Source organism: Miscanthus floridulus, chromosome 19, assembly GCF_019320115.1.
Source record: "Miscanthus floridulus cultivar M001 chromosome 19, ASM1932011v1, whole genome shotgun sequence".
Classification (NCBI taxonomy): domain Eukaryota; kingdom Viridiplantae; phylum Streptophyta; class Magnoliopsida; order Poales; family Poaceae; genus Miscanthus; species Miscanthus floridulus.
Window position 1 is genome coordinate 98261266 of NC_089598.1, and position 72089 is coordinate 98333354.

General features: G+C 44.9%; 4 protein-coding genes across 5 annotated transcripts; 3 read left to right on the forward strand and 1 right to left on the reverse strand.

Moving 5' to 3' along the window:
• The first annotated feature begins 8598 nt into the window (after positions 1–8598).
• On the forward strand, positions 8599–9141 carry LOC136526456 (late embryogenesis abundant protein 31-like). The gene has a single exon (XM_066519119.1). It carries the CDS (start codon positions 8599–8601, stop codon positions 9139–9141), a length of 543 nt encoding a protein of 180 aa, XP_066375216.1.
• A 9467-nt stretch (positions 9142–18608) lies between these two features.
• Positions 18609–18998, forward strand: LOC136526457 (U-box domain-containing protein 21-like). Its single transcript, XM_066519120.1, has one exon. It carries the CDS (start codon positions 18609–18611, stop codon positions 18996–18998), a length of 390 nt encoding a protein of 129 aa, XP_066375217.1.
• A 5318-nt stretch (positions 18999–24316) lies between these two features.
• LOC136528174 (mRNA-decapping enzyme subunit 2-like) lies at positions 24317–27701 on the reverse strand. 2 transcript variants are annotated; one of them, XM_066521101.1, is made up of 8 exons: positions 27360–27701; positions 27111–27262; positions 26879–27006; positions 26385–26483; positions 25619–25771; positions 25324–25427; positions 25015–25121; positions 24317–24720 (listed from the first exon to the last, which is right to left on the reverse strand). In XM_066521101.1, exons 1-8 carry the CDS (start codon positions 27443–27445, stop codon positions 24536–24538), a joined length of 1014 nt encoding a protein of 337 aa, XP_066377198.1. In that variant the 5' UTR covers positions 27446–27701; the 3' UTR covers positions 24317–24535. The 2 variants fall into 2 exon arrangements, with proteins under 2 accessions (XP_066377198.1, XP_066377199.1); XM_066521102.1 differs by having other exon boundaries at positions 25054–25121; positions 27360–27697.
• A 6167-nt stretch (positions 27702–33868) lies between these two features.
• On the forward strand, positions 33869–37520 carry LOC136527817 (2-oxoglutarate-dependent dioxygenase 33). Its single transcript, XM_066520661.1, has 12 exons — positions 33869–34092; positions 34521–34636; positions 35091–35209; positions 35289–35352; positions 35431–35498; positions 35924–35982; positions 36060–36213; positions 36323–36342; positions 36584–36630; positions 36939–37019; positions 37109–37198; positions 37310–37520. Exons 1-12 carry the CDS (start codon positions 34059–34061, stop codon positions 37436–37438), a joined length of 981 nt encoding a protein of 326 aa, XP_066376758.1. The 5' UTR covers positions 33869–34058; the 3' UTR covers positions 37439–37520.
• The last annotated feature ends 34569 nt before the right edge of the window (positions 37521–72089 follow it).

A 72089-nucleotide genomic window follows, 5' to 3' on the forward strand; every position in this document is an offset into this window, starting at 1 on the left:
CTTGTACTAACTTGATTTGTATCATCTTGCACATTTGAGTTAGAGAGCACTTGCACTTCATCATCTTCATCATCATTTACTTGCCTAGGCCTCAATTCACCAACATCCATGTTCTTCATGGCATTTGAAAGTTGAATGCCTCTAACATCTTCCAAGTTTTCATCCCCTACTTGTGAACCCTTGATTTCATCAAATTCAACATCATGAACTTCCTCAAGAGTACCATTATCCAAATTCCAAACTCTATATGCTTTGCTTGTAGTGGAATAGCCAAGTAGGAATCCTTCATCACATTTCTTGTCAAACTTGCCCAATCTTGTGCCTTTCTTCAAGATATAGCATTTGCAACCAAAGACCCGAAAATATGCAATGTTGGGCTTTCTACCATTCAAAAGCTCATATGGTGTCTTCTCTTTCAATTGGTGACAATAGAGGCGGTTGCTACAATAGCAAGCCGTGTTGATAGCTTCGGCCCAAAAGGATTGACTCACATTGTACTCACTAAGCATAGACCTTGCCATATCAATGAGTGTTCTATTCTTCCTCTCAACAAGGCCATTTGATTGAGGAGTGTATTTGGCCGAGAATTGATGTCTAATTCCAAATTCATCACACAACTCATCAATTCTAGTATTCTTGAACTCACTACCATTGTCACTTCTAACTCTCTTGATGGTTGTTTCAAACTCATTGTGAATGCCTTTGACAAATGATTTGAATGTTACAAATACATCACTTTTGTCTACTAGAAAGAATACCCATGTGTATCTAGTGTAATCATCCACTATCACAAAGCCATATTTATTTCCACCGATGCTAGTGTACTGTGTTGGCCCAAATAAATTCATGTGCAATAACTCAAATGCTTTACTAGTGCTCATCATGCTTTTCTTAGGATGGGTGTTTCCAACTTGTTTGCCGGCTTGACAAGAGCTACAAAGCTTATCCTTTTCAAACACAACATCTTTCAAGCCTTTAACTAAGTCATGCTTAATCAATCTATTCAATTGTTTCATTCCAACATGACCAAGCCTTCTATGCCATAACCAACCCATGCTAGACTTAGTGAACAAGCATGTAGATAATTTAGCTTCACTAGCATTGAAATCAACCAAGTATAGATTCTCATATCTAAAGCCTTTGAAGATCAAGTTAGAGCCATCTACACTTATGATCTCTACATCATCTACTCCAAATATGCATTTGAATCCAAGATCACATAATTGAGCCACAGATAGTAAATTGAAGTTCAAGCTCTCTACTAGCAACACATTTGATATGCTCATGTCATTGGATATTGCAATCTTACCAAGCCCTTTGACTTTGCCTTTGCCATTGTCACCAAATGTGATACTATCATAACCATCATTGCCATTGGTGTTTATTGAGTTGAACATTCTTGCATCACTGGTCATGTGTTGAGTGCACCCACTATCAAGAACCCAATGCCTTCCTCCAGCTTTGTAATTGACCTACAAAAGAAGATCAATTCCTTTTAGGTACCCAAACTTGCTTGGGTCCTTGAAGGTTAGTCACTAGGCTCTTTGGTACCCAAATGACTTTCTTCTTTGAGCCCATCCATGGTTTACCAATGAACTTAGCCTTTACACCATTTGTACCCTTAGTAAGCATATAGCATGAATCAAGCTTAATGGAGGATACATTAGCATTTTTGCTCTTATTTTTGCATTCTTGCTCTTTGTGACCCACTTGCTTGCAACTAGTGCAAAACCGACCATTGTTCTTCACAAAACTAGTCTTGTGAGGAGCAAAGACTGCCTTGCCTTTCTTGGGGGGTATAGCCCAATTCCTCTTTGTAGAGAGAAGCTCTTTGGCTATCCAAGCACATAAGCAAGTGGTCCTCACCACCATAAGCCTTAGCTAAGGTGTGAGTGAGCTTAGTGACCTCCTTCTTGAGGTTCTCATTCTCAACCACTAGTGAGGCATCACAAGTGAGACCATCACTACTAGATGAGGTAGAAGTGGAAGTGCTACAAGAAGGGTTAGTAGGAGCAACAATGATAGGCATAGATAGTGATTTATCAATTATATCACAAGTTAAACCTACATTGCAAGTTTCAACATGCTTCTTTTTATTTTGCTCATCAAGCAAAGAGGAATGAGCCTTTTCAAGCTTTTTGTGTGCTTTGCCAAGCTTCTCATTGGCTTCCTCTAGCCTCCCATGATATGCATTGAGCTCATCAAAGGTTTGCTTAAGGGCTTTTAGTTCCTTACGCAAGCTCTTGCATTCCCTTCTCTTGATATCAAGGTGTTCTCTAGCATCTTCTAGCATGTCAAATAATTCATCCTTAGTAGGTTCATCATCATCACTATCACTATCATTTTTATTTTCATGTTCATCATCATCAACATGTTCTTCATCACTTTCATCATCACAAGATTGTACCTTAGTGGCCTTAGCCATGAAGCATGATGAAGATTCGAAGAGAGAAGGATTCTCATTGATAGCAATACTTGCAAGAACCTTCTTCTTGGTGGTCTTGTTATCATCACTATCATCATCATCATCACTTGAGGAAGCATCACTATCCCAAGTGACTACATATGAACCACCCTTCTTCTTCTTGAATGCCATCTTGTCCTTGTTCTCTTTCTTTTCCTTCTTGTCCTTCTTCTTGTTCTTCTTGTTGTCATCATCATTGTCGCTATTATATGGGCATTGAGCAACAAGATGATCTTTGCTTCCACACTTGAAGCACCTTCTTGACTCCTCTTTGTTCTTGAATGAAGATTTCTTTCTTCTTGCATGGTAGCCCTTCTTCACCATGAACTTGCCAAATCTCTTGACAAATAGAGCCATCTTCTCATCATCATCATCATCATCCCAAGATTCATCTTCTTCACTTGATGTTTCTTGCTTTGCTTTGCCCTTGGATGATGTGGCTTTGAATGCAACGCTCTTCTTCTTCTCATCCTTCTTCTCATCTTTCTTCTCCTTCTTTTCTTCCTTCTCATCATCACCTCTATAAGTATCATCGGTCATTATATCTCTCAACACTTGGTTTGGTGTTATGGTGTCCAAACCACTCCTCACTAGAATGGTGACCAATGTACCAAATCTTGAAGGTAAGCATCTCAAGAACTTGTGGGAGAAGTCCTTATCCTTCACTTCTTCTCCAAGTGCTTTGAGATCATTGATAAGCACTTGAAGCCTATGGAACATCTCCGGCACACTCTCATCATCCTTCATCTTGAAGCTTGCAAACTTTTCTTTGAGAATGTAAGCCTTTGCACCCTTCACGGCTTGAGTGCCCTCAAATGATTCTTCCAATTTCTTCCATGCCTCATGAGCCATCTCAATGTTTTTGACTTGCTCAAATGTTCTTTCATCAATTGCATCATGAATAGCACTTAGAGCAATGTCATTGTTTTGGAGAAGTACTTCTTCAGCCACGGTGGGATTCTCCGGATCTTCAATCTCAATTTTTGTTTCTACCACCTTCCAAACCTTCCTATTTATTGACTTGATATAAGTTGTCATCTTGGCCTTCCAATAGGGATAGTTGGAGCCATCAAATTGGGGTGGCTTCTTGGTGTTGTTGATTTGAGCCATTTTAACACCGAAGGTTGTTAAGCCTCAAATAACGGTGACCTCGGCTCCGATACCACTTGAAAGGTCCTAATGGCTAGAGGGGGGGGGTGAATAGCCTAATAAAATTTCTACAACAACACTTAACAAAATAGTTAGACAATTATGAGGCGAAGCAAGTGTTGTGCTAGCATACTCAAAATGCAAGCCACCTACCACAATTCTAGTTTAGATAGTGTCGATTCACACAAGAGCTATGACACTACTCTATGTTAGTGTGCTCTCAAAGACTAACTAAAGAGCCACACCAACCAAGCAAGCAAGCTCTCACAACTAGCTACACTAAAGAGCTTATCAACTAGTTTGTGGTAAAGCAAAGAGAGTGATTAAGAGGGTTATACCGCCGTGTAGATGGAAGAACTAATCAATCACAATGATGAATAACAATGGAGACCAATCACCTCGGAATCAATGATGAACACAATGATTTTTACCGAGGTTCACTTGCTTACCGGCAAGCTAGTCCTCGTTGTGGCGATTCACTCACTTGGAGGTTCACGCGCTAATTGGCTTCATACGCCAAACCCTCAATAGGGTGCCGCACAACCAACACAAGATGAGGATCACACAAGCCACGAGCAATCCACTAGAGTACCTTTTGGCGCTCCGCCGGGGATAGGTCATGAACCCCTCACAATCACCACGATCGGAGCCGGAGACAATCACCACCCTCCGCTCAACGATCCTCGCTGCTCCAAGCCGTCTAGGTGGCGACAACCACCAAGAGTAACAAGCGAAATCCGCAGCGAAACACGAACACCAAGTGCCTCTAGATGCAATCACTCAAGCAATGCACTTGGATTCTCTCCCAATCTCACTATGATGATGAATCAATGATGGAGATGAGTGGGAGGGCTTTGGCTAAGCTCACAAGGTTGCTATGTCAATGAAAATTGCCAAAGGTTGTGAGCTACAGCCGGCCATGGGGCTTAAATAGAAGCCCCCACGAAATAGAGCCGTTATACCCCTTCATTGGGCATAACACGAGCCGACCGGACGCTCCGGTCCAACTGACTGGACGCTGCTCCTCAGCGTCCAGTTGTCCGATGGCGTCCACATGTCCCCTGCGTTCAACAGTGAACGTTTGATCTCAACGGTCGACATGTTGACCGGTCGCTCCGACAGAGCTGACCGGACGCTGGACCCCCAGCGTCCGGTCGTTTACAGTAAGGGTCCAAAACAAGTTTTTGTCGACCGGACGCGTCCGGTCATGCTTGACCGGACACAACCCAGTGTCCGGTGCTTAACCCTAATCACTGTGCCGACCGACAACACAACCGGACGCAGCCTTTCAGCGTCCGGTCGCAGAGCGACCCAGCGTCTGGTCAGTTGACCGATGCCAGCGTCATTGCGACCAACTCCATTTCACCTCTAACATCTTCACCCTTGCTCAAATGTGCCAACCACCAAGTGTACCACCTTGTGCACATGTGTTAGCATATTTTCACAAACATTTTCAAGGGTGTTAGCACACCACTAGATCCTAAATGCATATGCAATGAGTTAGAGCATCTAGTGGCACTTTGATAACCGCATTCCGATACGAGTTTCACCCCTCTTAATAGTACGGCTATCAAACCTAAATGTGATCACACTCTCTAAGTGTCTTGATCACTAAAACAAAATAGCTCTTACAAGTTATACCTTTGCCTTGAGCTTTTTGTTTTTCTCTTTCTTCTTTTCAAGTTTAAGCTCTTGATCATCGCCATGCCATCACCATTGTCATGTTATGATCTTCATTAGCTTCTCCACTTGAAGTGTGCTAACTATCTCATGATCACTTGATAAACTAGATTAGCACTTAGGGTTTCATCAATTCACCAAAACCAAACTAAAGCTTTCAACATGTAATGTATGTATAAACTACCAAACAAAAAAATCTTCAGATGTGCCTTTTAACAATAGTAATTGTCTTCATTTTTTCATGTACTATTATCTCAAATGGATTTTGTTCTCAGCACACTCCTATATATGGCTCACAATTTTTATAATTTGATGTCACTAATCTCATTAGCACCAGCTTTATGCACTCTGAATGTTGTTTTTTACTTACAGATCAATCCAAAAAATATGCCACTTCATGCAGTGTAGATAGCTAACGTTGGGGAACACATCATTTACCAGGTGCATGGTCGTACCATGCTTGCCGGAAAAACAACAGCACCTCATTTCAATTTCATGGTTCGCTGCAATAAGGTAATAACCTAAACATCGTCAGTTGTTATTTTTGTGGCTTATTAGTGAATAGAGGGACAAAGAAACTAAATATTTTTTTACTGAAATGTCAGCTTATTGTATAAGAACATGCTTTTGTCACAGTATACACGTTTTAACATGACATTTATCTTCCGGCATTTGATATGCTAACTTCCTGTAGGTTGTCTTTTGCCTAGGCATATCCTGTTTATTAATGCTATGAGACTTCTGAGCTCAACAAACCAGAGATTGAGCATCTCATATTTTGGTGTCACTATTCTAAGGCGTTTCAGTAAATTATGTGGTTGCAATATTGACTTCCATGAACAATCTGCCAGATTTTAGTTTTGTTTGCTGTGCCTATGATTTTAGTTGCCCTGTTGACATTTTTGAAGAGATTTAGAGATTTTACAAGCTGCCACTGCGTAAGGTTGTGATTTCCTGTAGATCATTGACGAGACTCTTAGCATTGTGTGCCCTCTTGTTGCAGGCTACCGTTCTACTTGGAAGCAAAGCTGACGTTCTCTATATAATTGTGGTACCCTAAGACAAAAGTGCTTAGTTTGTCCTTTGCTTTTGTCTTACAGTTTCTTTTAAGCATAGGACTGATGCGTGCTTTCGGTATAGGGAACTACATCTGTTTATGGGATTTTCTTTAAGCCAGATATTTAACAGCATGACAATGAAATCCACTGGGACCTCCTTCAGTTGACAGCTCGAGCCACTGATATGGTCATCATTTATTTCCAGAAGGTTGCTTCCGTACGACAGAAATACTCTTTTTATCCTTTTAGAATCCTTTACCTATACAACATATTTTGCATGCAGACAGACTGGCTTTTCCTAAATTTTAAAATCCCATTACGAGTAGGTCACAAAAAAAATGTTGAGCGCGTCCGCACAGAGCAATTTGAAGATAATACTGACACTGGCAAGGTAAACCAATGTCCTATCCCTATTCAGCTGTATTTATAGTCTCAGCAGGATTTGAGAACTCATTATTGTTGACACTGTTGAGACCATACATCAAAAATATAATTCCGTCTTTAAACTAAAGCAAAAATAAATGATTTTCCAGGCCAAACTTACTTCCTCAGCTAGCATCTATGTTTCATTTTATTTTTTAACGGACAGATCTATTTGCTTCGTGCACTTTGGGTTTTCTTACATAAATAAAATTGTCCCAGTTAGTTGCACTACCCTTTTACTTTTTCCACTATCAATGCAGAACATATAGCGCCGATCACTTCAGTCAAAAACTTTCAGAATTTATTGACAGAAGCGATCCATTTCAAATATGTTCGGAGGCATGATCATTTATCTAGACCCATGCTACCTATGATACCAAATCTTTTTTTATGCTATTATGACAGATTTAATAAGTGTCTTGCATACTCCTCATGCTACTAACCATTTTCCTTATTCTACAGGTATATGAAACAGTGACATGGATCTGGCATTTTGTGACATTTGAACAAGTTTAACAATGACGATGACAATGAGTATTCGATGAATAAGATGTCCATAGCACCGCACCCACTTTCTACCATCCACTGGCTACAAACAGTGAGTTCAGCAGCATGCCTGCGAGGATCAGACCTTCCGTGAGCCCTCCATCATAGCTGGCCATCACTATTCTGTTCTAGTCAGCTCTTTACTTGACTGATGATGACAAAGCCAGATGCTATGAAGTTGCACGTGCCAAGAAGGAACCAGGGGATGACGATCAAACAGATACCGGAGCTTTCGATTGTAGCTGTTAGTAGGGTCAAAACCCATTATTCTGCAGTTTGTAGGGTACCATTTGGGGTGAAATGCAGAGTGTATATGTGTTTCAGGGCACATTGTGGAAAATGGTTTTGTGATTGTATACTTGGTTGGCACCCCTCAGGGATGTGTATTAAAGACAATGTGTTATGACGTGAAATGGTTCACCGAAAGTATTCTCTTGGGGACATCAATGGTCTAATGTTAGAATGTGGAAACATTTGCCTGTTTGATGGGCAGCCAGTAACGTAGTCGGTTTACAACTGCGCGGAATCTGTGTCAACCACGCTCCGCCTAACAGCCTCTCGTTGAGTCGTCCGGAGCAAATCCCTGTTGAGCCCTTGTTGAGGGATTTGATCCAGACGAGTCGGGTGGGGAGCTTCATCTCGCACTGTGTTGCTTCAGACTCAACCTGGACTCTATCGACCGCCTTCTTGGTGATGTCAAGTTTGGCTTGAACATACATAAATTGCTCAAAAACCCATAGATGTCGGCCGGTGATTTGGTGAAATCGGGTCTAAATCAAATGACACCAACCTCACATAGCAGATTCTCTAGGAGTTTTGTGGATCTCACAAATGAAAGAATACCATAAAATGACTGTCGTGAATATTCTTAAAAGAATAATCTTGAAACTCTTTATCAGGATGGACTTTTTGAAGCAGGAGAGTCTCTCTGTCGACAACCTAGGTTTTTTTAGCCTTTTATGTATATGCTATTATAAAAGTTGATAATTACTCACAAGTCATTAAAAAGTTTGAGCGGTCATAGGTGTCATTGTTCTAATTTTTTTTGTCCTCCGGGCCATTCCGTCCGATTTCGCCGATAACGGTGTCCAACGGGTAGATGAAATAACCATGTTGCCCCTAATTCAATTGGATTCCTATTTTTTTTCAGTTTCCTCCTGTGCCGTTCGCTCGTCCTACGATGCTAGCCTCTTGTGCTCTGGCCGCTCCGCGTCGCTGAGCTCCACCTCGCCGGGCGCGCCGTGCCCATGCGTCATCTTGGTGATGCCCACCGCAACGATGACGGGAGGATGCCGACGGCGAGCACGACTGCCCCAACCATGTTCACCACGCACCCTCCACACCAGCAGCAGCGGTGGGCGCTGCCGAGGGACCAAGATAACGATCTGTGAAGTGCTGGAGGTGACCGTGTTCTTTGCAGGCGACCAGCCGGTTGAGGCGAGCGACGCGGCGGCCGAGGCACGTGCGACCGGGCTGGACGAGGCGCCGACGGGCGGGCTCGCCGCGCAGGCGCGTGTGGCCGCGGACGCCAACGCCCAGACGGAGCGCGAGACGGACAAGACCACGCTGCGCCAAGTCCTCGCGGTTCGCCACACGTCCTTCCTCGCATGTGCTATGCTAGTCAAATTAAGCTGGCGACCCTTGTCCCAAGCAGGACGCAACGGCGAGGCAGAGGGCGCGGACAAGGAGGTGGAGCGGGAAGACGCGGAGCGGGTAGTGGACGCGGAGGTGCGCAGCGACCCCGACGCGGCCAGGCGGGGTGGGCGCGTCCATCGCCGCCGCCGCGCGGCTGAACCGCTGCCGGCAGTCACTGCTAGCTAGGCCGCATGGAACGCACGTCGACGATCCTACCGACCGATGACGATACACTGCACGCTTGTTGCTGATTGCAGTGTAAGTTTTGTTTGCAAATGTGCTGTAGAACATGTATCATGTATGCATACGTACACCCTCTTACTTGATAATAACAAGTTGTAAAACATGGATCGTGAGACGTAAAAAGCGACAGAAACAATCAGATGTGCAGCGAACCTGCTTATGCATTTGACGAGCACGCCACCGTGCAGGCGCACGGTCGGCTCAGATCGGATGTAGCATGTTGACGAGCAACGAAAGGCACGTAGAGGGAAGCGGCCGTCACATGCCGCACGCGGACGCATCCATCGCCCGCGGCCGCTGGCAGTGGTCACCGCGCACCTACAGCCTACGGGCCCCTCCGAGCCGAGATGAGCGCGCGCGCGTCCGTCCAGCCTTCCGGCGCGGGCCATCAGGTCCACCATGCAGCCATAGCGCTGCGCGTTGGGCGTGACCTTGTACTCCAGCAGCATGCGGTCGAAGCACCGCAGCCCGTCCCCGTCGAGCAACCCAGCGCGGCTGCAGGCGTTCAACACGCCGATGTACGCACCCGAGAGCGCACACGCCGCGTCGCCGCGAGCAGCGGCCGCGCGTGCAGCGGGACGCGGTCGAGGCCCAGCTTGATGTGCCGAGCAGCGAGCGCGTTCCTGAACTTGTCCACGCTTCGTGCCGAGACGGCCGCCGCCGCCAGAAAGGGCTACGGAGAGAGATAGGGTTGGGAGAGCCGTGGTATTCTAGACAATTTCATTAGCTAGTCCCACCTGTCAAGACATCTAAACCGTGAAAACCAAATAAAATGAAGACGGAATGGCACGAGGGCAAGAGAGTTTAAGTCAATAGCACCGGTGAGCGCTTAAACTTTTTAATAGTTTGTGAGTAATTACCAATTTTTATAATGATACACAGATAAAAGCCTCTGTTTTTTTTCCCAGACATGGCATTCTACGCAGATTCTTAAACTGGGCAAGAAAAAGATTAGGCTGCACCTGACTTATCTTGTGGTAACTATGGCTCCAAGCCGGCGCATATCGGGCTGCACGGCCGTGTGGGGATTGTTCCTGACTATGTCCTCAGGGCCAGCCAGCTTCAAGGATAAAGAAGGAAGCTATCCGCGGAGAAACCAGGCCATGCAAATGGCATTGCTCAGACTTTGGGGAAGATTTAGTGTCCAGTCAAAGGTATTAGATGCACAGACCTTGGCTGCAATTTATTTGTGATAACTTTCCTACAGCCCGGAGGGGAAGAGAAGGGCTATTGAGTTGGGTCCATGGGCTTCTTTTTGATAACTTTTTGTTGACATATAGAGAGTTCTACTACTACTTATTATCACAAGTTATAAAACCTGTGTCACGTAGAGTTGGAATTTTGATTAGACTCCGCCAAGGTTGAGTCGTAGAGTCGGTCGCCAGCCAAGGCTCCGGTATTCAACTATTCATACCAAAGTTTTCAGGTTTTTTTTTACAACCAAAGTTTTCTTTTTTTTTAACAACCAAAGTTTTCAGTTGGATACCGGCCAAACGTCACGTTACTGCATACTCCATATACCTTCGAGATCCAAAGTAAACTCGGTGTTCTCCCCGGCCCCCTTCTCTCTGATCTCGAGAATTCACAAGCCATGGCCGCGCTCCCGCTGCGTGCGCCTCCCCCCGCGGCCGTGGCCGCCGCGTCCCGTATCTCGCGGCCGTTCCACGGGGCCATGAATGCCCATCCGCTGGTGCCGTATCGTGTCGCCGTGCTTGCATTTGCGACACGTGATGTGCCCGGGTCCGGGATGGGCAGGCACTTCCCAACGATGTGATGTGCCCTGGGTCAGGCGGCCAGGCCCCAGCCTCACATCACACGTCGACGTCGTACTCCGCCACATGCATGCCGTGCAAATTTTTTAAACAGGACAGCATCGATGCGGTACGACGCACGTTCGACAGTACTGCTCATCTCACATGTGCGAAACAGGGAGCTCGCCAAGCCTCCACCCGCGGTGCTCCCGCGCAATTTCTAGATATATACTCCGTACACTTCAACTTAATATCTCTGAGAAAACCGAGCACTCGAGTTTCTGTTTAGTTTTCTGTAACTTTTCTGAGAATTTCTATACAACCTTTTTTTTTGCCGGTGTTAATTGTTACATATAGCCTTTTTTTAGATAAAAGAAAGTGCACAGTTTTATATGAAGGTAGGTGTTCTGGTCACCTCTTTGTCAAAGCTTTTAAAAACATTTTTCCCCTTACTAAACTTTACACGCCACCTTCCCTAAACAAATTACTAGTTTTACTTCGACCATTTTCTAAAGAAACAACATAGTTTTTTTTAATCTTCATTCCCAATTTTTTAATGTTAAGTTTTCTAAAGATACTGTGTTTGTGAAAGTTTTTTTTTTGTATAAACTAGATCTTTAAGTCTTCCCGCTGGCCCTAGCCGGCTGCTGGCCCCACGTGCCACACCGTCTGTCATCCTCTGTTGTGTGCTTGCGACCCATTTACAACTAACATGATGGTGCTTGCATTTGCATTGCACGCCATTGGTCCGCGGTGTGCGCTGGTCAGATCAGAGCAACCGCGGCGGTGCTTCAACCGGACCCGGCCCGTAGGGGGAGTTGCCGAATGCAAAGTTCCTGTCTCGCAACGCGTTAGGGTTTTAGGTAGTGTTTGGTTAGGTGTATGGAGATGGATAGGATGGATCATCGATGGAGGGTGGATGAGACAATTCTGTATGAGATGGTATGGTTTGATTGTTTGGTTACGTGTACGGCAGTGGCGGATGCACGATGCGGGATAAGGGGGGGCTAAAACAATAGATATGTTGATTTGCATGAAGATTTAATGGTGAAATCAAGCTTTTGCTACAGTGATTAGGCTTGAAATCAAGCCATTAGGGGGCTGGAGCCCCCCCCAGCCCCCCCTTTGGATCCGCCGCTGGTGTACGGTATAGTACATGACTTTTGTTTGGATGGTTGTGTTGAATGGTACGAGTTAGTACAAGATTATGTTTGGTTAATTGTATGGGTCCATCTAAGATTTTCTTTTGTAAGACATATTTGTATACATTTAGTAAGAATGCAACAATTGTTAAAAAAAATAATAGATGGATTTAAGAAAGAGAAGTCACCATTAAATTACATTAATTAATAGCCTCCTACAATAATCACTTCCCATGGTGACGTACACATTGAATGCATATAACAAAAGTACACTCGTCGGCGAACTCGCGGTTGACGCGCGCCCACAGCTCCGGGGTACCGGTTGTGCGCGGCGCGGTCCTCGCTGGAGGGCAGCCGCACGTCCAGAGGCAGGCCCTCGTCGAAGCCAGCCATCCAGCCGCTGATGCCGTGGTCCATCATCCCCTGCAGGAACGATGCTCTTGAACCGGGCGTGCGCCTCCGGGTTGGTGAAGTCGAGCATCGACGTCAAACGCCGTGTTGGGCATCATGTATGGCTCGCGGCCTCGTCCCTCACCACTCACCAGGATGCCCAGCTTCTTGTCTTCCTCGAATAGGTGCCTCTTCGTGTTCGGCTTCTGATCCATCTGAACAAGAACAAGCCAACGTTTTCAAACAAAATTCAGAACCCCATGGACACCTGCCCTGCTCGTGCTCGGTTGCCATTGATAAGTAGAGTACTCTGCACTCGTAGATCTTTCTCTCTACTCTGCACACCTAGACTGCTCGTGCTCCGGGTGCCCATGAGGTTGACGTCCACCATCCGCCAGATCTCATCCATGTCCTGCCTCTCAAGCTCCCGCGACTCGAACACGCCGTGGTTGCAGACCACCACGTCGACGGGGCAGGCCTCCTCGAGCGCTCGCGCCACGGCGGATGCGTCCCGCACGTCGGCCGTGTGGACGCCAACGCCGTCGTCGCTGCCCGAGTCATGCTGGATGAGCTCGCGAGAGCGACGGCGGTGGAGGGGAAGGAGACCGATCGAGTTGCGACGGCGGGGGACAGAGGACCGATGCTTGCGTTCTACGCTTAACGGGCCATGTTGTTGGGCCGGAACGACGTGCAGAGGAGGTGGAGCGCCTGGGCTCCGCTGGTCCGTTCGATGCCAAGGAACGGCAGGGATGGAACGACTGCCGGATGCAGTCGTGAGGGTCGACTGCAGAGGATCTGGTTCCCGGTGATCCTTGCCGCACACGACCATACAGCATCAATCGAGAATATTCGGTGGCTTCGGATCGTTCAGTCATGGATGGGTTCATTCAATCCAGCAACCAAACAGTAGGACACGTGGGTCCCAGGCACCTATCCAAGATCTACCGGTGCTGGATTGGTCCTAGCAACCAAACACTGCCTTAATGTTTTTAACAAATAATATATATATATATAATGGGCAACTGTTGGTTGCAAAAAATGCTACCATATTTGAATATCATTATTGGAAAAAAGAGAGAGAAAATATATAATGGCAAATTTGCAAATACTCCATTACAGAACGTCATCTATCTACTATATAATATCTACTATCTATCTACTATCTACTATATACCTCTATAATGTACCAGTTAGAATAAATCTACAGCCACACAATAAATACCTGCTCCGCAGTCATGATCTATGGTATATCCACATTCATGAATGCACTCAGAAAATATAACACCATCAAAACAGATGCATCAAATTATCTCTTAGCCATTCTCTCTCGTTACTTTTCGAATCCGACGGGTGATATTTAGTGTGTCTGCCCTCCCTCCCCCTCCCGCGGAGCTGCCGCGATCGCCCCCTGCCGCCATCGCGAACCCGCTGGCCCTGGCCGTGGCTGCTGCTGGCCTGGCTGCGGGCGCGCATCCCCTGGCTGAGGGCGCGCCTCCCCTGGCTGAGAGCGCAGCCACCAGGGGCCTGCCGGGGGCGTTGCCATCGGGGCGCGGCCTGCCCGTCCTCACCGTATATTCGTCTCACTTTCCCATCAACGCCGCCGTACCTCCGAGATCAGCCCACTGACAGCGTGGCCGCCGGCCAAGCAGAAGGCCGGACGCGCTCCAGTCTCCCAACGCCGAGGGCATGAAGGCCACTTCTCCTCTAGCGGCGGCGACGAGACCATCAGCCGCGCCACGAGCAGTCACTTCCCCAGAGTCGTTGATGGCAGCTCCCGTCCCCAGCCCATGGTGGATCTGGTGGCGGCGGCGCCCCATTCTCCACCAGCGGTGACCCTGAGGTGACCGTATGCAGCCTCCAGGCGGTGGCACGCCGCTCGGTCAGGCGCGGCCTGCCAGTGGCGCCCGGCGACTGCGTGGACATGTACTTGAGCATTAGTATCTAGATGCAGCAACTTCTTGAACCGGCATGGAGGTGACTGTGTACAGGTGCAGATGATTTCATTTTTGTAATTTCCCTCTCTCTGGCCTCCCTTGATTCTGATCTCTGAACCCATGCGAAGTAGCTTTTTTATGGATGCATGGTAGTAATTTGGTGCAAAATTTAATAGTATTTGTAATTGGCCTCCCAGATCACTACTGTCTACGATCCCAGGTGTTCTTGACGTTGCTATTCTAGATGGAATAGCAACGTCAAGAATCTGCATACATACTTGCATACATACTATTTTTGCTTGAATTTGTTCCTCTATCTTCATACAGGTTATTGTCTAGCACATGTGTATGGTGGCAATGTTGTTCAGGGTGCGATGTCCTCTCTTCGTCAATCCCTTCCTTCCACATATGTGCCTCCTTCCGTTCGTGTCTTTGGTATTAGATGTTGCCTACTGCACCCATGGGCTCGCCCAAGGACTTACCGAAACCAGGAATTGGATCGTAAGCACTGTTGTTCTCTGGTTCCAATTATTTGATTTGTTTTGCGTATTCCATGCTCTGATGGTTGCTTTAGCTGCTAATTTGGTGCTGATCATGTACGGGTATTGGGTAACTGTTGAGTGTCAGATGCAATTTCGTTGTGATCATACCGTGGAATTGAAAGCTGACTAAATGCTCTATTGTCAAATGCCCAGGTTCATGTGTGGTTAGTGATGATACCATGATATTGATTTAGGCACCTGTTGAGTGTCAAATGCCCAGGTTCATGTGTGGTTAATTATATTTCTTCTAATTGATAACTATTGTTATATAGAAAATTCCAAGCAGCATAAAAGTGATTAACATAAAGGTATGCTGCACTTTATTTCTTTTCCAATATTTTCCTTTATATTAGTTTGGTCTTTGTATACTCAAATATTTTTTAATACATATTATACTCCTTTTGTTTTCATAAATATGTGATTATCAATGTTTCTATTGGAGATTCTTTAATAATGTTGCAAGATCTTTACATCTTATATGGGCCAATTGGTGCTAAAAAACTTTATGGTTTTACTAGAAGATGATGGCATTGAGGGCTTTAGTAGTTAGTCCTAAAATCCATAGGGTACAGATGTTTTACGAGTCGTAGGGAATCACAAGAGCATGAAGAGGCTATTTATTTTGGTTTTATGTTTTATTTTTTTCCTAGATATTATCGTAGCGTTAGCACGGGCAATATACTATTAGAAATAGTGGGAGAGTAAACCTTTTGAGCATTTAGCATTATTTAACTCTTCCTTTTTGGGTAAGAATATAGACATTCAGTATATAGCTCCACTAATCAACTTTTGAGCGAGCTTGCCAGGCCAAGCAAGGATGAGGGCCGGCGCTGCGGTGGCAACGTACGGTCTGCCAGAGAGGCAAGCTGGCAAGACAAATTGACATTCATCGCATATGGAGGAAACTGAAGAAAAACTCGACGATCTGATGATAGCATCACTAACTTAGAGAAATGTACCACACGGCACAACAGAAGCCATGTAAACTGAGATAATAACGTGCGTCATGGCACATGCATGAGGGTCTGACTCAACTCAAGTAACCAATACTGATAGTCATGCCATCACAACACTAGACATGGAAGACAAAGCAACAGACCAAACAACACTACTGCTACTAGTAGATAGATAAGGCCCTGCTTGAAGTAGCTTTGATCCTGGGCACGATCACCATCTTTTTCTGGCTAAGAGGGGAGCAGATCTGTTCCATGGAAACAAAGTACAATACAATGGCCCCGTTCGTTTCGCTGAAAAAACAAACCGAAATATTGTTCTGGCTGATTTGTTATGAGAGAAAAATATTGTTCCGGCTAAAAAAATAAGCTAAAAAGTATGGATTATACGACAAGCAAACAGGGCCAATGAGTCAAAAATTGATCGAGCTAAGAAACGGGAAAAAAATTAATAATAGTGCACAGACTCGTCAGAGTTAAGAAGATCGAGCTAAGATGGTTTGTTTGATGCTTAGCTACAGACAACAACTTGTTAACTGATGATAATTAATAAGACAACACGAGGTAAACTGAATTCAGATGGTTGAGTCATAGCCCGACTCAAGTGACCAGACAAAAACGAGCCCAGGTATGTTATACATTAGAGACAATTTGACATCCCAATGAGCAGAGCAGACACAATGAAAACACAGGAAGCAGCTCGTATTATCACTACTACCTACTAGGCTACGTAGTACTAGTATCAACAGGTAGGCTAAAACGAGTCGAGAAGTAGATTTTGCCAACCTGCTAGTTGGGCTTATATAGCGGTAAGCCTGGATGCCTTCCTACCAGAAAAGTCCTTGCTCAGTTAAGTTATTCCACCACAGTCCCTACTTTGTGAAGAAGTAGATGGTGGTTTTCCGAAAGACACCCTTAACGCTGTACGTACTTGTATAGGGCAGCTGGCAGCATTGGAACCGGATGGCAGTTCTGTACCAGGCCTGGTCTGTACACAATTTTGTGGCGTGCCATCCGTTTCGTTTGAAGCATTCGTACGTGCGCATTGACTAATGCCGTTCCGTTTCTCAAAAGCATAGTTCCGAATCGCTGTTTGAAGCAAGATTACGTTTTAAAATTTTTGGAAACAAAAATCTGTTGGTGGCCTGATACGATGGAGCGTTCAAAATTACCTCAACCAAAGCAGGGTGGGCAACTCTCCCAACCAAAAAGAAAGAATCTGTCTACCCAACGTACGGTTATTTTAGCCTCTACTAACAATCAGATTTTGTTCATACACTTACAATGTCTTATTACTATATTTATATTGTCTCATTACTATATTTACAATGCCAAAGCGCGTCTAACTCAAACGGTTAGGTGACCCAGCGGCACTCCTCAGGTCCTGAGTTTGACTCCCAGTGGAAGCGAATTTTAGGCTGAGGTTAAAAAAATCCCCTCGCCCGTCCCCATGTGCCAAAGCGCAGTTATGGCCCGGCCCGGTTCTCACAAGGCAATGGATACCGCTGCGTCATGATGGGGGTGGGGGTTTTCTCGATCTATGTGAGAAGATCTTCTTCTTAAATGGAAAACCCCGGGGCCGTCATAACCCTCCGTAGGTCGAGTTTTTTTTTTACAATGATTTTTTAATATAATTTATTAGACATAGTGATGTAATTTAGAAATAACACAAATATATGCTAATTTTTTATGGATTCCAGACATCAGATAAAAATATATTAAATTATTCACAAATGTCAAATATCAGATGCAACCCCACTAGCCCCTACTGCCACGCCCACTACCTTCAGGTCACACGGATCCTCTGCGCTCCGGTGACACACCCACAGCCACGCTGCACCAACATGTTGCAGAATCACGTCACAGAGGATCTTGGGGAGCCCATAATGACGCAGAGAGTGCATGTTGCAGGACGCGAGGGATCTGCCGGTGCACTTCGCAGCTACGCGACACGTGTCAAATCTAATGGTCCAGAATTCGGGTTGTTGCATGGAGCCAAAACATCCGGTTGACGGATAGCAATTCTGAAAAGAAAAGGTAAAGATACGATCTGAGCCGCGGTGGTGGGCAGCTAGCAGCAACGGCTCCCTCGCCCCGTCCTGCTCCTTCCTGCCACCGACATTCGTGGCGTTCCAGAAGGCTCCGCGTCGATTCCATGCACCACGCCGTGCATGGATATGATGCACGTACGCCGCCGCCCATGCATGCGCGCTCGCCGTGCGGTGTCAAGGCCGGGCCGGCTCCCACGCGTTGGACTTGGCGTGCGTTAAGCTGCAGAGGGTGCGGGTCGAACCGCTTCCGAATACGCTCCGCTCCTAAAATTTGGCTGTGGCTCGATTCGAAATAGAAGAGGGGCAAAAGGGTCGCGACCCTATCGACCCTCTGGTCGACCCGCCGCCTCACCTCGTTAGCTGCTCACCGCCGCCTCGCCTCGTTCGCGCGCCTCGCCGGCGAGCGCGTCGAGGGCGCCGCCGCGGTCTCCTGCGCGCTGGGCGACGTCCTGGCTGCGCTCACCGTGTTCTTCCCGCTCGACGACGAGGCCCGCCGCTGCATTGCCTCCCCGGCGTCGCTCAAGTCCCTCGTCTCCGTCATGTCCCACGGCGAGCTCCCAGCGCGGGCCGGCGCCGCCTTGGTGCTCCGCGAGCTCGCGTCGTCGGCGGACGGGCACACCCTGTAGGCCGTCCTGAGGACCGCGGGCATGTGCGACGCGCTCGTCGGCCTCGTCTGGAACCCCATCTCCACGCAGGCCACCAAGGCCGCGCTCGTCACGGCCTACTACCTCGTCGCCGCCTCCGACCGCGGCGCGGCGCGCTTCGCGGAGCTCGGCGTGGTGGCAGTCCTCGTGGAGGCCCTCGTCGACGCCGACAAGAACACGAGCCAGAAGGCGCTGGCCGCGCTCGACGGCGTCCTGTGCGCCGACGCCGGCCTCGCGGCCGTGCGCGCGCACGCGCTGGCCGTGCTGGTGCTCGTCAAGAAGATGTTCCGCGTGTCCGACATGGCCACGGATATCGTAGTACGTACTCGTAGTGAGCAACAGCGACACATGCATATCATAGACGGGATCACGCACTTGATCTCGTGTACGTGAGCAGCAGCGAGCCAGCGACACATACACATGTGGGCTGGCCGCGGTTCGATCCCCGGCTAACCGCGGTTCGTGCGGACCAGGCGAGGGCACGGTTCAGGTTCGATCCGTGAACCTCTTTTGCGGCTCATGGAGCGGGGGGTCGGGGATAGGAGCGCTCCGAACCGCCCCCCTTGCAAATATGCGCGCGTTTCAGAAGCTGCACTCTCTCCCCGGCCTGCAGGTACAGGACCCCCAGCCCCAGCCAGCTGATTTGATCCATCAGTTCGATTTCGATGGAACGACAATAATAAGGAAGGAAGAAAATTAATCCGATCCTCGAGCCAAAGGCTCTCTTTTTTTTATCGACGAAAGAAGATTATATTAGATAATAGCTGGTACATGAACACGTTACCAGCATCCTGGATTACACAAATATCCAGAAACTAATTTTCATCTAAATTGTACCCACACTGTGAATAGCTCCAGATTTCAAAACCAAACATGTACGACGCTTTGTAGTATGGATGACTGCACATGCAAACACTCGGCAAAAGGTCTGAGGACAGATGTCCAACGAACGACGGCCAACATTCATATAGGCGGAGTTGAGAAACTTGTTCTTTTTAGTGTCTTTCTTTTTCTTTGTTCTGCCACCGAAAAATGAGGAAGACTGATCTGAAACTTATTCTCCCTATCTCTTCATTGTGGCCAGATCTAACCATAATAAAACAGAGAAAAGACTGAAGAAAATTATTCCATGACCGGAGAAAATTTCTCTCTAATGGGTTGGGGGTGGCTTGGGTTTATGACAAATCTAGGTTGAGGCGGGTTGGAAGTGGTTTTTTCCCCTTTGGGATTGTGTGGGTTTAACTCACGGGTTTAGTTTCAAGGTCCGACTCTTGACGTGGGGCCTATATGTGTAGATTTAGCTGCACAAATTAATAGACTGCCAAATTGAATCATCTCCAACTATTTCACTCAAATTTTTAAGGTGTAATAGTTTTAGGGTTCGACCCTTGAGGAGCGACCCACATATAAGCAGCGCACTGTCAATTTGAGTCATCTCTAGCTAATTTTGATTAATTTCTCAAAAAAATTAAAGTGTGAACGGGAGGTTTTAGTTCTAGGGTCCAGCTCTTAACGTGGGGCCCACATATGAGTCCAGCCACACTACTTTGCACAAATTAGCGAGCTATCAACTAAGTCTTCTCTAGCAAATTTTGATCAATTTCTCTAAACTTTTAAGGTGTGAACGCAAGATTTTAGTTTCGGGGACGTGGGGCCCACATATAAGTCTAGCCGTACTACTTTGCACAAAGTAGGGAATTGTTAACCGGTTCATCTGCAGCAAATTTCAGTCAATTTCTCGAAAATTCTAAGGTGTGAACGTCATGTTTTAGTTCTCATGCTCCTATGCAAGGTCCACATATAAGTCTAACCGCACTACTTTGTACAAAGTTGCAGACTGTCAAATTAAGTCATCTCTAGCTAATTTTGATCAATTTATCAAAAATTTTAACGTGAGGTTTTAGTTCTAGGGTCCGGCTCTTAATGCGGGGCCCACATCTGAGTCTAGCCACACTACTTTGCACAAATTAGCGAGCTGTCAACTAAGTCATCTCTAGCAAATTTTGATCAATTTCTCTAAACTTTTAAGGTGTGAACGCAAGATTTTAGTTTTAGGGTCCAGGTCTCGACGTGGGGCCCACATATAAGTCCAGTCGTACTACTTTGCACAAAGTAGGGTATTGTTACCATTTGCAGCAAATTTTAGTCAATTTTTCGAAAATTATAAGGTGTGAATGCGATGTTTTAGTTCCAGGGTCCAGCTCCTATGCAAGGTCCACATAAAACTCCAGCCACACTACTTTGCATAAAGTAGCGGATTGTCAAATTGAGTCGTTTCTGACAAATTTTAGTAATTTTTTCTAAAAATTTAAGTCGTGAACGCAAGGTTTTAGTTTCTGGATCCGATTCTGGACGTAGGCCCCACGTAGATATAATTTTATTGTAAACGTCTACCGTACATGATTTTTATATAAACCTGTAGATTTATGTAGCAAACTCATGGAGTAGATCGAGTCCGTCCGGGCGTGTGCCGCTGGCTCCACGCGTTGGCCTTGGCGTGCGTTTCGTGAGATGAAGCCGACAGAAACTGCGCTCTCTCTCCTGCCACTGTCTGCAGGTGCAGGACAGGACTCAGGAGCAGCCAAGCCAGTCGATTTGATTCCCGTCCCGTTCCGATGCCACAACGCAGGCGCGCGGCTCGCACGGTCGCACCCTCCCTGCTTTTCGCGACCGGCCGCACCACCACCCTTTCACGGAAACGGTGGCAAGCGGGTACGTTGCGTTGGAGGATGGGCACCACCCTCGCACAGACACTACAATCTCTTTCGGGTCGTAGTCGTAGTTTTTTCTTCCTCCTCGGTCGCCGGCAGAAAGAGGATCGGCGTCCGCTTTCCTTGGCAGGACGCGCGCCAGCAACCAACCCTCTGCGGCCCTGCAAAGCTGGAGCTTGTGCCTGCTGGTGCTGCAAAAGCAAACGAATCGTCCGAAACCCCCACGCCCTTGCCTCGGTGCCCACAAGACTGATCGTCTGCCCATACCCCTGCAGAGTTGCAACACGGTGTCCTCTCTACTTGACGTTGGCCTCCACAGCCCATGACTGAAAAAAAATGCTACCTAGCTTAGTTCCCAAATAACCAAAGTACTAGTATTTTTTTTTCACTGTGCTACTAGGCACCGAGTAAACTCACATTACTTTGGGGTGGGGGAATCCAAGTGCAGGGAACAAGCTACATTGCAGTATTACTAGTAAAACAAGGGTACGATCTCGAACACATAGTTCAGCTAGTGGTAGTAGATAGATATTGCCTGTTCGTTTGGCTGATAAGCCATGGCTAAAAATACTATTGGCTGATTTGTTGTAAGAGAAAAATATTATTCGTTGGCTAAAAAAGTACGGCTTATAAGCCAAACGAACAGGGCGTATAGCATTTATAGCGGATGAAGTACTGGTACATCGATCCAAACGGGGCCACAGAGGAGGTAGACTAGCATTATATATAATTATATGGGTAAAGAACACTTTCCAACCCTCAACTCGCGCCGAAGTTCGATTTTCAACCTTCAACTACGAAACCGGTTAAGAAACACCCTCCAACTATCAAAACCGGACAAATTTGGTTCTCGGCCGGTTTCAAAAGCGGTTTTCTATTTTCGGTAGGCGCCGAAATTTTATATTATTTTTTTAGCATCTTAACGTCCTCAAATAAAAAAACTCAAAACTACAAAGTTGTAGATCTCATTGAAAGCTACAACTTTGGTATAAAAATATTTTCATTTAACTCCATACAAATAATATATTAGTGCTCCAATGCGACAAGCGCTAGTAGGCGATTATTGTGGTGTTAAAATTTTATATTATTTTTTGAGCATCTTATTGTCCTTAAATGAAAAAAATTAAAACTATAAAGTTGTAGATCTCATCGAGATCTACAATTTACATATAAAAATTATCTTCATCCGACATCGTATTGAAGGGTTTTCTATTTTTTGAAATTTAAGTCTCGTTACGCCACACTGTTGTTTTGTCGCGTGTACGTTCTTGTAGTGCATGGGGATGTTGGGGCCATAGAGCAGAGGTAGGGGCTGCTCGCAACGCCGACGAAACAAGCCTCCCCGCAGGTCATCCAGAGTGCTCACCGCTTCACTAGGTTCAACGACAAGCCCACCGGGAGAGTGTTGCATATATATTTCAAGAGGAATCTGACAGCTTATAATGACAAACTTACATTTACATTCATGCCACACTTTCGGCATTAGTTTACACTTAATTTGGCGGAAACGTATATGTATATAAAAATGATTAGAGTGAGAGAGAGAGTAGAAAGGGATCCTTAGGTACATAGTGTAAACACTGGAATCTTAATATGACACGGCCCAAAGGCATGTTGTCTTCTATTCCGATCCTGTGCCCCTTGCTCCCAACCTATGGCTACTCCGAGAGAACCATTCTACGCCCTGTTTGTTTACTTTATAAGTCGTATTTTTTCAACTAACAAATAATATTTTTCTCTCATAACAAATCAGCCAACAATATTTTCATCCATAACTTATCAGCCAAGTGAACAGGGCATTACTGTTTTTCCCTCTTCTCCACCGTACTGCAGTGGATTTGCTTTCTTGATGACTGCCTCTTATTTTTGTTTTCTTTTTTCTTTTATGCAAAACCGCTAGCTGGGTCGCTTTCGGGCTGGATTTTTCTTACATCCCGTTCAACATTGGAGCTCACTGCAGGCAAGGTCATCAGAATTAGTACAGTGATACTTTGAAGCCAAATGGACCGATTGATAGAACCACGTATATTGGCCTTTTTTTTACACAAACTTATACTCCATCTGTCTTGAAATACAAGGGATTCAAGTCTGTCCTAAGTCAAATTATGTTAAGTTTGACCAAAATAAGAAAAAAGAATAATAGTTATGACATTAAATTGGGATTATTGAAACATTACAAATTATTTTTTTCATAATTTACATATTTGATATGGTAGATATTAATACTTTTCTCTATAAATTTGATCAAACTTTACATAGTTTAACTTAGGACAGACTTAAATTCTTTATATTTTAGGACAGAGAGCTTCTGCAAAAGAATATCCAACGAAGCAACATTCATGCAATCAATCATTCTGATTCCAACTGAATCGAGCAATTCAACACTACTTGAATCCTCATAGAATACTGCCAAAACTTCAAACACCAGTGTACTAGTCTTAAGTTCTCTACTTATGAAATTCAAAATTTTAAAATTCTCGGTGGGATGGAGACACGTTCTATACAAATTTTTTAGTGCTTAAATAGATCTAAAAATTTCTAGTTGATTTTTTTTCATTTGGAATTATTTAGGAACCTAAATATTTAATAAAAGATAGCATGACTAAAAAATTGAAGATATGTGGGTCCCACATGCCACATCAGCCAAAACCACCATCGAAATCACTCTAAACCATTTAAGTAGAATAATTTATCTTAATTTTAAAATTAAGGGCAGGGGTATAAATTGTCCGATATTCGAGTTCAAAGATGTCTTTTAAATTCAGTGATAAGTTCAGAGGCCAAATTGAATTGTACTTTACTCTATCTCAGATATGCCACTAAATTCAATCAGGATATAATCATATAAGAATTCTGATGGATTGTAGTTTCATTTTTCTTAAGAGGGTCTTTGTAAGATTTGGTGTAAACATTAAGAAGTTTATGTAATATAGTTTTCCCGGTTTCTAAAAAAAAGAACTTTATGGACAACCACCACGAAACCGGGCAGCAGAAAAAAAATCAGATTCAACCGTCTGGCAGGACACCACATATATATACCACACTCCACATGCAAGACGAAACATCTGTTGCTGTGGAAGATTACAGGTGCAACGAACGAGTGAGAGAGACGAAACGAAGACAGACTGACAACACTGATAGCGCTGGTCCTCAGTTTATACACATCAAGGATGACGAAACACATCAAGGATGCAGGGTTCATCATGCTTCGTCGGGATCCTAGGTGCGTAGGAAGGAAGCCTCCATGGACTGCAGGATGCTTGCTGTGTCAAACCTGAAGTTTCTGAAGCTGCGACCGGGGCGGTTGTCAACATGATGCGCCTGCACGTCAGATCCTGCTTTAGCAACAGGGTTCTCCACTGGGGTACTGCCACTTGACGAATTCTTCGCCTTCCACACAGTACCTGTCAGACACCACATAATAACCAAATGAATGCCACGACTTTAGGGAGAAAACCTAGGCTAGTCTGAAGTAAGACGTCAACTGACTGACTTCTGACATCAAAACTAGGCGAATTTGTAGCAAGAACTATTACGAATAATTCAAAGTTTTTTTCCTTCCATTTTTGTAATCTTGGCCAGAATGGGTAAGGGCCCATTCGGTTGAGGCCATTCCTGGCCGGAACATATCCCGGTGATGCATGGCCGTATAAAATTCAATAGTATTCCTGGCCGGATCCGTTCCAGGCCTTGAATACCTGGAAACCGAACGTGCCCTAAAGGGGAGCAGAAGAAACCTCTAGCAGATGTCTCTGGTTTCTGATGCAGTGGTGGAGGATGCGTGGCAATCCAAGCCTTAAGACCCCTGGAAAGAGAACAAGGCAGGAGACAACAATGTTTAAGCAACAATTTTACGCTTTGGAAAATTAGAAGTAGATCAAGCCACAGAATAAAAAAGCACATTTTTGGTTTCCTTCTTTTTTGAGAGCATCTATAATAATGGCAATGCCCCCATAACAGCATCTCCCCCAACAAATAAAGTAGAACGTGGATCACAAGGTACTTACGTCAAAAATGGAGCAACCATGTACAGCTTCATTCCATTCACTGCCCGAGATACTGCATCATCACTAGCTGGTAAGAGTTCATCAATTCTGTGCCATGAGATTTCCTAACAAATTTGCAGAGGAAGATAGCTCAGTGGATCATTTCATACCTTTTTAAAAGGGAAAAGAAAACAACAGAAACAGAAAAGGTACAATGAAGGACAATCGGCCAAGGAGAGCAGCAATAAGCCTTGCAAAGTAAAGGTGCATCACTGCCAATAAAAGCGATGCGAACAAGATTCAGAACTATGCATACACTGATTTCCTTCTTGGTTTGAGGTGCAAACACAGTATCTCTTTTAACCCCTGTTATGATGTAGAGCCGAACCCTCTGTTGTCCAATTGAAACTTCAATGTAATCATCCAAATTTAAAAATGTAGAAACATCACACCCAGTTTCCTCTAGAACCTGCATTGTTATTCAAGTAGATGTTAGTTAGCAAAAAAACTACTATATGCTGAACAGGAGGAACTAACAAATATAAGCATTAGAAGTGCTCCAGATTGGAAAAGGATGAAATATTATCAACACGGATCTTTGAGTACCTCATGCAAAGTATTGGCTTTATCGTATGAAAACCCACTCTACTATTCAAGAGGAAATGCCTTTAACAAACTAAATATTTTAATCAAGTTTTTTCCTTCATGTGGAAAAAAATGTTACTGGTGATTCACTTGTTATCTTTAATATTGATACATATTGCTGATAGCATAAAGGACAAAGATTGCTCCTGCAGACCACAAGGATGCCCTCTACGAATGAAATGTATACATGTTTAACCAAACAGACATTTGCTGCGAAGAAGAGATGAAAGTATTCAAAGATCTAGCGATATGAAAATTGCAATTTGTAAACTCAAACCAAGCAGGGAATACTATAGTATAAAAGCAGCAAATGGTGTTGAATGGTATCTAATATATATTTCATTGCTGCAAGTACAATATGCTTCAAAGAAATTGCAGGGTGCACTCAGAAAGGAAATTAAACTGCAGGCAGGAAGATGATACAGGCAGAAGTTTACTTCTCTAACGGCACATGTGTGATCTTCCTCATCTTTATTCCTCTTTCCACGAGGAAAGCTCCAGCTGGCCCCAGCCTTCCATCCCTTAACAAGTAAGCACTGTAGAGAAGGGGAAGAAGTTAATTGGTCTTGAGAAGCAACACAACCCCACCCCACCCCCACCCAAACAAAATTGAGCTCCAAAGGGTCAGAAAAAAAATCTAGAATTCATGTATGTTTATAATTTTATTGCAGAATAGCGTGTGAAATTGTATGTGTAAGAAAATATATAAGAGATTTGCAGTGAAAACACCACATCCTAGCATCAGAAGTCACAGTTTTTCCTTCAATATATAGGGCCAACTATAACTCAGAGGATAATGTATGCCTACCGATTTCAAATGTAAGGAAAATGCTATTGGTGCAACCTACATTCAGATTCCTAATTCACAAATCACAATCAGGGAACTCCTAAAATGCAATAAATTGGGGCAAAAAAAAAATCAGTAAATTACCCTCTCATAAGTGTCATCTAGGATGATGGCGCCGGACACGGGGACACGGAACTTGTAGTTGTTGAAGTCCTTGTAGATATCATCCAGGTGCGCGATGTAGGGCCTGAGAGCAGTGCAGCTCTTGAACACTGAACACACCACCAATCCAATCGACCATAGCAATGCAACGGAACTGGCGTCAGCGACCAATCCAACAATAATCACCTATGCATCCATGCACAGGCAGTCTTACTGAGGGAGGTGAAGTCCTTGAAGGAGAGGGACTTGAGGTTGGGGTTGTGCTCGACGGAGTTGTCCTCGTAGAACCAGTGCGCCTGTTCCAGCAGGAACAGGATCCGCTCGAACGACTCCAGCTCCTCCTTGGGTACATTCAGAAGGAACCGGCTGCAGAGGCGATTCAGCTCAGATTGATTTACTCTAGATTGACCCAAGCAGATCCAAGAAGAACTCGAGAGATGGGGTTTGGGGGTTAGGGAAATACCTGCAGAGATCGTCAAGCAGCTCTTGCGGCGGCAGCTGCCCCCTCGATGAAGACCGGTTCAGTCCCCCGCCGCCCGCCATCGTCATCCACCAGCCAGAGCGCGCACGAGGAGTGAAGGTGACAGATGCGGCGGCGGCGGCGGCGACTGTAGCCTAGGACCGGATCTGGGAAGAGGGAGGCTCGATCTGGACTGAGGCACTGTCGGCGGTGCAAGGCAGGCGGCGGCGGCGTACGGACGAAAGGAACGCGAGGAAGGAGACGGCTACGGGAACGAGGGGGTGGTGGACGGTTGGGCTTGAGATGGATTTTTTATTTAAAATAAAAAAAATTGCTAGTTAAAGCCCAACCATTCTCAACATCGTGACAATGAAAATAGTTAAAGCCCACTCATATCAGTCCATCTATAAAGACTACGTAAGAGTAACTCCAAATATATATGTAAATTGGCTCTCCAAAAGAATTTAGGCTCTCAAAATTAAAGAGTTCCGCATCAATTTTCTAAAGTCGATTCTTTTTTGTTTTTAAATCTATCGCTACATCGGTCCTGTTCGCTTGTCTTATAATTCATACTTTTTAGCTTGTTTTTTCAGGCAGAATAGTATTTTTCTGTCACAACAAATCAGCCAAAATAGTGTTTCGACTTGTTTTTTCAGCGAAGCGAACATGCCCATCGTTAGACATGCATCGAACTAGAGTGACATTGGTTTAGAGCATATCATGGAACACCCACGTCAGAAGACAAAATCTTGATGCTCACCAATGTTTAGTACTATTGCTTTATGTTGTAGCATATGACATAACCCATCCACCAAACATATAGCTAGAATCATCTAGAGTAATGGCACGTCCCTGCCTTACCTACGAATCTAGATTGCCCTATCTCCAACTCTTTCTTTATTTGATCGTCTCGCTCGGTCATCTGGTCCTCACCACCTGTCTCTCTTTTTCTCCTACTCTGTGAATGGTGGCAAATGTTGAGGGTAAGGCAAGCGATGTGAGTTGTGCGAAGCTATCAGCGTTGTTCAAGAGTGGTAGGTGGCGGGGCAGTATCCTGCTGCGGATTGCAAGTAGCAGCATCGAGTGCGATAAGCAACGGTGAGCGCCATAGTCTACAATGTTGTGGTGCATCACGACGTATGACAAACGGTGAGCTCAACTAGCTGTACATGTTTGCCAATGGTGAGCGCCAAGGGTTTGCATCATTACACCTGGCGACGATGAGCACGGTATTGCGGCCCAAAAAGAAATAAAAGATAAAATATTTAGCTATAGCTATCTCTCCAAAGAATGAGGGTACCTTGTCCAGATTGCTTGGCTTTGGTGCACACCAAACCAAGTTCCTCTCTGAATTGAGCCATCCAAGCATTGAGGTTAATGTGGCCATTGTCGAAGATCACTTCGTTTCTTATAGTCCAAATGACCCAACATGCAGTAATGATGATATCTCTTAAAAGGGGTCTGCCAAAGTTTGTTCTAGCTTCAATAATCATGTCCAGGGGATTCAAATTCTAGGCGATGGGGATTGTGTTCCAACATGATTGATTGAAAGAGCATTCAAAGAAGAGGTAAAAGTTGGTTTCCTCGTAACCTGGATTGCATAGCACAACTATAATCATCGAGGACCTTATTTTTCCTAATCAGAAGATTCCTTGTATTGAGTCTATCTCTGATGAGGAGCCCAAAGAAATACTTATACTTACCTAGGTTGCATGAGGACCATAACCAGGGGAAAAAGTGGAGGCTTCAACGGTTCCGGTCAGCACAGAGTAGGGCTTTTTTTTGCTATTATAGTAAGTTGAGCCCTAGGAATAGTACCAAGCATGAGACACCTCTTCATCCATTGTCTTTCTTGGATGATGGACCGAACTTCTTCTAATTGATTGGGAGCTTGAGGAGAAAGTGGAAGACCGGAAATCCTACTAATTTCCTGATCTAGGAAAAACCTGATGGAACAATTTGTTTTTTTAGCAAAGGATAAGAGCTGGGTAAAGAGGCTTTTAAAGTTAATTAACCCAGCCCATTGTTCTGACCAAAATAGAACAATGTTGCCTTTGTTTGGAGTGCAAGCCGGGGAAAGAGGCTTTTAAAGTTAACCCAACCCATTGTTTTCATAATGGCAAAGGTGAATAATTTAGATACAAATTTAGGAGATTATTTTGATTTGTTTTTATAATGACATATATAGATAATTTATATATAATTTTAGGGTGTTATTTTTAATTATCTTTGGTAATGGCAGAGCTAGGTAATTTATATGTAAAATTAGGAGGTCACTTTATGTATTTTTCAAAATAGCGTGGTGGGTAATTTTTTTTCTATAAATTGCAATAGATCCGATGGCTATTATTGATAATGATGATTAAAGTATACTAAATGAAAGACCATATGTTTTTAATTATTGTGAGAATTTATAAAATTATCTTTTTTTAGCATTTCTACTTAAAATTAACATAGTGCCTCTGTTAGGGCTCTAATTGGTATAATAGTAAAAAAAGATGGGGACAGCCTTACAACATGCGCCAGCCTCAGATATGTGACCAGCAGCGTTATTCCATCCATTATCCTATGGGTCTTCTTCATCTGATCGCTATTATATTATCCCATCTATATATTATCCTTCCAACAACGAAGCATTACTGATAATCTGTGGAGGTTCGTTCGTCTATCATTTCCATGAACAACTAAAAAAAATACTATCATAAAGCATATATTATCATCCTAAAGAGTAAAGACTGAACCTAGATCTCGATGACCGGTAGAGGAGAAGCTTATCTCTGTGAATACTAAAAGTGAGTGCAGGTCATAATGGTCTAAGACGAAAACAAAATGTATATGAAGGACTATAGGTAGCCATATGATCCATGATGCAAAAGATAATGTACTACCTCCGTCTCCTCTATGAAAGAATGCAACTATGGGTTACGTGCCACGTAAAGTGAATCACGTTTGACCAAATTTTTAGTAAATAATATTCATAATCAATTTATTATAAAAGTACACTTCATAATTAATCTAATGATATTTATTTAATATTATAAATATTTATAGTTTTTTATTTACAATTGGTCAAAGTTGATGTGCCATCTAGCGCCAGAAGCGCTTCTTGGGTGCTGCATTTGGTGTGGCTTCGCCGGCTCTGGTGCTGGAGCCCGTGGAGAAGTCGGTGCAGGAGCCGCACCAGATGAGCCCTAAGCTTGCACACAAAGAAGAACAAGTTGATGTGGGAGCAAGAACAAAAGTTAATGTTTTGTGATGTTAGCATCTTGGAGCCTGATGTGTGGACATGCGTATTAGCAATGAGGGAAGATGGCTGTCCTCAATGGTGGATATGGTGGTACTAGCTCTGGTAGTGGTGCTAGTGGTCTACTAGTCATGCGTTTTTGTATAAGCTTATATGCGGTGTATGCAGCCATTTGAACCATCGATGGTTGGCACATGAACTATTTGTTGGAGACAATCTCGTGCTCTTTTTGTGAAATATTTGATATCATGGTATTGTCAAGGTTGAACTCTTTCGGCCCATTCTTTGTGTATTATATGCATTGTTTGTTTTTAGTAGCTGTTAGTTGGCGACTTGGAGCAGCCAATCAATGACATTGTGTTTTGTATTGATATAGATGGATTACACTATGTTCATGTAGCGGCCAAATGGTCAATACATCAATTTGAATTTGAATTTAAATTGTAGTATTTGAATTCGGATCATTTTCATGAACTACTAATATTAATTTGAATTGATGTAGTGCCAAGTATATAAATTACATAGAGTATATGTTTGAAAAGGGTGAGCAATAGAAGTATGGGTCATGATTTGAGGACGCTGAAGAATCGGGACCCTCAAAAATAGGGGAACTTTCAAATCAAAAGTAAGAGCTCTGATTCGAGAGCTCCTGCTAGAAATGTTTTTAGAGATTACCTATGCTTGGGCTGTCATATGGGTTGTGGGTTATGGCCTAGTTGAAATTTTGTCTGTGTGGACTACAAGTAGAGAACGGGCAACTGAGAAAGGCACGAATGATTATCATAGCCAGATAATCAGACCGACTCATTCCTCCGGTGTTTCTCTCCTCCGTCGTTTAAGCTTCCCTTGCTGTACATCTAGAACTTCTAGAGCACGCTAGTCTATGTTCTTCCTCCTATCCTCAACTCTTCTGCTTTTTTTCTCGAATACGCAAGAGCATTGCGTATCATTGTATTAAGAAGGTAGAAGTTTGAAATACAATAGAGACCATTTCCGGCCCGACGGTTACCTCAAAGGGACTACATTTTGACTATGACAACCTTGGGATCCATTGGGATCAACTCTCCTGCTTTGCTGCCTCTTGAACTCTGTTCTAGTCAATTTTGTATTGAATCATATTAGCTAAATGTGGTGGTATTGGATATTAGATCATCTTCCATGGTTTGATCCAAGGTTGGAGAGCAGAGAATTCTAGTAGTAGCAAAATGGGAGAAAGGAGCAGGAGCATAAAAATCTGTGATAGCCTTGCCCCGTTGTGTGGAGAGAAACAACTGCCCTGTTCGCTTGGCTGATAAGCCATGACTGAAAGTACTGTTGACTGATTTGTTGTGAGAGAAAAATAATGTTCGTTGCCTGAAAAAGTACGGCTTATAAGCCAAGCAAACAGGACGGTTCACATAGCAGACTGAAAAAAAATCTTTGCACTTATGATGTACAATATCCCCGTATAGCACGGCTCTGCCGCTGTTGATTCATCCTCGTCAATGTTTCCTCACCCTTATACGCAACATAGAACTTTTGGTCCATCTTGCAACCCAGTGTTTTCGCGGCACACAATAGAGCCTATCAAGCACCAATGCATCGATGGCTCTCGAGTGGGACTGCTCGCAAAGGTGCTCTGAGTGTATAGAACTTTTTCCTTAGGTAATTTAACTATGAGAACACATAAATAACGGGTTTGCTAGTGTCCAGACGTCCGAATGGACAGGGCATCCGGACGTCCATGTCTAGTTCATTTCCCGTACTGTTTCACACGACCTCATTGGGCCCGCGCCTTCCCGAACATCACCAGCATCGAGAAGAGAGGGAGGGGGCGACGGATGCCCAGCCGACGTCGGAAAGGAGGAGGAGACACCAAGGCGATGAGGGAGATGCAACTCCTAATCTATTTTTGAAACATCCAGTTATGACACTTGCAACATACGGCTGAAGACAGATAAAACACTTGAAACATGCATCTGAAACACTTGCAAAAAAACCTGAAACACTTGAAACCATTGAAAAAACATACGCATCATCTAGATAAAACACTTGCAACATATGTGTGAAACATATGCAACATCCAAATAAACACACTTGTAACAGACGTATGAAAAAACAGATGAAACATTGGGAATAGAAGCCTGTAACATACGTGTACAACCATTTCAACATATGCAACATCACTATCTACTTTTGCAACATTCATATGAAACACTTACAATATACCTTTGAAATATTTGAAACATATATTTAAAACGCATGAAATATACAGAGCTCGACACCGGCGTGGAGCTCGATGCCACGAAGTGACGCGAAGGTTGCCGATGTGGATCTCATCGACGACACAGACCTCGGCAGTGGCCTTGGATAACTAGATCCTGCCTACGACGCCACGCTTCGGTAGGCCCCGCCGGCCACCGCACCTGGCACTCAGCTCCTAGGGTACACCGGTCCAAGCACTAGCCTCTAGCTAGGTCTAGGACGTGAGAATGGACGGAGAAGGAGAACACACTCGGAGGGGTGCGAGCCGCTGGACACCGGGAGACAACGTCCGGTGTCGGGCTGCGGCGGCATATTGCGATGCGCGGGCGGGGGCGTGTGGCACGGACGAGCGGCGCGAGCAAGTCGAGGTCGGTTCGTCTAGATGGACGTCCTCAATCAAGCACTACCGCATAAATAACGGATTCAATCTGATGTCTAAGAGCTCGAGGTGAGGACAGCAACAACGTAGGCATACAAGCCTGTTAACCCACACATCTTTATTGGCTCGGTTCGCTTATCTTATGAGCCGTATTTTTTCAACGAACGAATAATATTTTTCTCTCACAGCAAATCACCCCTACCTTTTCAGAGAAACGAACATGTCTCTGTCTCTGCCTTTTGGTACCAAGGACATAATTTTCTGACAAATGCGTGATAGGGCCTCTCGATTTTGTTTCCAACTCATTTTAAATGGATGCTCTGAACTTTTGTCAGATGGAGCCAAGGATGCCTCTCCAAGCACCCTGACAGGCTGCGGAGCTACTAGTCAGGATGACAGCATGTTCGGGAGGCCGTATCATATCGTGGATTATTTACTGCTGGCTGATTTGGTATGAGAGAAAAATACTGTTCCTGACTGGAAATTTACGATCGTTTACGAGGAAGCTACCAGGCAGCACAACACCGTGGAGCGTTGGGACTTGGGAGCCTGAGAGTGCAATTTCTTACACGTGCCGCTTCCGGTGGCTGCTTTTTGGCAGCGACGAAACAGCAGAACGCAACAAACAACTCCTGCGTCACACTACACCACATAATTGATTGAGGCAAAATAGAGCTACTCCTTGAGAATTGTTCACAAGCCGTCACGCATTTTGCTCCCACTTGCTAACCGCACCGGGAGTGCTGCCACTGCCAGCCATCGCCGCTCGCTCCCACGATCAGCGTCGTCGCTTATCTCCAAATCTCCCTCTCCCTCTCTCTCTGCAGTCCGCACCATGGGTTCCGACTTCAAATCGATCCCCTTGATCGGTACGCCTTAATTAATTCTTCAATTGATTCCATTTGCTCTCTGGATGCGATTTCTATCTTCAAAGATTCAAGATTCGGGGTATCCGGATCAGATTCTGCTCTGCGCTGAGGCACCCAAATTTCGTTCCCCGCATTTCCACCTCCATCGTTCTGTAACACCTTCCTCCCATCCTCAACCTCAAGAATCTGAGATGCCCGTTTGGGCTGAATGTTCCATGCCGCGGGGCATCAGGCTTCAGAGTCAGCGCCTCCTGCCGCAGCAGTACTAGTAACTTCTGCAAGCGAAGGGACGCAGCTCCTCAAGGATTTGATTCATATACTTGACTCCCGCTCGCTTCAGTAGATGCAGCAGCTTGTGTCTTTCGCCCTCCCTTTGTGCTTCCAGCTCTCGATTTTATAACGAGTGTCTTCGTTCCTACCATTGCCAGATATCAGCCCGCTTGTCGAAAAGATTGATGATCCAAGCATGGCCAACGACAAGGATTTGCTGCAGGTTGTCCGGTTGCTGGACGATGCTTGCAAGGAGGCCGGATTCTTCTATGTGGTAATCACTCGATGACTCTCTGATAGCAGCAAACCCACCTCAAATCTCTAAGCTAATCACATCAGCTGGGGACTTGGGGTATGTTGCTTTTCACTAACGAATAACGATGCAGATGTATTTCAACATTGAAACAAAGACCAGAAACAGTGATTTGTCAACTTTGTGATAGCGAACAGTCCAGTTTGATTTTTTTTTAATCAGCAAAGCATGTTTATGTAGACTGTTTGATGTAAAAATGTGGATGTTTAGCATTAACAATGTAGGAGGTATGTGCTGGATTACTTCAGTAGGATCTTGTAAATTACGGGATGTTCATACCATACCATGTCTTGCCATAGGTGCATATGCACAGTTGGCTTTTCTTTTTTGTTCAGTGAAAAAAAAGCTGAATCTTTAAACAATCTGTTATTGTAAAAGCTAACCCAGGAAAATGCTGCATGTATGATGTTAACAGAAAGGCCATGGTATTGACGAGTCGCTGATGAGGGAAGTCAGGAATGTAACCCGCAAATTCTTTCAGCTTCCTTATGAGGAAAAATTGAAAATTAAGATGACACCTCAGAGTGGATATAGGTGTGGTTGCTTAAACATGTCCTGTTACTTTCTGGTTCTATGTTTGGTCTTTAGGAAATTTCTGACTATTTATTTTTAGAGGGTATCAAAGATTAGGGGAGAATATTACCAAGGGTAAGCCTGATATGCATGAAGCAATCGATGTAAGTTTATTTTGTCTTTTTGTTTCCATGTTGTGCTTTGAGCTGTTCAGAGCTAAACCCTGAGAACAAATATGGCAGTGCTATACTCCTATTAAACCTGGCAAATATGGAGATCTCGCTAAACCAATGGAAGGATCTAACTTATGGTATGTTTCCAAATTCCAACTTCATCTCTGTTCTCAAGGTACATCTTGAAGCATCGCAAATGTCTGCATCTCTTGAAAAGTATGTTTAAGTCTAGCCTGGTCTTGTGAATTAAAAATTGAAAATAGGAAGATATAAAATGAGCTTACACATACATCTTTATTTTTTTTTTAAAAAAAACCAATGTATGATGAACTAAGTGCAAACATGCCTTACCATATAACTTAGTAAGCATTGACACGCTACGTTCCATCTGTCAAGCAGATTTTCTTCACCATTCGTCAGATGGAGTAGTACTGAAACAATAGCTGTATCAAATATCAATAGATGATTTTCCTATAAGCGGCTACTAAATTCATATCACTCCTATAGTCTAAAAAGATATGTTGTTTCTACTGAAGTAACTAATCACTTGCCTTTCATACAGGCCAGAATACCCATCAAATTTTGAAGTACTGCTGGAAAACTATATCAACTTATGTAGAGGTCCACTTCTCAGCCTACTCTAAACATTCATCTTCGTTCATCACCAACAGTGTTCATTAAGCCATTTTTCGTTACAGATATTTCAAGAAAGATAATGCGAGGTATAGCCTTGGCTTTGGGAGGGGCGATCGATGCTTTTGAAGGGGAAACAGCTGGAGATCCTTTCTGGGTGTTAAGGTTGATTGGTTATCCAGTAGATATTCCAGAAGAGCAGCGCACTGATACTGGCTGGTAATCAGTAAATGTTAGCCATTGCTATTTTGTAGTTTGTCCTGGCAATTATGTTTACTTGCTCTCACTGCTTTTCTTTTGTGTTCCATGCATTATATGACAAATCCAGTGGAGCTCATACAGATTATGGTTCGTACATCTCTCCAAAGAATTTTTATTGCGAAAAAAAATTTCCATATGTAAAACTGTGGACGATGATAACTTGTGATCAATATAGGCTACTATTATCCCGTTAACACAATACCATGGTTTTGTTGCCTACTTGCCTCTTAAGGAAGCCACATGTTTTCTCGATATTTGTTATTGTTTCCAAAGATTGGTGGAGGCTATTCTCAAAATCTTAAGATCGTTTCCCCATTTGGTTATGCAGGACTTCTAACACTGGTTAACCAGGATGATGACATATGTGCCCTTGAGGTATTTGTTTCTTCTGTCTCATGCATATCTTGTATTTATTCATCACATCACATGTTACTCTTTATGCCTCCTTTTCTCTGCACCAGTTCTTAAACTGTCTGTCCAGTTTCTTCTGTTATGCTAATAAGAGAACAGAATTAGTACCCAAGATGATAGCTTGATTTGATAATCACTCTTGAGATGCTACTATACTTTTCACTCTGCATCTTCAAGTTTGTTTTATGCATCCTATCTTCCCATTCTAGGAATTAGATCTTTACTGGGTGAAACCCACGAAAAACTGTGTAAATTCTTTGGTGTTTTATCAGGTGCAAAATCGCTCTGGTGAGTGGATCTATGCAACACCAATTCCCGGAACCTTTGTTTGTAACATTGGTGACATGCTGAAGGTTTTTTCTTTACTTGCTTCTTTGCTCATTTATTTGCATCTGATTGTTTCACAACATCAGACCCTTATATGTAATCCTTCTGGGTTCAGGTTTGGACAAATGGAATATATCAGCCCACACTTCACAGAGTCGTCAACAATTCCCCTCGTTACCGTGTATCTGTTGCGTTCTTCTATGAGGTACGCACATGCTCTCTCTCTCTCTCACACACACACAAGTGTGCGTTCGTAACTTCATGTCAACATGGTTACTGCCTTACTCATTTCCTCCCCCTGAAACCAATGGTGCAGTCAAACTTTGATGCTGCAATAGAGCCTGTTGAGTTCTGCCGGGAGAAAACCGGCGGTGCTGCCAAGTACGAAAAGGTTGTGTACGGAGAGCATTTGGTTCAGAAAGTATTGACGAACTTTGTCATGTAAATTTGCTGGGTGCAGATGTGGAGGAATAAATCTGTATTGCAAACGGCACATTATTTTTCATCTATATAAACATGTTTCTTTATATACTTGTCGTTGGAGAATATTAAGGCCCGATTTGGATTCCATGGTCTAAACTAAACTTTAGACCAGTTGTGGTTTAATGAACTAAAGCCCTTTTTGTGAGGTTGACTGAACTTTAGATACAATTTTAGACCACATGTTTGAAGCCTTACAAAGAGTTAAAGTGATCTAAATTTTGGGGGAAATGCTAGCGCACGGACGTCCGATGGGGATGAATTCCATCGAACGCTCGTCCGCACGCCTAACAAGCTCACCCCGATGCCTGACCCGCCCCCATTCGCACACCCTGTCCCCATCCCCATCCGTTCACTCTGCCCTCATCCCCATTTGTTCGCCCCGCCCCCGTAGGCGCACCCCTGCCCCATTGTGCCCTTGACCACCGGCCCCCAGCGTGTCGCACGCCACGTCCGTCGGCCACCGGCTCACCGCGCCCCATTCCCCAACAGGAAACACGTGCAACATGAAACACTTGAATACAACATACGTCTGAAAGAGATGAATCATTTGGAATATACATTTGTAACATATGTGTGAAAACATATGCAACGCCCAGATAGAACACTTACAACATGAAAACACTTGCTGCAACATAAGACTGAAACAGATGAAATATTTTGGAACATAATGTTGCAACATATGTGTGAAAACATATGCAACATCCAGATCAAAGCGCTTGCAACATACGTCTGGAAGCAGATGAAATAGTTTGAACAAATGCTTGCAGCATGCCTCTGAAACACTTGCAACATATGCAATGTCCCCAATCTACTTTTGCAACATCCATATAAAACAATTGTAACATGCCTTTGAAACGTTTGAAACAATTGAAACATACATTTGCAAACATAGGGAGAGAGAGGCCTGGGCTAGTCGATTCTGACTGACGGGGTGGGAGCCGACGGCGAGCGACTGCGCACGAGCACCACCCAGCGGCGCACGCGAACACCACCACCACTGGCACCGGGCTTGACTCGGCGGTGACGGTGGGGGATGGGGGGGGGGGGGGGGGGGGGAGCGCCATGGCCGCTGAGGTGGGGAGAGCTCGGTTGCCGGGGTGGGGGAGAGCCACCAACTATCCTGCAACACCGTCGCGCCACCTCCATGGATCTCGCCGGAGGCGAGTGGATCTCGCTCGTGCTCCATGGATCTTGCCAGGGTAGGGGAGAGGGCCGCTGGATCTGCGGGCATTGGGGGCTCCCGGTGAGGACGCCGGGGTGGGGGAGGATGGCAGGCATTGGTGTGTTGTAGCAGGGGATGGGGAGAGCAGAAGGGGTAAGGATGAGGAGGATGAAGCGAAGGGATAAGTTTTCTTTTGAAATATATATGCGGGCGAGAGCAAGTGACGGAGATGAAAAAGCCATCCGACGTTTATGCAGTGCATCGGACGCAAGACACCTAGCATTTCCGAAAGTTTAGTGACCATGGGATCCATAACAAATGACTTGTCCAGCCGTATTTGTTGTGTAGTGCTGTCTGACGATGATACCTATAAGCTACAGGACTAAAGCATGCCGTCTCTGAAATCTGACCTTAACATGAGTTCCAGACTTGCAGTGCCAATGATATCAGAAGGAAATGGGGGAAGATTTCTTCTTGCTGCTGCACGGAATTATCAACAAGCATCAGGCGCCTTGACATGATACAAGCTAGTACATGACTAAAGCATGCCGTCTCTGAAATCTGACCTTGACATGAGTTGCAGACTTGCAGTGCTGATGATATCAGAAGGAAATGGGGGCAAGATTTCTTATCGCTGCTGCACGGAATTATCAACAACCCGTCTCTCAAATCTGAATTTAGGCATCAGCCGCCTGGACATGATACAAGTCCGTCTCTGAAATCTGAATTTAGCATCAGGCGCGAAATTGCCTCCATTTCTTCGCCAAACCATCTGCTGATGGAAGCTCGGCAAGGCCATCTCTTCTGACCCCGCCAATGCATGGCAGCAGCAGCGTGAAGGGCAGCCGGCGGCTCCGGTAAAATCTGCTGAGCCTGAGTGGCGTCGCATATTAGCTAGCCTTGCCTTGTTCCGACTGATGATTATCGGGTTCAGTTTGAGCACGAATAAAAATCATTCAGATTCATGAGAGGCTGAGACTGATGCCTTTTGTTGCTAATACTACTAGCTATAGCTGCAGCTTTCGTGAGAGACTGAAGTGAGAATCCAAGGTTCATCCAGTGTTCAGTGTTCTCCCTCCTGTCGGATGAAACCTGAAGTTGTTGCCTAACCTTTTAGCTAATGGCTTTGTTTCAGCTATTGTGCCAGGTGTGACTAAGCTCGTACACCTGGACACTAAATTGTTCACGAAATACGTCTTGATAATGCACTAATTTGAACCTGTATATATGTGTTAATATATTTTTTTATGAGAACTCGTTAAAGTTGCGAACTAAGTATTCTCTAATTAGTTTGGAATTGGGACAGAAGAGGCACGTAAAGGTAAAGTAGACGTGAGAATAAGGACGGCAGGGAGAAGAAATCGAAGCCGATGTGTGCAGTGCTGCTACCAAAACCGTTTCCGAGCCAGCAAGTGTCCAGCCCTCTCTCTCCCTGCATGTGGGCCCCTGTCGAGATAGCAGTCGATGAGTCACGTGATGGATCGGAGACTCCAAATCCGAGCTGTGATCGACTCCGCCGCCTGCCGGTCGCCGGTCGCCGGTCGGGCATTATAGAAGCAATCGACTAAGAGAGAGAGGAGGCAATCGAGGCAAAAGCTGGAGGCCTTCTCCGCTGTCCATTCGCATCGTCGGCGTCCAGCATGCGATCGGCGAGGGTGGCGTGCTCTCCGCCGTCTCCGCAGCAGCCGCTCTGCCGCGGCAGCTGGCACGGACGACGCGCCGACGTCCTCGCGGGAGGATCATCACATGATGGCACTGTTGTGCAACGACGAGCGGGCGGGCGATGAGCCGGCTCCGCTTGCACCGGCTCCGACTCCGGCTCGGGCGAAGGGCGGCGCGCCGCTCCCGGAGCCTACGCCGGCGGGGTCGGGGCTGTTCGACAGCGATGCCTGTTGTAACTTCTGGACGGGCTTTGGAAGCGTACGTATATATGTTCTGGTTGTTTTTTTTAAAGAAACTCTGAAAAGCTGCTAATGGGCCCTGGAAGAACATCCTGCATTGCCTTCTTTTTTTTTGTAAAAAAAAAGAAAAAAAATCGTTCATGCATGCCCTAGGGGAATAGGGGATTTTCTGTTTCAAATAAAAAATCAAAAGAAGGGGAGTAAAGAGAAAATCAGTCTATGGGAGACATTGGTTTAAAAACTTTCTTGATAAACCTTTTAGTGCAATAGTCAAGAACAGTTTAATGGCAAACAAAATCTGACCATAGTCAAATTTAAGCTCAAAATTGAATTTAATCAGATCGTTTTCACCCTTTTAATGTACCACGCCCATCCAATTCCTAGCGGACTACTGCAAGTTAGTTCCTTATTGTCGATCTTCTTTCCGTTTCTTGTGTGAAAAACAACATATACAAATAATAATATAGTAAATCATTTTAGACCATTATTTATCGACGACCTTTTCATTTATAGTATCTTCTGTAAAAGTTGGTTGTTTGTGGTCTTCTGTTGTTTGATCCAATTATTATTTTCTATTTGTATTTTAATCCTATTCTATGCGGATTTTAATTACGTTTTCTTGAAGAATTTAACTAATGACTAGTTCAAACCTTTTCTGCAGACCGCTTTAATTATCGTTGACGTTTTTGCTATCTTTGTTTTCTGCTTCATGGCTCATTAACACAGCACAGAAGACTGAAGATTGTTAACATTGAGGCATTGAGCGATGGTGCTCGTGCAATAGCAGTAGGCTACTTGGAAAATATATTGGTACAATAATGCATGTACCGGATCTAGCTTGTAATAATGTGTTAAAGGCAACAAGGTATTTTGATTTCTGTTCTTATATAGCTTAACAAAGTATTGTTGTCGCAGCCTCCCAATGTGTTTTTTTTCCCTTTCTAAGGAAAAACAATCTGTGATTCATATTTATTTCATAAAACGTGTTAACGTTGAAATACTTGCTTCCCATCTTCCAAACCGTTATTATTAAAGTCTAGGTGACTTTATTTACGCTGATGCAACTTCAGTTGGCATCTGTTTTTCTTCACATTTTCATTGACATACTTCTTTTCCATAAAAAAATTGACATACTTGGAATTCCACGTGAAAGCATTCCTCCTACTCATCATAACAACCCCCACCCCCATGTGAGCCATTGCCCGATGGCGCACTTGCAACCCTAGCCCCGCCTCCTCATCGCCGTCGTCGGCGCCAGCTGCCTCTCCGGCACCGACGCCCACCTCCCCCTCCCACTTCCCCCCGCGAGCCACCTACTGCCAGCCATGCGCGACCTCTCGTCCACATCGGTCTCCTCCCCGTCGCCGACCCTACACCGTCGACGCCGGCGCAGGATGTCGCCTCGGCCACGGCAGCCGCCTCCGGCTCCCCTCCCTTCCCTCCTTCCCCACCCTTGCTTGTCCCTCCATGGCACGGCCCTGACGCCGAGGCCTACGGAGTTGACGGTCCGATGTCACGTCACGTCGGCCACCCACCGTGGGAACCGGGGCCGGCGAGCGGGATGGCCCCGCAGACCATCAGGTCCAGGTCCTGGGCCCACCTGCCGTCGACGATGTCGGCCGGTGTAGGGAACGCTGGTTGTGACTTTTCTCCGCGCTGCCCGACAACACGACCGAACACACCCTGTCAACGTCCGGTCGCTGAGCGACCCAGCGTCCGGTCGTTTGACCGACGCCAGCGTCTCGGCTGTTACGACTAACCAGACACGCCGGTTCCACTGGGACCAGCGTCCGGTCACCTTGTCACCAGCGAGACTAACTCCTTTTCATCTCTAACTTCTTCACCCTTGCTCAAATGTGCCAACCACCAAGTGTATTACCTTATGCACATGTGTTAGCATATTTTCACAACCATTTTCAAGGGTGTTAGCATTCCACTAGATCCTAAAAGCATATGCAATGAGTTAGAGCATCTAGTGGCACTTTGACAACTGCATTTCGATACGAGTTTCACCCCTCTTAATAGTACGGCTATCAAACCTAAATGTGATCACACTCTCTAAGTGTCTTGATCACCAAAACAAAATAGCTCATATGGTTTATACCTTTGCCTTGGGCTTTTTGTTTTTCTCTTTCTTCTATCCAAGTCCAAGCACTTGATCATCATTGTGCTATGATCTTCATTTGCTTCACCACTTGGAGTGTGCTACCTATCTCATGATCACTTGATAAACTAGGTCAGCACTTAGAGTTTTATCAATTCACTAAAACCAAACTAGAGCTTTCACTCGTGTCATTGAGTTACCCTCACTTGTGGGTGGGTTCTTACGTCGCCCATTTGTTGGGCTAGGTGTGTGATACCTATTAGCCGTTGAACCACCAAGTATTGGTCAACACAATGGGGACTAGCGTGCCGGCAAGCACGTGAACCTCGGGAGAAAAATCTTATGTCAATTGTGATTGGAATTCTCCCGGCGATTCACTTGGTATTCATTGATTGGTTCATTGTCTCTTGCCACGATGGTATAATTATCTCACTCACTCTCTTGTATTTACTTTGATATATAGTTGTGTAGCAAGGCTCTTTAGTGTAATTAGTTTGAGAGCTTGCTTGTTAAGTTGAGTAGCTTGTCTAGTGAGGCTCTTTAGTGTAGCTAGTTTGAGAACTTACTAGTTAGAGAGTAGTGGCTTAGCCATTGATTGATCTAGAGATATTAATCAACTAGAATTATGGTGTAGATGGCTTGCAACCCTTGTAGAGCTAGAACAAAATTGCATTTCGTCATTTAGGTTACTAACCCTTTGCTCTAGTGAATTTGTAGAGATTTTTTATAGACTATTCACCCCCTCTAGCCATTTAGGACCTTTCACCACGCCTCCATGGCCATCACCGACTCCCGTCCATGCCATCGCCTCCCCGCCACCGGATTTGGGCATGCTGTCCCCTTCTCCGCCTCTGGCAGTGGCCGGTGCTTCCCTCCCCCCTCCCCTCCGGTGGCCGGTGCTTCTTTTCTCTGATGGTTGAGTTTTTCTATGGCTACGAGGAAAGGAAGAGAATAACATGTGGGCCTCACATGTCATTCTCTGGTAGAATGGATTTGGGGGTCTAATCTATATCTATCTATATGTATATATCTTATAGTTCTAAACCCTACTAGAATATTATCTTGACATGCAAGGTGTCCACCTCAGCATTCCACTATAACTTGCAAATCCTAAACCCCACTAGAATATTATCTTGACATACATGGTGTTCACCTCAACCGTTCACTATCACTTGCAATTAAAGTTCACTAGCACAAGCAATTATAATATCTACGTCAGCAAGACACATCCACTAACATATATTTAGTTGTCTATATCAGTGTGCCACGCTATCCACTAAGACTAGTTTATAATAATTAATCCCTTCCTAAGAATTATATGAATAGTTTAGTTTCATTCCAAATCAGTAGTTTCAGCAGCAACGCGTGGGGTATGCTTCTAGTTTAGGTAACGCTGATGGATGAAACGACAAAAAATGGGTAGTATAAAAATATATGGCTACTCAAACAGATAAATAGTAGTCCATTTTGAATAGTATTGCTAGAGATGCTCTTATAGATGTGAGGTAGGATGCTAGCCGCTAGGATTGCTGGTCACGGCCACGACCTATTTTGTATATGATAGAATGTTTGACATATGCGATAGTGTGTACTATCCGTCCAAAAAAAGTGTACGTTTCATATTTTGTATACGATGGAATGTTTGACATATGCGATAGTGTGTACTATCCGTCCAAAATAAGTGTCGTATCTCAAGGAGTCAACCAATTTTAAGTTTGACTAGATTTAATTCTATAGAAAAATAGTATTGATATTTGTATCTCTAGATAGGTTTACATTAAAATATATGACATGACTAATATAATGGTGTTTATTTGGTATTATAAACATTAGTATATTTTTATATATATTTGATCAAATTTTATCTTGATTCACTCCTCGGGACGTGAGATAAGCACTTTTTTTTTGAATGAGGTAGTACTTTCCAGAGATAAAAAAAGAACCATTATTGAAGTGTATTTTTTCACCTAAGGGCTTGTTTGTCTGCGCTTTAATTCATCCCAATTCAATATATTATTAGGATTGGATTATTAAGATAGAAAATTAACTAGTTTTCATTCGATCAATCCTAGTACATTTGAATTGAGTTTGAATTGAAGTGGATTAATTGGACGGTTGCACGCCAACCGACGACACATCAACTCATATCACAATCCATATGACCGGGATGGACTGTTGCAGGCCCTTGTTTAGTTCCCTTCAAAGTTTGAAGTTTTTTCACTCTCTCTGCATCACATTAATTTTTGGACGCTTACATGGAGCATTAAATGTAGGTAAAAAAAATAATTAATTGCATAGTTTAGTTGAAAATTACGAGATGAATCTTTTGAGCTTAGTTGGTCCACGATTGGACAATATTTACCAAATAAAACGAAAATGCTACTATTCATCAGGTTGAAATTTTCTTGAATCTAAACCAGGCCTAGCTAAAAGGTTACGATAACAGCTCTGGCCGTCGTTACAACTCGGCTAATCATTCCTCGCCGTTCCTCGGTTCTCCCCCGAGTTCGGCTATTCCTCGCCGTCTACCTCTTTCGCCTCCGTTGCTTCTAGCATCCAACCGACAACGCGGGCGCATGGCGTTGGTTGCTGGCGGCGGTATCGACAAGCCCCTCCCCGCCGCGCTCCTCAGCCAGCTGCTCCCGCCGGTTCGCGGCATCCGCATCGCTGCGCCGTACTCCAGCGACGATGACGAGCGTGCGCCCCTCATCCCCACGGGCACGCCGGCTTCCTCCACCTCCGCCTCCTCCGACCCGGCGCCGACCGCCAGTTTCCCGGGGGCGACGGGCACGCCGGCTTCCTCCACCTCCGCCTCCTCCGACCCGGTGCCGACCACCAGTTTCCCGGGGGCGACAGCAGCAAAGCGGTGGAGGCCGTTCAGGCGCGTAGGCGACGTGTTCGACGCATGGACCAAGCAGGGGCACGAGGAACCATACGCCGACATCGACATTGAGATGGCATTTCCCGCTGCCAACTTTCCCAACCCGGCCTCCTCGATGGTCAAAGCCAATTCAGCGCCGCCACGGTGGGCGAACCGGCGCGTAGGCGATGGGCAGGCTCTGCGCTTCCAAGGCTTGAACAAGGATTCTGGTGCTGGATCGAGGCAGCCTGCTGCTAGCTCCTCCGTGGCCAGTGCATCCGGGCAGTCTGCAGCCGAGTCCATGGTGGGCGCTGGCACTCCATCCGGCTCCGTGATGGGCGCTGGCAGTGCATTCGGTTCCGTGGTCGGCACTGGCAGTGCATCGGGGCAGGTATTGCCAGAAAGTCTCTCTCGCAATTATTTTGCTAATGTGATTCCGCATGACCACCAGTTTTCTTTTGAGTAGAATGCACAATTAGTACATAAACTTGCCGTGTGGGTGCACTTAGATCATCTCTCTAAATGTACATATGGGTTCAATAACTTGGCGGGTGGGTGCACAACTGCTCACGAACGCGACACATAGGCACAAAAAACGGCATGCTGGCTAGTGATGTGGCATATTTTGGTCTTATCTGAAAATTTCCATTCCCATCTTTCAATTTAGTACTCCCAAAATTCTGTGCAGTCATCTCTTTTGGAACACGACACATGTAAAATTTGTTCGCATATGAATGATCAATTAACTGACACTGATTTATTGGCCACACGTTCAGTAGTACGACATTGCCTATGTAATATACTATGTTATGAAAGCAATGAAATTATCTTCCTGGTTGAATCTGTGTGAGTTTTCAGAGCTGCCTGTGAACACAATTGTGGGAAAAATAGAAGCTATACAAGAATGTGCACAGCTTAAATATCTAGCTAAATGTAATGTTGTTGGAATGTGCACAGCTTAAATATCTAGCTAAATGTAATGTTGTTGGCTAGCCTCTGGTGAGTCTGTGTTAGACTAATCTCATCAGGAACTAAATTGAGATCAATGTGGTCCTCATGTACTCTGCCACCTCGTCCCCTTGATCTTCCACATCCTCTGCCACCTCTTCCTCTTGACCTTGCCTTCCGTCTCCCTACATTGGAAGGAAAGCCTGATTCCTGGTTCTCTCGACCATGCCCTCTACCACCTTTTCTCCCTCTGCTGCCTCTAGTTGCGGCCCTTCCAACTCTAGTTGCAGTTGTATGCATTGTGGGAGGTGGTATGTCCTCTCTATGGGCAGCAACAAATGCGGATTCATCTGGTAATGGTACATTCTCCTGAGCATAAGCTTGGTGCTCCATTTCCTGAAAAAACCAAATACATCAGTAAGCAAAGTAAAACATTGTGTTCTTATTTCAAGTACCAAGTTGGCTTTGAAAAGTTAGCTTACTTGTTGCATCATAATGTTTACCAGGTTTTCAGTATCTTTTGTAGGATCACTGTATCCTTGTAGGATCACGCATGTCAAAGTCCTTGTCCTTCTCCACCTCTTCCACATTCAATTTCTTGCCTTTATATTGCACCATGCCGTCCTCCACATCAGAGTCAACATTGTCCTCAAATAAGTCATCATCATCTTGCCCAAACTCATTGTCACTGTCCATTCCATCAATTTCAGAACCTGAAGCTTTATCATCAGAATCAAACCCATTGCAATCTGCATTATTAGTCGAACTCTTTGGCACATCGTCATAAAATTTGGTTAAATTATCCTCTTTATCGTCAATGGATACTGCATTCTTGGGGCTGATAAGTGGGAGGGGATGATCACTCGTGCCATAAACATTGACATCATCCATTTGCTGCCTTTGCTTCACTATAAAGTTTGAGTGATCAATATAAATTCTAAAAAAAATTGTGGTGTGCTGATACATTGATCATCCTAATGGTATCTGCATCACATGTCACTAGAAGCAAACACTCTGCAACAGTATACTCTGGAATACACCAATACCAACTGACTGGTCTGTGCTCTGCATAGTCTAACTCTTTTAGAATGTCTGGCAAAAATAGCATCAACCGTTCCTCAGCATTACAACCATCAAATCAGTCGACCTTTTCATCAACATACACCCTGTTCCTTGCAAGCCCACAGAAAAATCCCCCATGGTGTACTTCTAAACTGAAAAGTGATGAATTGCCTACAGTCCAATGACATAAACATGTTCAGTATTGGACCTGCAAAATTGGCCTCATACACAAACCTTAAAACAATCTAATCTCTCTTGATCATGAACACTAAAAGAAATCTCCTAAAGCGGGTAAAGACTGGCACTCACTATAATCTGGAGTCTAACCACCAGGTTCCTGTCGCCTTGGACCCATTGCTCCAGGGATACGTCTGGTCGCTCGTTGGCGGCCGTGCGGTTGCTGTAACAGTTTGTCGTTCTCCTCCGCCAAAACCATCTCCATCTATTATTTGTGCAAAAGTTGGGAGGATAAAATAATGAGGAAATTAAGGACTAAGGGGCCATCTGATAATTACCATAGCCTCCCACGCCCTCTCATGCACGCTAGACCTTGTATAACTTTGCCATCTCAGCGGCCAACCTGGAATTTTTTTGTCTACGTGTGATGACCATGGCAACTGTGCACCCACAAATCAAGATGTACATTTAGAGAGATGATGTACCTAAGTGCACCCACGTGCCAAGTTTATGTACTATTTGCGCATTTTACTCTAAAAATTAATACTACTATTGACTTTCAATTCTAGCATACCCCAACTTGCTTGGGACTAAAAGGCTTTGTTGTTGTTGACTTTCAATGTACAGATATATTGAATTCCATGACAACCAGTAGCTATCTACTTATTGGTGTTCTGTACCATACTTGGTATTAACAAGTGCTACATGACATTGCAGGGAGTGACAACTAACTGGATGGAGACGTTTAAAGGATTACTTGTGGCCTACGTGTTCTTTGTCCTGCCTATCATCTTGTTTTTCTTTCCCAGATATGACAAGAACCAAAATCACCCTGTGCTACAAAATCTAATGGACAACAGTAAGATCAATTCAGAAAAGGTGTCTGTCTTGGTCTTCTTTGTGATTCTTTTGACTGCTGGTGTACTAGGGGTCTTGCTAGCTCATATTGCACAAGGACCAAAGGTTACCAGGGCTGTTGGTGCATTTACTTTATGGATTATCATATCGATTTTTGGTTTCATGGATTATATCCTTGTGAGGACCATGCCAGACAATCTCACCAACAAGTTGATGTTTCTTTCACATTTCATCGTTACGACGACTATTATCTGCTTTTTGTGGTTCAAATATGTATGGCCAAGCAGCTGTTGTCAGGTAATATATTACTCATCGCATTTGTACGTCCCCCATAATATGATTTGTCAATACTCGCTTACATTATTTCTAATATAAATATTCCTTTTATTGTATGCAGGGAGGAACCAGACAAGACTGATCCACCTAAGAGTCCAACTACCTGGTCTACAACGATGATGTTATAACAGTAGATGATGTTATCCATCATGTTGATATGCTTTTTGTGTCATAGCCTATCAATAGACTAGTTAAAGCTTACACTTGACATGGTCACCCTTAATTGTTGTTCGGCTGGCGTTACCAGCTGTTGTCGCTGGCTGCAACTAGCATAGTCTACAGTAATTCTACAGTGAAATGTGAAAGAAACCACAGCCAGACTAGATATGTATAGTATAATAGTTTTCTACTTTTGAGTTTGATCCTTCCTTTTGATTCTCAATATCCTTTTCTGTTCATTTTCCTCACTGAGCCCCTTGTATGCGGTTCAAAAGTTGCAAACCGTCTCAAGTAGTCTCATGGTGTTCTATAATGTGACTGTGATCAGTTTGGGAAACATTTTGTTTGAATTACATTAGATGAACACCATGGGTCTTCTTTCTTCATTATTTTTTTTTGGGTAAAGAAAGATGTGATGAAACTCTTTCCCTAGTGACCAAATCACATTGTGACAAGATTGATTCACCGAACAATGCATGTATGTGTTGTGATGAACTGTGGTGCCTACTGGTCTGCTAAGTTCTAAACGAGGGTACCACAATCTTTTCAATTTCTGTTCATTCATTACTAGTAAGGTGCCTGTGCTTTGCTATGGACCATAACCTTAAAAACTCACATATCAACTATCAAGTGAAATTATTGCTTCATGTGTTTTTTTTTTGAAGCAAACTACGGGGGGTGGGGGAGAGGATCCCCACCTGGAAATTATATTACCAAAGTTCAAACGTTTGTTACAGAGACCGTTGTTACAGGGGGCAGAACGGGTACATGAGGGGAGTGTTTACATTCATTCAGATATAAAAGCCAGGCCTGAATGCTATCCGCAGTGCCGGCATTCCTGAGGACAAAACGCTTTTTCCATACAGCAAGATCTTCAGTCACACGTGTGATAATCTTCGTTATGGACGTTTGATCACCCTGAAACACTTCTCCATTTCGAGCATCCCAGAGACGCCACAGTAGTGTGAGCAATATAGATGGCCATAGCTTGACGTCTAGACTGCTTCATGTGTGTTCATACATGTAACCTCCCATGCTTTGCTATGGACAACTCACGTACCAAAAGTGAAATCATTGCTTCATGAGTGTTCATACAAGTAACCTAGTGACTTTTTTTTTGGGGAAAAAGTCTTGTTATAATCCAAAGAATAAAAGGCAAGTATGCAAGTTCAGGGCCTATGTATTTAGCCTTGAAGGCACGCCCACAAAAAACACGACACATGATCGTTCATCCTTTTTTTTTTTTTGCCAAAAGGGGGAGAGCTCTATTTTTTTCGAAAGCATGCTTAGCACGTGCTTCATTAAGGGAAGTGGGAATCAAGGTACACAACCCAAAGGCCCGGTTGGCGAGTTGCCATAGGCGCGACGGGTAGAACACATACAAAGATCACCGGCTCGAACGGTGGAGCAGCAAGGTCGTAGTGCTGGCTAGACTAATTGTGCGACAGAGAGCTAGGGGAAGCCCGCTAGGCAGCAGGCGTGAAGAGCGGCGCGAAGCTCCGGAAGCCGGCCGCTATCCAGTCGTTGGCTTCGTGACGGATAAGAGATACGAGCTCGGTCGGCGTCTTGCAGGAGGAGTCGAAGGTCCTTCTATTGCGTTCCTTCCAAACCTCCCAAGAAACAAGCAGCGCCAAGGAGTCGAATCCCCGCCAGAAGGACTCGGGAACCCGCATCCGTTCCTGCTGCCACCAGTCGAGTAGAACGAGCTCTATTGATTACTCATGAAACATGTTACATTCTTTCACAATTAATGACTCCATGCGCTGGGGAACCTGCACATGCCACACTGCTGAGTGTGACATGCGTTTCGCTAGCTGAGCGAGTTCATGAATGATTTCATTTTGTTCTCTCCTCACAAATTGGAATCTCACCTCTGTTAGCATTCTAGACACATGTTTTATATCATTTACAATAAAAGGGAGCCGCGATTTATCCACACCTGGACGGCAAGCAGCTTGAATAACCAATGAGCAATCAGATTCAATAATGGTTTTACTCTGTGTCCATTCCGTTGCCAGTCGCACCCCTTCTAAGCAAGCTAAAGCTTCAACCTCCTCTGCATTCATCCCTTCAAAGATGGCCTTCCAAGCACAAATTATAGCCACACCTGCACTGTTCTGTATCACAATACCAATGCCCGCACGTCCAGTTTCTTGGTTAAAAGCTCCCTCAACATTGACTTTCACCCACTACTACACAGCGCTTAATCGAGGCGGGCGAAATTGGTTAATGGAGGAGGGCAACACAACCGCCTCCAATCAAAGGACTCGGTTAATCGTAGATTAACGGAGGCGGTTGCTTTGTTGTTGACGAAATCTGGTCGGCAGTCTATCGAGAGGTATACCCACTGTAGTAGATGAATCGGTGGAGGGGCGACCAGATGGTAACAGAGACACAAGACACAAGATTTATACAGGTTCAGGTCGTCAGCTTGACGTAACACCCTACATCCTGTGCTCTGTTATTTTGTATTGATTGTGTATCAGATTCGATATATCCTGTCTAGGGGACCCCTGCCTCTCCTTATATACTCTGGAGGGGTAGGGTTACAAGAAAAATATCCTATTTGGTATTATACAATAAATCACATCTTCATGTAGTCTTGCGGTGCACGTATTGATCTTGTGGGCTATGCCACCTTTGGGGCGCGGCCCATGTCTTGTCTTATGGGTACCGGGGGCCATACCCCCACAGCTAGTCCCCAAGCACCTTGTATCCTTTGAGCAACGCTGTCTTAAACAAGTCCGAGCAGTTTGATGTGAAGTCGATCAGTTTAACCGGTGATCCGAGCGGTGGAAGTCGAAGCCGACCAGTTTAACTAGTAAACTGAGCGGTGAAAGTCGAAGCTGACCAGTTTAACTGGTGAACTAAGCGGTAAAAGTCGAAGCCCACCGGTTTAACTGGTGCGCAGATCTCGGACTTAGTCAAGTAAGTCAGAAGGATATAAGGGGCTCAAGATAAAAAATTGAAAATTCTCCACCTTAGACGAAGTGTAGTCGGTTAGACTCCGTTTGCGAGGAATCATCCATGATTTAATCAATAAAGAGGGTAAATCAAGAAAATAGCACTACATTCACCGCTAGGTGAAGTGTAGCCACTTAGTCCCCGAGCCTGCTAGAAGATGAAGAAATTAATCTTGTAGCAGGGTCAAAGAAAATAAGCCCGAAAGCTTGCCAATGTCATCTGTCATGTGCGTATCAAGATCCCAGACGTGCTATCCAAGATCAGCACCCTGATCCGAACAGCATGAAGCAAGTTGATAGCACACCGATAAGACGTAGCAAGATCCGATCACCGAGAGAGTCCCCAGCTTAGCTAGCGACTTTTGCATGAAGAATTTGAACGCCAAGGAGTCTCTAGCTTAGCTGGCGAGCCCCCAGCTTGGCTGATGATGAAGCGACAAACAATCCAAATGCCATGGAGTCCCCAGCTTAGCTGGTGAGCCCCCAGCATAGTTGACGATGAAGCGACGGACAATCCGACCAGTTGGTTAACGAAGAATCGAGCACCAAGCAGCCCAACCAACTGGTCGGCGACAAAGTGAGCGCCAAGTAGAAGTGAGCGCCGAATAGTTCGACCAGCTGGTTGGCGATGAAGTTCATGAACCTAGCGATCCGACCAGTTGAACGACGGAGAAAACAACGGTGGAGCTTGCCGAAGACATTGACCTTAGGTGAAGTGTACACACTTAGGCTTCGTTGGCGAAGTCAGATGATCATCATCCATGACTTAGTCAAAGAGGATGTTAGTATTGATACATGCGCCGCAAGGTGTAATGTATACATTGTAGTCCCCGAGCTTGACAGTAGGTGAAGAATGCACCTGGTGTTAGGATCAAAGAAGTACAACGATCAGTTAATCAGAATAACTGAGTCTTAGCTTAGCCGAGCACACAGCCAGCCCCCAGCTTAGCTGAAGATCAGTAAGAGGAAAAACTGTACACTCACTGCTAGGTGAAGTGTACACACTTAGTCCATGAGCCTGCTGTAAGATAGAGCAGCATCTTGTAGCAGGATCAAAGAAATAAGTGAAAAGGACGAAATCCTCGTGCTGAGCACTGGACATTGGAGTAAAATTTGGAGAGGGCTGAGCACTTAAAAATGGAGAAAAAATGAAGAGTGCTTAGCACTTCACCATTGGAGAAAATTGGAGAGTGCTTAGCACTTAAACCATGAAAAAAATGGAGAGTGCTTAGCACTATACTGTGGAGAAAATGGAGAGTGCCTAGCACTATACCGTGGAGAAAATGGAGAGTGCCTAGCACTATACCGTGAAGAAAATGGAGAATATTGGAGAGCATGGAGATCATTGGAGAGCATGGAGATCATTGGAGAGTGCTTAGCACTTAACCGTGGGGAGATTGGAGAGCATGGAGAATGTTGGAGAACATGGAGAGTGCTTAGCAATATACCATGGTGAAATTTTAAGAACATGGCGAAAATTGGAGAACCGTGGCAAAAATTGGAGACCGTGGCGAAAATTGGAGACCGTGGCGAAATTTAGAGATCGTGGCGAAAATTGGAGACTCGTGGTGAAAATTGGAGACCGTGGAGAGTGCTAAGCACTGTACCGACGAGACGTGGGGGGGCATTCTATCCCGAGATGTTTGCGCATGCTTAGGAATATATGCATCACCGAGGAGCCGCTGCCGTTCGCCCGTGATGTAGAGCGCTACTACTCATGCATACTTGGGGATATAGGCATCACTAAGGAGCCGCTGCCAATCGCCCATGGCGCAGAGCACAACTACTCATGCATACTTGGGTGCTAAATCGAGGACAGGGCTGCTTTTGGGTAATGCGAATGAAAACATAACTAGTCGGCAGTGATGAAATTGCCCAGCCCTCGAGCTTTTCTGGCCTATCGCCATGGTGGCGGTCGCTGTTGTCACAACACAGTTCTTCACGGCAGTCATCATCGCGGCGCGACGCGGCTTGATTACGACTCAAGCGGCTTGTTTAGCAGCTCGCTTGGTGGCTTGGCAGCACGGTGGCTTGAGCGGCTCGGTGGCACGGCGGCATGGTGGCTCGGTAGCACGGCGGCTCAGCAGCACGACAGCTCGGCTGCTCAGTGGAGTCAATCCACGTGGGCAGGCAAAGCCCTTGAGCGTGTCCGACCGAGACAAGGGCGCAGTCCGATTTGAATGGCGATAGTATACATCATCTTAAAGATGTTTAGCATGGAGAAATAAGTAATTTGAGAAAAAATATGGAAAACAAATGGAGAAAGCACATGGTCGCCGCTGCTGTTAGAATATTCAATGGAAAAAACCATGACTTAGCTCGTTTCGATTGATGACATTGGAGTCACATTTTGTGAGTGTAGATCAGTAGCAAGGGATTTTTTTCTTGCATGCATACTCAAGGTTGTATGTAGATGCAGTCAAAGCACCGTGATGGTTTGTTTACTTATCTTGCATGGTATTGTAGATAATACGTCGTCTTTTGCTTGTTGACGTTGATAATGCGTCGCCGTGAGTTGGCTCGTAATGTCGAGTCGATAGCGAGGACCACGCGAGTCGTCAATGAGGGCTGACGAGCGCTGCTGAAGGATGATGACGAGTCGATGTCGGGTGATGCAGCCGAATTCTTGAAGTTGACCTGCATGCTGCTGGCTTGCCGCATATAGCCGTCTCCTTGATTGGTGCCGACGAAGCGCAGCGTTGGACCTCCGGAGAACTCATACAAAGAGCAATGCGCCTCAGAGCCTTGAGTTGAGATCACCGTCTCACGGAGCCGAGTCGTCGCCGCAGATGGTGATGATGATGGAAAATTCCCATCTAGTTCTCCCTAAGCGTAGCTAACGATGAAGCGAATGACAATCTGACAAGTTGGTTGGCGAAGAATCGAGCACCGAGCAGCCCAACCAACTGGTCAGCGGCGAAGTGAGCGCCGAGTAGAAGTGAGCGCCGAACAGTCCAATCAACTGGTCGAATATTGCATTATGGAACATTTTAAACACAGAGATATTAAACGTGGAGACATTTAATTATAGAAAATAACCAGAGAAATAATAATTGGAAGATCATGGCGAAAACTTAGAGAAAATAATTAGAGAAAGCTGTATTAAATGCAGATATAGTAGAGGTACTTAGCTTTAGTCAAAATGTCTGATCGGCGGCGTATTACGTTATCTGGTCGGCGTCGATGAAATTGCCCGGCCCTCGAGTTTTCTAGCCTGTCGTCGTGGTAGCAGTCACGGTCATCATAGCGCCGTTCTACGCAGCGATCATTGCGACACGGCAGGCGATCCGAACGAGTAGTCCGGGCGACGTCGTCCTTATGCCACTGGTCGGCCTTAGGCGGATCAGATACGGAGAGATCCTTGTCATAGCCGCATTCAATCTAGTCAGAGAAGCGATGTTGCATGGCGGGCTCGGACTGCTCGATGCAGTCGGATGAACGCACGGAGTCACACATGTAGTCATAGTCGAACGGGCATAGTAGCTGCAGTCAGACGTGGTTTGTATGAATTGTTCATCAATGCACATACACATATACACCTTGGCCTTGCTTGCTTGGTAATGTAGATAGTGTTCGACTTGGGAGAGCTTATCGATGGCGTGCTAGATTAGCCATTGTCGATGATGAGGAGTGTAGTCGATGGGTGTCATGGCACACTGACGACAAGCCGATGATGAGGTCCATGCTGTCAATGACCAAAGCCGCCGATGAGCTGGCGATGTCGGCGAGCTGGCGATGTGGCCTGAAGATTGAACGACGAGTGCCACCGACAAGGGATGACAACAAGAGCCACAACGTGCTGACAATGGGCCACGCGAGACGACGACGGGATCCACATTGTCAGCGAGGGACGTAGTTAGGTTCCTGCCAATAATTGCCATGCAGACAAATAGAGATGTACAGGGGGTATACATGTGTCGTATATTCAGTTGAAACAAAAATGTAGCTTAGCTTGTTTAATGGGTAGCTGGACGTGCTAATCTCAAGCTAGGGTTAGATCTTGAAAGTGCTAATAAGCATCAGATCATTGCATGTGTCTTTGTAGATGTACGCCCTCCTTTAGATCATGCCCGATGACATGGTCGATGAGCCAACGATGTTGATAGCGAGATGCGATGACGAAGGATGACATGGGATCGGTGAATCGATGATGATGAGTCGATGGTGTGAGCAGCGTTTATAGGTGCCGCCGCCAAGGCCTGATGACTGCATCTCATGTCAACATGAGATCGAGCCGATGATGATATTGTCGGCTTGGAGGGGGCATTAGCATACGGACTTAGTGACATCCACCACTGCTAGTACATCGGTGCAAGGGGCGTTGCTTGTTGCCACCGAGGCATGGAGACATAGAGACATAGTTCTTCTAAGCGTCACGTTGCCGATCGGTACATCGAGCACCGCCATCGGCAGATGCTGATTTGTCATGGATGATGTTGACCTTGAGGTACGCCATCTGGTTCGCCATGGGATCAGCACGTACACCCCCTACCTAGCGTGCCACTATCGATGAAATCTGATCGACAGTCTACCAAGGGGTATACCCATGGTAGTAGATGAATCGGTGGAGGTGCACGTGATATGAACCAGATGGTAATAGAGATACAAGACACACGATGTATATAGGTTTAGGCCGTCAGCTTGATGTAACACCTACATCCTGTGCTCTGTGATTTTGTATTGATTGTGTATCTGATTCGATATATCTTGTCTAGGGGACCCCTATCTCTCCTTATATACTCTGGACAGGTAGGGTTACAAGGAAAATATCCTATTTGGTATTATACAATAAATCACATCTTCATGTAGTCTTGCGGTGCATGCCTTGATCTTATGGACTAGGCCACCTTTGGGGCGTGACCCATGTCTTGTCTTGTGGGTACTAGGGGCCATACCCCCACATTTGCCACCTCCAAAAATAAATTAAAAAAAGAAAAAAAAGAAAAAGCCCACAGCCCAAACCGGGCCTGGATCCGAGACTCGTGCACCCGCCGCCTTTGACGCCGACCCATGAGCCTCGCCGCCGTAGCACGAGCCCTGCTAGATCTAGGCTCCTCCTCGTCGGATCTAGGTTCCTCATCGAATCAGGCTCCTCCTTGCCAGATCAGTCTCCTCCTCACCGGATCGGGCTTCTCCTTGTCGGATCCGCCGGTGCTGGAGGTGCTCCGCCTCTGCCTCCCCGTCGCTGCTGCCTCCACCGTGGTGCGCACGGCTCCACCATTTCCACCCTGCTGCTCCCCGCTTCACAGCGGCCAGGGGCGCCACCACGAGGCACGCCATCGCTGGCCCGAGGCACCACTGCGCGTCCCGCCACCGCCGGCCTAGGTGAAAGGTCCCTAGTTTGGTTTTGGTAATTGAGTGACAACCTAGGTGGACTAATGTGTTTAATTATGAGATACATAGGTAATTAGTCCATAGGTACATGTGTGTGAGCAAACATGCCATGGATGTGAAATGGCTTGGATTTGTTGCAAGGCTCACACATGTGATAAAGGAGCTCATTGCATATGAGACATGACACTGGGTCATGTGATTAAGATAGAGAAGATCAAGACAAGACTTGGCTCGACGGACTAGTTGCAAGTGTGAAGGGCAAGTTGAGTGATGACTTGGCACCGATGGACCAAGTCAACGGTAAAGAGCAAGTGAAGTCAAGATCGATGAACCAATACGGCCACGTGATGATATGAAGTGGATCATATTATTTGTGATTGGTTGGTGCATGTGTTGCATCAACATCAGAGGAGATGAAATGGAATGCGCAAGGCAAAGGTATAACCTGTAGGGCATTTCATTTCACCGGTCATATGTGTGTAGAGAAGTTTATGACCGGGTTTAGGATAGATGGCCGTACTATCAAGAGGAGCAAACTTGTTTGTATATCGGTCATCTTGTGCCACTCGAGTGATGATCTAACTTTGCATCGTTGCTAGGATCGAGTGGCATGGCAAGTTGAGTGGCTAATCTTTTGGACATATGTTTGCGAAAGGAGAACACATGTGCACAAGGTGTTGTACACTTGGTGGTGTTGGCACATTTGCAAAGGAGAAGTAGTTGGAGTTATTATGGATCAACTCAGTGAAGAAAAGGAGGCAAAAAGTGGTCACTGGAGGTGACCGGATGCTAGCCTCGATAGGACCTACGCGTCCAGTCAGTGTTAGTGGAAGAGGCGCTGCCTCGGTCTCAATGACCGGATGCTGGTGCCTGAACGTGACCGGACACGATGCTTCTACGTCTGGTCAAATGTGACGTGCGCTGACATTACGACGTGAGGAGCAGCAATGATGCGTGGTGGGCGTAGAAGGACCAAACTCGGGTGCTGAGTCCGGTCATGACTAACCTGACGCGTCCGATCATGTTTTAGCCTCCTCAGGAGCTCTCTGGAAATGATCAAACGCTGGCAGAGGCGCGTCCGATCATCGGTTCGGTGGTGGGCGCTTGCGCGTGCATCCGGCCATGCCTAGTGTGTCCAGTCTTTACTTGACCATTGAAGCGGTGTTAGTGACCATTGGTGATCGATGGGCGTGATTGAACGACGAGGACACATGGCGCGCATCCAGCGACCAAACGCTAGTGGTTGTACGTCCGGTCGGGTGGACCTGCGTGTTCGGTCGCCCCGTGTTTTGCCCAGTGAAAGGGTAACGACTCTTTTGAGCCATGGGGTTATATATAGAAGTGTTGGTCGCCTTTGGCCGGCTGCTGAGCACCCTTGAGCCTTGGTGGCTTGTGTAGGTGTGCTTGGGAGCCCTCTAACTCACTTGTGCTTGATAGTGATCATCCAATCAAGTGAGTGAGCGATTCTAGTGCGATTGCATTGCGAGATTGCATCGAGTGGCACTAAGTGATCGAGTTGCAAGTCGATGGTGCTTGCTACTCTTGGAGGTTGCCACCACCTAGATGGCTTGGTGGCGAGTTCTCTATCGTGAAGCACGCAAGAAGATTATGCGGTGCTCTAGAGAAGGATTTGTGAGGGGTACCATGCTCACCCCGTGGGAACCGTGAAGAGCCACACTAGTAGAGCATGCCATTGAGTTATCCTCACTTTTGGGGTAGGTTCTTGCGGTGCCCGACGTGCGGACTTGGCGGGTGATGCCAATTAGCCGCCGAACTACTAAGTGAGCGGTCGACACAACTAGGACTAGCGTGTTGGCAAGCATGTGAACCTCGAGAGAAAAATCGCCATGTCATCCTTGTCTTCTCGTTGGTTTGCATCCCCATTACACAAGCTTGTATTTACTTTCATATACATTGCGCTTGTGTAGTTGCTCTTGTAATTAGTTAGCTTGTGTAGTTGCTAGTTATCTTCTTGCTTGTGTAGCATAGAAGTAGCTCCCTTGCGTAACTAATTTGGCTTGAGTAGCCTTGTTAGTTGCATTGCTTAGTTTGTGTAGCTAAGTAATTTGTACTCTTTAATTTGGCTCGTGTAGCCTTGTTATTTAGCATTGCTAGTGAGCTTAGGAGCTTTGTGCGCTTTGCATCACTAGTTGTGTAGGAGCTCCCCCGGTTGCTTAAAGTACTAGTTGCATAGGTTTGTCTGACCTTGCGAGCTAGAATTGATTAGGTGAGCTCTAGCTAGCCCGACATCTTTGTTGCCTAATTAGGATCTTTTTAAAGTGTTTGAAAACATAGATAGAGGGATGTAGTCTTGGCTAGACCGATAGTTTTAATTCCATATTTATTTCGGTTAACCGACGCGATTAATTTTAGAAAGGACTATTCACCCCCTCTAGTCTGTCATCTCGACCCTACACCGGGGCACCACCACCTTCGGAGGGAGAAGGAGGAGAGGGAGCAGGGCCTGGGAGCGCCGCTCGGAGGGGTCCCTACAGGGAGCGCCGCTCGGAGGGAGAGGGTCGCTGGGAGTGCCGCGCCGCTCTCGGCTGAGGAGGGAGAGGGCTGCTCGGTTGAGTGAGCGAAGGAAGAAACCCTAACTTCCTGTATTTATATCGAAGACAGTTATCAGGCCTCGCATGGGCCCGTTGGGCCGCGGCCTTTTTTGGAGGCGAGCCTTATAGCGTGCCCACCTCCGTTAATTGATTTATGGAGGCAGGCACTTTAAGACAACCGCCTCCGAAAATAGGCCACTTTTGGAGGAGGTTGTCTTAAGATGCCTGCCTCCCTAAATCAATTAACGGAGCCTCGGTTAATCCAGGGTTAAGCGAGGTGGTCGCTCGGTAGCCGGCCGGGCCATGGCTTAACCGCGGTGGCCCCCTAGGCCACCCGCCTCCGTTAAATAAAGCCTAATGCCACGTAAAATCAAACGTGTAGTAGTGACCCATCCTTGTTCAGGAGGCTTCCATCTTTCTGATAATTGCCGAGCTTTTCTTTTTTCTTTGTCATCCCTGCTTTGTTCATATTCAGACAGGATAGGTTTTTTACCTTTCATATCCTCCTTCACTATCAGGCAATATTAATGGCTTAATTGCAAAGAATCAACATAATTTAGTAGAAAATTGACAGCAACAGACACATGTATTAGTTTAGCACCATGGACCACCTCATTACTCAAAAACCATGTCCTCCATAACATGATAGCCGTCCGCTCCGCCATTTGCTTGGGAATATGGGTCAGAAGCAAAAGTAACCAATCTGGTCCGGTGTAAGATAGCAGCTCCTCACTTGGCAATGCCCAACACTTTCTCATAGCAGATCATAGGTTTCTTGCATGATCGCACATCACCAAGGCATGGAATTCCGATTCAACCTGCAGCCAACACAACTCGCACATATTATCCTTTTCTAAAGAGCGTTTCCATTTGTTTAGCCTCGTTGCCAAGCCATGGTTCACGACTCGCCACAGGAAGACTTTTATTTTCTGTGGTACATTAAGCTTCCAGATTGAACTCCACAAGGATCTATTCCCTGAAGGGTTCCTGCTCCTGCTGTAATAGGAAAATTTTTCTCTGTCCCTCGATTGTACAGCCAGCTGGTAAGCACTGCGGAATGTGAAGATACCTGATTTTTCACAGTGTCAAGCAAGTAGATCCCCACGATCCGGACCGTGGACTTTTATCTTCAAGATCGCCTCTCTGTCACGAGGGAGGAAAAAGTGATCCAGATGATTCCAGTCCCGTTGGGTTCTAGACTCATTTAAAAGTTGGCCAACTCTTTTTCGACGGGAGGGTCGTCTTTTTCCTGTAACTTGAAGACCAGTTTGCCTTGGTATCCAATTATGCCTCCAGATTGTTAGTTGATCTCCATCAATAGGCCCAACGGTCTATTGGGTCCTTGCCTCTGCTCCCTGATCGGGGGAGCCCAACCCTAACAGGTTGGTGGACCCCTGTCGCACAGCACATATATAGAGGAGTGAGGAACTGGGCTCGAGTAACGAGGTTGAACGGAGCCGCCATCCCACCTACAGAAAACCCTAATCCGATCCTAAAGAGTTGCTGCCAGCGACGGGATGTGCCCACCGACGACCGCCATCGCCTCTGCAGACCACGGGAACACCACTGGATCGCCACCTCGTCTCTTCACCGGCCACGCTGAGCACCGGCGTCCGCGAGGACTACACTGAGCCGGAGCTGTCTCTACACTGGACGCCTACTACGCCGCGGCACCGGCGTCTACGCGTCGCAACAGAGAAAGGCGAGGAGGCTTACCGGATCTACGGTTACACACACAGAGAGGTAATCATCGATCCTAACAATGGTATCAGACGCCTGTCTAGTTCGTAGATCTGGATCGGGAAAAGAAAAGCAAATCGAACCCTAACCCTAGATCGGGTACGGGAAAAGTGGACACGGTTTCAACAAAGAACCCTAACCCTAGCAGTTCGTCAGCCTGGGTGTAGATCTAGGGTTTCAGAATGAAAAACAAAGAAAATGCCCGATCCAGATCGGATCGGGACGGAACTCGAACCCTAACCCTACAAGAGAAAGAGGACGGTCATGAGGCTACCTACCTGAAGCCTGGCCGTCCTGTCACTGCCGCCGACCAAATCTATGGCCGACGAGAGAGAGACAGAGCCACCGGGCTAGGTAGCCTGGCGCGCGCGAACAACAGGGCACCGTCGCGGGACTACTCGACGGCGGCGTGCTCCGCAACTGGGCGAGCACGCACGCCGGCGAGGAGCTCCACGGCGGCGCCATCTCGTCTTCCTCCTTCGGTCACCGTAGGTGGCCGCCGCTCGTCCGCCGCAGCGCGTGAGAGTAGGAAGAGGAGAAAGAGAAAGAGAGAGGCCAGGGGAGCCGCGGGCGCGAACTCCGGCAGACCCACCCCTCGTCGCCGCCGGTCGATGGCCACCGCGGCCGCGGCCACCGCCGTCGCTGCGTGCTGAGCTGAGCGAGAAAGGCGGGAGGGAGAAAAGAGAATGAGGGTTAGGGTTCAGGGAGCGACAGCGGCTGCTGGTTTTGATCCAGCGAAAATGAAGGCCGACCGTCCGATCGCGTTGGACGATCAAGATTCACCGCGCCGCGGCTCGGGCCTTTTTTGGCCCTGGCGGGCGATGATGCTCGGCCGGATTCCCGGTCTAGGCCCATGTTGCGGCCTAGGCACGGGGGAGGGCGGCAGCGCTAGCTAGGCCAGGCCGGTTTGGCCGCTGGGCTGAGTGGACGCGCGTTGCGCACGTGGGCCAGGGCGCGAGCTACTGGGCCAAAATGGCCATAGACATAGTGACACAGTCTTTTGTCTTTTAATTTGCCAGAAACAGCTTTGATGTATTTGAACAATTCGAATTGAATTTTGATGTTGAAATCTGTACAATTTTGATCCAACGTCAATTTTGTTCAGAGAATAGTAAAGTGTTGTAACAGTTTCTAGAAAATAGAATTAAAAGATTTATTAAAGTTTCCGCTGCGTACTTAAAGATTGTTGCTTTCATTATTAAATTCGAACCAATGGGAGAATTTGATTTTAAGAGCCAAGAAATAAATATGAGTTGATTATGATATTTAACTGGAGAAAAGAAAAGTTTTTCCAGTAAATCTTTATTTCCTGGAAATTGATTAATGGATTAAAGGAAATCGAAAATACAATTTTCCCTGTGGGTAAAATTCAAGGAAAAGAGAATTTTTCCACAGCTAAAGAAAAGTTGTTTATTCTCTAGTTATTTTAAACCAATGCGGTATTTAATTAGAGAAAAAAGAAAGTTTTTTCGCTGCTAAAGAAATTGTTGATTCTCCAGTTGTTTTGAACCAATGTGATATTTAATTGGAGAAAAGAGTTCTGACATGATTATGATGTTGTTATTTTCTGACCAACGTTGTTAATAGCAATATCATAATTTTAATGATTTATGCATTAATTCTACTTCTGCCCAACGGTGATGTAGAATTAGTGTATAAGAAGAGTTGTAAATTTTAATGATTTATGCATTAATTCTACTTCTACCCAACGGTGATGTAGAATTAGTGTGTAAGAACAATTGTGAAAGTTAATGATTTATGCATTAATTCTATTTCTGCCCAACGGTGATATAGAATTAGTGTATAAGAATAGTTGTATGTTTTGATTTTGACCAACGTTGGAATCAAGGCATGTAAATGGTGTTAATTTTATGTTAAGAAAAATTTTGACCTGGTTTTCATCTTGTCTAAGGTGGACTGGGTAGTCACCTCACCGTGTTCCACTGAGTTTGTGGCACCGGTGAGGGAGACAAAAGAGAATGATGCCACTTAGGCAACTAAAGAGAGGGATTTTGAATCCCAAAAGATAGTCTTATGACTTTTGTGCATAGGAAGTGGGTCACTGCCGATAAGAAATGTTTGACTGTGATAAATAACATGATTGAACCTGCAATTGTGGGCTTAATCCCATAGTGTGACACGGTCACCAAGTACCTTAATAGAATAAAGAGTCAGTTCACTAGCTCTTTAAAGACATATGCTACCCAGCTGATAAAACAGCTGGTGATAGAGTGTTACTCTAGAAATAGTGGCATAAGAGAGCTCACGATGCGTTATCAAAATTATGGCACTATCGTTCAGGCCATATTTCGAGGGGGAGAATAGAAAGACTAGTTAAGAATGATATTCTTCCTCCATTAGAGTTCTCAGATTTAGAATAATGCAGAGAATGCATAAAAGAAAAGTATGTAAAGAAGATTAAGAAAGATGACAAACGAAGCGCATGAATTTTATAGATTATATACACACACATCTGTGGTCAGTTTCCTATAAAGAGTATGAATGTTTATGATTCGTTCATAACATTCACAAATGATTACTCCCATTATGTCTATATTTATCCAATCAAAGAAAGAACAGAAGCATTGGATAAATATAGATATTTAAGGCAAAAGTTGAAATCCAACACAATTTAAAGATAAAGATAGTCAGGGCTGACCATGGGGGAATACTACGGTCGGCATACCCCATATGGCCAAAGTTCCTGGACCTTATGTAAGGTTCTTATAGGAGAATAACAAAGTAGCCCAGTATTCAATACCAGGCGAACCTCAGCAGAATAGAGTAGCTAAAAAAATCAATCGTACCCTGATGGATATGGTGGGCAGTATGATAAGTTACTCCACTTTATAGTTGATATTCTCAAAAGAGTACCAAGTAAGTCGGTGCCCAAAACGCCGTATGAGTTGTAGACAGAAAGAGTACCCTCACTAAACCACTTGCGTGTGTGTGGGGGAGCACTGCTGAGGCTAAAGTATTTAACCCAAACATTGGAAAGTTATATCCCAAAACAGTAAGTTGCCATTTGTTTGGCTATATAGAAAAGTCAAAAGGTTTTCGTTTCTACTGTCCAGAGAGACACACAAAGTTTGTGGAAACGAGACACGCTATTTTTCTAGAGGATGAAAAGATGAGGGGGAGCATGGTAGCTCGAGAAATTGACCTTGAAGTGAATCGGGTGTATGCGCCCACTCCAATGATTCATGAGCCAATTTTCTCACTACATGTTGTCGCTGCACCGACAGTGCAAGATACTATGGTGTCAGCATCTGTTGTTATTCCACCTGTGGCAACAATGAGTGAAAATGAGGAACCTGTTCTTTAGGATCCTATAGAACCTATTGCCACACATGAGGGGGGGGGCAACAACAGCCTCAAACAGAACATGTGCCAAATATGGAGGCCCCTAGAAGGTCTCAAAGAGTTAGTAAATCAGCTATTTCTGCTGATTATGAAGTGTACAACACTAAGGAATTTCAAATGGAGGATGAGCCCACCTCATTTGAAGAAGCCATGAGAAGTGATCATTCATCAAAGTGGCTTGAGGCCATAGAAGATGAAATAAAATCAATGAATGCAAATAAAGTTTGGGATTTAGAAATAATTCCTAAAGGAGCCAAAACAGTAGACTGTAAAATGGGTCTACAGAACAAAACTTGACTCTCAAGGAAATATAGAGGAATATAAAGCATGACTTATGGTAAAAGGCTTTATGCAAAGAGAAGGGATTGATTACAATGAGACCTTTTCTCCAGTCTCATGTAAAGTTTCCTTCAGAATCATAATGGCATTAGTGGCACATTACGATTTAGAATTACATCAGATGGATGTAAAGACGACATTTCTCAATGGAGACTTGGAGGAAAATGTTTACATGGCACAACCGAAAGGTTTTGTCATGGAAGGAAAAGAACAAATGGGATGCCGCCTAAAGAAATCTATTTATGGATTAAAGCAAGCTTCAAGACAATGGTACTTAAAGTTTGATCAGTCAATAATGAATTTTGGGTTTTAAAGAGAATGTAGAGGACAATTGTGTCTATGCAAAGTTTAAGAATGGGAAGTTTATCTTCCTTGTCCTATATGTGGATGATATCTTACTTGCTAGTAGTGATGTCAGTCTACTATAGGAGACAAAGAAGTTTTGTCCTCAAAACTTGATATGAAAGATCTTGGTGAAGTCTCGTTCGTTCTAGGGATCGAGATTCACCGAGATATAAGAAAAGAGGTATTAGGACTGTCACAAAAGGTATACATGGAAAATATCTTAAAGAAATTCAGTATGCACAAATGTAGTCCCTCACCTGCTCCTATAGTCAAGGGCGACAGATATGGGGATTTTCAATGCCCCAGGAACCAATATGAGCTCAATCGATAAAGTGAAAGTGGTTCCATATGCTTCAGCTGTCGGAAGCTTGCAACATGCTCAAGTATGTACGCGCCCTGACTTGGCATTTGTTACTGGGTTTTTACTTGGCAGATTCTAGAGCAATTCTGGAACAGAATACTGAAATTGGTAAAGAAATTCTTGCGTTATTTGCAAGGAATGAAAGGCCTCATGATGACGTATAGAAGATCTGATTGACTCCACATAGTGGGATATTCAGATTCTGATTATGCGAGAGTGAATATATATCTAGACGTGGATTTTCTATCATCTCGTAAAGTGGAGCTATTTCATGGAAAAGCTCAAAGCAAACTGTCACTGTATCGTCCACAATGTATGACAATTTGTAGCGTGTTATGAGGCAATGGGCAGGTGAACTGACTAAAGAAGTTCATATCCGGTTTGAAGGTGGTTGACAACATCTATAGATCACTTAAGTTATACTGCGATTATAATCTGGCAGTATAGTATGCTCACAACATAAGTCAAGTGGTGCTGCCAAACACATTGACATAGAGTATTATGTTGTGATAGATAAAGTCCAGGATCAAGTCATAAGTCTTGAGCATATAAGTACATAAAAGATGCTCACGGATCCGCTTACAAAAGGCTTACCACCCAACATGTTCAGAGAACATATAGCTAGTATGGGTTTAAGGGAAAGCCTAAAATTCCTAGACAAAAGAAGGCCTAAAGATTAGTATCTATTTCAGAACAGAGTAGTGTGTTGTAGCTGTTAAGTCTATCGGCAATGGACCGTGACGATGAGACATGCTCTATGCGCTAATCTGTAATGGAATGAACAAAAGTAAATGATATGAAAGTGAAAGATGGAATGAGATCAAGGGGGAGAATGTTAGTTGATCTCCACCAATAGGCCCAACGGCCTATTGGGCCCTTGCCTCTGCTCCCTGATCGGGGGAGCCCAACCCTAACTGGTTGGTGGGCCCTGTCGCACATCACATATATATAGAGGAGTGAGGAACTGGGCTCGAGTAATGAGGTTGAACGGAGCCGCCATCCCACCTACAGAAAACCCTAATCCGATTCTAAAGAGTTGCTGCCAGTGACGAGATGTGCCCACCGACGACCGCCGTCGCCTCTGCAGACCACGGGAACACCACTGGATCGCCACCTCGTCTCTTCACCGGCCGCGCCGAGCACCGGTGTCCTCGAGGACTACACCGAGCCGGAGCTATCTCTACACTGGACGCCTACTATGCCACGGCACCGGCGTCTACGCGTCGCAACAGAGAAATGCGAGGAGGGAGAAAAGAGAATGAGGGTTAACACAGAGAAATGCGAGGAGGGAGAAAAGAGAATGAGGGTTAACACAGATATGAATTTTATCCCCATTACCAACTCTCCATATGAGCCCCTTCTTCAAGATATCTAGGACATGAGTGATAGCTCTCCAGGTTGGCGAGATGACTGAAGGGAAGGTTGTGTCAATAAGATAACCATTAGGGTAGTATTTGAGTTTTAGAACTCTAACACATAAGCTGTCAGGGTATTTCAAGAGCCTCCATGCCTGACGTGCTAGCATGGATTGGTTGAAAAGCTTCAGATCTCTGAAGCCCAGCCCTCCTCTATTTTGTACTCCTGTAAATTTCCACCAAGCAGTCCAATGTACTTTCCTTTTTCCATTCTTTGTGCCCCACCAAAAATTCCGGATGGTTTGTTCCATCTGTTCACACACCCCATCTTACAATTTAAAAATGCTCATGATATATACAGGGATGGACTGTCCCACAGCCTTTATCATTATTTCTTTTCCACCCATAGATAACTCTTTCTTAGTATATTCTGATAAGCACTTAGTCTCTCCTGTATGGCCAGAAACCTTTCTGATTTCATTCTTCCATCAAGCATTGGTAAACCAAGATATTTTGGTTCCAAAGATATCCGATTAGTACCCAATGTGGAAGATATATGGATTTGGATATTCTCATAGCACCGTTTATTAAACATAATGTTAGAAATTTAGGCAATTTTAGTATTAATTTAATCTAGAAAAAGACTAAGAACAAGTTTGTGGCCTCATATTTGTGCACGTGTGATCTAAGTGACATGGATATGTAGATGATACTAATAATCATGATTTTAATCGCTCAAGATAGGGGATGAATTAGAACATACACAGCGGCACTAGAGCCAGTTGCGCTAGTCGACATAGCGCTTGTTGGTGTAGTCGTCCCGCTCGATGTAGTGCAGAGAGGTTGCAGTGCCGAACTTCTGCTGCCATCACGAACGCCGGGAAGAAGATGAACTTGTAGGTCATGGATCGATTGAGTAGTCACGTGATCGCTCCCCAAAAACCTGATGGCCGCCCTTCACCCGAGCAAATGAACTCGTAGACGACTCGGTTCCCGTACTCGCAGGAACCAGGACGGGGAAGCCTTGGATGCAGCGGAAGTGTGGAGACTTATGCGCATGAGAGACTAAGAGAGAGTGAATGTTGAAGTGGATCTTCCTTTTATTTCATAGTCAGGAAGCCAAGCGGGGCCATCCGAGGAGTGAAGGAATCACCACAGGAGGGAGAAACTCCCATAACCTTCCTCATCAATTTTCACTTTAGGTGCAGAAACTCCAGAAACTCCCATCACTACATCATAACTTTCCTCATTAGGCGCAGAAACTCCCGTCACTACGAGAAGAAGCTTCTGTAACTTACAAGCTCCCCTATAACTCCTGCTCATAATTGGTTTGAGTGGCAAAACCAATTTATGCATGCACCACGTCCGCGTCAGGCTTGGGCTCGGTCATGACACGCATGCCATGCCTTTTCTTAACTTTCTCAATGTAGTCAGACACAGTCCGCACATATAAGTCAAATCAACATCCAGTCAATAGCCCGTATGGGACTAATAATATTGCGCATAATATTTAATACGGGCCTAAAAATATTTTGATTTAATTAGATAATATATGGGCCTGGACCACATTAAATCTAACAATCCCCACCAAATTGTAGGGCACATGTTAAATATTCTCAAATCCACATTTCTTTGATATACCAAAGTTTCAACAGAGACTGTTAAGTTGAACATCCGTCTAGAACAGGGGTTATACTCATTCACAACTGAACATTGGACTATGTCTTGAATTGACAATTTTATGCAAAGTGAGTTTCACCAAAGTTCTTTTCTAGTAGTAGGCTGCTACAAGCATCCCCTCTGGTTGAAGCATATAAGTCACACTTCGAGGTCTTTCATGGGTATCTAGAGATTACCCACATCTCATAGACTGTGACTAGCAGTCAAACTCATATAGGTGTGTTCCTTCTAGAATGTTCTATAGGACAACATCCCTACTTAAATAAGCCACTCGGATCACATTAAGGAATTAACCAACCTACCATATAGCATAGGAGAAACAGTGCATCTCAAATGATTTGGACCTTAATATAAGGGGTTTCTCCATCAGTCAACCACTAGCCTGTTTCGCCATCCTACTTCACGGGATCTCCGATCACATAGGACATGTTACCACTATGGAATGACTTCAAGTGGATCTCAAGCCCACCTCCCTCGATGCACCTTCTATCACATTGCGTGACTGTCCCTTTGTAAACTGATCTACGAGATTCTTAGATGTATGGACATAGTCCAACGCTATCACTCTAGAGTTTCTCAGTTTTCTGATAGATTTTAATCGTCTCTTCACATATCTTGTAGACTTCATGTTATCCCTAGAACTGTTCACTTTGATTATCACAATCTGATTATCATAGTTCATGGACATAGTCGGTATTGATTTTTCAACCACCGACAAATCCATAAGGAGGTCACAAAGCCACTCAACCTCAACTAAGGCAGTATCTAGTGCTATAAGTTCTGCTTCCATTGTTGACCTCGTTAAGACGGTCTGCTTGCAAGACTTCCATGGAACAATGCCACCTCCAAGTGAGAACACATATTCACTTATGACAGTAAATCTCATCAGCATCAGATATCTAATTTGCATCATAATAACCCTCTAGTACCCTCAGATACCCGGCGTAGTGAATGTCATAACTCATAGTCTCTTTTAGATAGGGCAATATCCTCTCAAGAGCACGCCAATGATCACCTCCCGGATTTGAAACAAATTGGCTGAGCTTACTCACAACAAATGAGATGTCAGGCCTCATTGCACTAGCTAAATACATAAGCGAGCCAATAGTTTAAGAATATCTCAATTGATCCCGTGCTATTCTACGATTTTTCCTTAATAGCACACTTGGGTCATAAGGAGTTGGAGCAGGTGTGCAGTCACTATATCCAAAGCGATTCAACACATTTTCCACATAGTGGGATTGCACAAGAGTTACCCCACCATTACCTTCTCTAAGTAGTTTTATGTTAAGAATAACATCAGCTTCTCATAAATCTTTCATTTCAAAGTTACTTGACAAGAAGTTTTTCACTTCCTTGATCACATTAATATTATTTCCAAAAATTAGTATATCATCCACATATAAGCACAAGATCAAACCTTCTCCTCCAACATACCGATAGTATACACATTTATCAGCTTCATTCACAACAAAACCGACTGATGTTAAAGTTTTGTCGAACTTCTCATGCTACTGCTTAGGAGCTTGTTTTAAGCCATACAAAGATTTCAATAACTTACACACCTTTCCCTCTTGACCTTTTACTACAAATCCATCCGGCTGATCCATATAGATCTCTTTCTCAAGCTCTCCATTCAAGAAAGCTATCTTAACGTCCATCTGATGAACGAGAAGACCATGTGAGGTAGCCATGGAAAGTAACACTCTTATAGTCGTAAGACTGGCAACTGGTGAATAAGTATTGAAATAATCTTTGCCTTCTTTCTGGGTATAGCCCTTAGCCACAAGCCTCGCCTTGTACTTCTCAATTGTATCATCAGGCCTAAGCTTTTTCTTAAACACCCATTTATATCCCATAGGTTTTCACCCGTAAGGACGATCAACAACCTTCCAAGTTCCATTAGACATAATAGAATACATCTCACTCTGAACAGCTTCCTTCCATAAGTCTGCATAAAGAGATGAATATGCTTCTTCTATGGTTTTAGGAGTGTCATCCACAAGGTATATAATATAGTCTTCACCAAAGGACTTTGTAGTCCTCCGTATCTTACTCTTTCGAGTGACTATATTATTATCCTCATGATTTTCCACATGGGTTTCAACATTAGCATGTTCTATCGGTTCATGCAACTGTGGAAGTGTTATAAAATCATGACTAGAAGTGCTAGGTGTATTTTTCATAGGAAATCCACTCTAAAAAATGTAGCATCTCTAGATTTCATAATAGTACCAACATTCACATCAGGCATTCTAGAATTTATTATTAAAAATCTATAGCCCACACTGTGAATAGCATAACTGAGAAAGACACAATCAATGGTTTTTGGTCCAAGCTTTCGCTTCTTGCTAATTGGCACATTTACCTTTGCCAAACAACCCCATGTTTGCAGATAAGAGAGATGTAACCTTTTCTTCTCACATTTCTCGAATGGTGTAATTTTTTTGTTTTTAGTGGGCAATCTATTCAAGACATGACACGCTGTCAATATTGCCTCACCCCACCATTCCTTAGGTAGTCCCGCTATCTCTAACATGGCGTTAACCAACTCAGTTAGAGTACGGTTCTTTCTCTCTGCAATCCCATTGGATTGTGGTGAGTCTGGCGGTGTCCTCTTATGAATGATCCCATGCTCTACACAAAACTCAGAAAAATCATTTGAGAAATATTCTTCCCCACGATCAGACCACAACCGTTTAATTTTTTTCTCAAGTTGGTTTTCTACCTCAGCTTTATAGATCTTAAAATAATTTAATGCTTCATCTTTTGATTTTAACAGATACACATAGCAAAATCTAGTGCAATCATCTATAAATGCCATGAAATATCTTTTGCCACATTTGGTCAACTCGTCATTCATTTTGCACAGATCGGAATGAATTAGTTCTAATGGTGCCAAGTCTCTTGCCGCAGCAGCCTTGTGAGGCTTACGAGGTTGTTTCGATTCAACACATACATGGCATTTAGAACCTTTGACCAAGTCAAGTTTTAGAATTAAATTTAAACCAGCT

Bases quoted from the DNA above. Each gene is read 5' to 3' on its own strand.
- LOC136527817 (XM_066520661.1), top strand. From the start codon at position 34,059: ATGGGTTCCGACTTCAAATCGATCCCCTTGATCG. The intron at 35,983-36,059 runs GTCCACTTCTCA...TTTTCGTTACAG, and splicing joins CTATATCAACTTATGTAGAG to ATATTTCAAGAAAGATAATG. The intron at 37,199-37,309 runs GTACGCACATGC...CCAATGGTGCAG, and splicing joins CTGTTGCGTTCTTCTATGAG to TCAAACTTTGATGCTGCAAT.
- LOC136528174 (XM_066521101.1), bottom strand. From the start codon at position 27,445: ATGACGATGGCGGGCGGCGGGGGACTGAACCGGTCTTCATCGAGGGGG. The intron at 27,007-27,110 runs GTAAGACTGCCT...TGGTGTGTTCAG, and splicing joins CAAGGACTTCACCTCCCTCA to TGTTCAAGAGCTGCACTGCT. The intron at 26,484-26,878 runs GTAATTTACTGA...CCTTCTCTACAG, and splicing joins TAGATGACACTTATGAGAGG to TGCTTACTTGTTAAGGGATG.
- LOC136526457 (XM_066519120.1), top strand. From the start codon at position 18,609: ATGTGCGACGCGCTCGTCGGCCTCGTCTGGAACCCCATCTCCACGCAG.
- LOC136526456 (XM_066519119.1), top strand. From the start codon at position 8,599: ATGACGGGAGGATGCCGACGGCGAGCACGACTGCCCCAACCATGTTCA.